Here is a 72,089-nt window from a genome sequence, read left to right on the forward strand (position 1 = left end):
ATGCTTATAGTGTATTAGAACAAACAATTCTTCACAAGCATGTATTGGCAGATTTCCTGAAGACGAGATTTAGTTTTAATGCCCACTTACTGCTTTAGATTCATGGCTTATTAAATTATTTTTATCCTATGAATATTTCTTGCATTTTCTATAACTTAACTAAGCATTTTAAATTATATTCTGAATATTTTATCCACTATGTTGAGGTCCTCTGTATTGGGATTCCCTATTATATCCACTGTATAATCACATTCCCAGAAAGAGGATCTAAATTCTGTCTTAAGCCCTACCAGAGTGACCACCTAAAATTAGCCGCCTTCAGAGTATCTCCCAAGTGTGCCTGAGACCTTCCCGTTCTGGGGCCTGACGGGCTGCTAGCTGCACATCGTTTATATCCTGCTCTTTTCTGTTCCGGCTTCCTCATCCGACCATCACTCTACTGCCGCTGGTGACTCTCATGGGTTCCTCGTTCTGTTTTGGGAAGTTGTCCTTCGCTGGACCACCACTGTCACTTCCATTTTTGGTCTTTGTCTGAGATACTGTTCTTTCTTTTCTTATTTTATCCCCAATATTGGATTGACCCCTATCTTTAATTCTCTAAAGCTCAAAAGGTGTGTGAGAGAGTATTATAACACAGAGATCTGCTGATAACTACCACCCAGCACCAGACCCATTCTCAGGCCTCCTGGTTCACCTACTCTCTCCATCCTGTTGCCACGTCACAATAGCTAATTTACTTTCCCACACCTGGGTCCTAGTCTCACCGATGGGGTTTGGAGTCCAGGCTAAATTTCACAGAGTCCTGGAAAGAGGAATTTTCACTCTCCTCTTCCCAGACCCCACATTCCCCAGTCCCTATTTTCCTGTCCAGGAAGGACTGCCTTCCATAGCACTTGGAAGGAAGAAGTAATTTTTTTCTTTCAGAAAAGCCTAGGGAAATAGCGCCTTACCTTATGACTCCCCGCTTCCAAGACACCTCCAACACTAATCTGACATCAGTACACTGTCCAACACCTGGACCTTTTAGTCTCACATAACACCATGTGCGGGCTTCCCAGGTGGCACAGTGGTAAAGAACCCATCTGCCAATGCAGGAGACATAAGAGACCCTGGTTTGATACCTGGGTCGAGAAGATCGCCTGGAAGAAGGCATGGCAACCCACTCCAGCATTCTTGCCTGGAGAATCCCATGGACAGGGGAGCCTGGTGGGCTACAGTCCATAGGGTCGCAAAGAGTTGGATATGACTGAGTGATGTAGCATGCACAACGCCGTGTTTTAGGACCTTATCACTTTTTTAGAATAGACGACACTGAGCCTAGCCTGTTTCTTTTTCTGGTGTGCTGCGGACAATGACTTAGAAAAGAAAATATTACAAACCTCTCCAAAGACACATAATGCTGAAGAGGCATCGAGCCATCTGAAGTCATTGTTAGAAGAATAACTACTCTCTAAGGGACAAATTGTCTGCAGAGATGCAACTCTCTTTAAGACATCTTCTAAATTTACCTGAGTAAGCAGAACACTACATTTTAAAATTCAGGTTGCTTTCCTGCATTGGGGATTTTCCCATGAACTATGAGTGGAATATGACCTAGATTTGCATAACTAATAGTTCCCAAAGTGATGGTTGTTCCAGAAAAAACAAACAAATACATGAACAAAAACAATAACCAGCCTCAAAAGTAAACTCAAGTCTTCACCTGGGATCTCTTCCCCTATAAACACACTTTTAAAGTAAAACCTGAAACTTTTAAATTGTAGTTTTCCAAGCACTGTACTCATACGTTTTGTAATAAGAATCTTGTTTCTTAGATACCCTCTTATATATCTTTCTCAATATACTACAAAGCAACATCTTACTCTGAGTGGATCCTTATTAAATATATGTTTATGCCACATATCAGTGGGAATAATTTGACTCATACTGCTTTTTTCCTACTATGACATGGAAATAGGGGCTTTGATGGAATAAGAGGCACTTGAGACCTTTAAATCCCTGCTCTGCCAGATATTGTGTGACCTTGGCTAACTTATTTTCTCTAAGCTTCAGTTTCCTTGTAAAAATGTTCCTATAGTAAAGAACTTAGCCAAATGTTTCAATGGATAGTAATACTATCTTCTCTTTCCTTCTGCCATCTCTCAGTCTCAAAATGCTAGAGGTCATTTGGCTCTGGGAAAGAGCAGGGGAAACCAGGTCCCAGACCACTTAGGCCCACACTTCTTTTTTTTTCACTTTTAATTTTATTTAAAAAATTTTATTGGGATATAGTTTATATGCAGTGTTGTATTAGTTTCATGTGTACAGCAAAGTGATTCAGTTATATATATCTATACACATATATATATTCTTATTTACATTTATGTATTCTGTTTAAGATTCTTTTCCATTACAGATTATTATAAGATATTGAGTATAATTCCCTGTGCTATAAAGAAGGTCTTTGTTGGTTATACATTTTATATATAGTAGTGTGTATCTCTTAATCCCAAACCCCTAATTCATCCCTCCCACTCTTTCCCTCTGTTTTCTGTGTCTGTGAGTCTGTTTCTGTTTTGTAAATAAGTTCATTTCTGTCCCTTTTTTAAGAGTCTACATATAAGTGACATGGTATGATATTGGTCTTTGTCCAGCTTACTTCACTTAGTATGATAACCTCTATCTAGGTCCATCCATGTTGCTGAAAATGGTATGCTCACACTTCTGAGTTCTATGGATCATTTGTCATTGAATTGTAACATTCCCAGTTCAGACAGTCTACTTCATTTGTCTTCTATAGCGGTCTTGAAAACAAGAAAAGGATCATGGAAGGCTAGAGTTGTATAAATCAGTACTTTTTGAAATGTTGATTTTGACTCATTAGAGAATCCTGAAATTAATTTAGTGGACAGCCAGCAGTTTAAAAAATTAAATAGCAAAATAGAAAGAAATGTTCATAATAAGAAGAAATAATATTTAGTGAAATTCTATATAAAATGAGTCACATTGTATGTCTAATCTATTTCTTACAGTAAGTTGCAATAAAATTTGAGAAATACTGCTTTAAATTGTTCTGATACAGTCAAAATTCCTTTTAAATTCTGCAAAAATAAAGTAACATAGGTGAATGTTCCTGTGTAAACAATACTAACATCTTGTGTAGTAGTTTGATTGCTTTACTGGTCCCCGTTCTTCACTCGTTGGTGTCTACCAAAAACTTGGTTGGTGTTTCCATTCTGACTGTCATGTGACTTGATTTGGCCAATAAGATATTAGCTAATGAGATGCATGAAAAGAACTCATGAAATTGGGATTGATCTTGCTCTTGTCCTTTGCTGTTACCATGAGAACATATCCACATTAGTCTGTTGGAAGATGAGAATTACATGAAGCAGAGTGGAATTGCCCCAGTCTCTCAGCCAAGGCCATATTGGACTTGGTGACAGTCAGTCAACCACCATACCTTTAAAGGAGTCCAGAGAAGACCAGAACTGCCCAGCCAAGCACAGCCCAAATTGGCTAACACGCCTACTCATGAGCTAAATAACAGTGTATTTTGGCATGCAGTAAGTTGTTTGTTATGGAACATTATTGTGGCAATAGACACTTGATATACCACATTGGGAGAGCTTGTCAAATATTCATAATAATAATAACCATTGCAATAAAATATGCACCAATTTCTCAAAGACCATCTCATTATGTAATTTCAAAAAACACTTCTCATCTTTGTGTTTCACATTACATTGGGTGCCACAAAAGGGCTTTTACTTACAAGAGCTTATTCAATTGTTTTAAGGAAGACAAGATGGCAGAGGAAGAATTCCTGCCCAAGGTTACCTAACCAACTTCTGTTACCAAGAGAGTTGGGAAGAGCCACTCAAGAATTCTCTTTTACAGGACCACCAAAGGTTGCTGACCATTCTAATTTTCCAAAATGAAAACCCCAATTTCGGTCCATTCTTCTGAATCTACCTCTATTTTCATAAAAGGTACTGTGGGATGTCGATTTGAATAATTAAAACTGACATTTTGCTGTCAAGCAAAACAGAGGCCATTTCCTCAGGAAACCACAATGACATGAATATCCTCAGTGTACATATCATCCTCCAAATAACCCAATTTGTTTTCCCTAAATTTGCATTTTCATTGGATCATTGAAGATGAGTTCGTCTTTGTAACAGGAGGCCTGTGATTCCCTTGACTAGTCTAGTTTGTCTTGTTGGTTCTCACAGCAACATCTTGGGGCCATTTGCTCATGGAATGTTTCAGTTTATGGGGGGCTACCAGTTATCTAACAAGAGATGCCCTTATGAATGAGTTCTCACCCCAGTTACCAGTCAGGGGATAAGGAGCGGCAAAGTGGTAGTGAGGATTGAAGTGGAAGAGCTTTGAGGTTCTCTTATAGACCTCATATCAATATGTTAAGAAAATATTGATTGCCATGTTAAAGAACTGCAGGTTTGTATAGAATTGTGGGTATGTATATTGAGCAAGAGAAATGGAACACAGGAAAAAATCCTTCAAAGCCATTCCCTGGTACTAGCAAACCCTCATCAATTAGACAGACCTGGTAATTTTGGATTAAAAAAATCCAAATATTTTTGTGTCCTATTGACAATGGATCTAATAAGTTCTGTGTGTGTGTGAGCATGCATGTACAGTCATGTTTGACTCTTTGCAACCTCTATCCATGGACTTTCCCAAGCAAGAAATACTGGAGTGGGTTTCCATTTCCTTCTCCAGGGATCTTACTGACCCAGAGGTCATCTCTTGCATCTCCTGCCTTGGCAGGTCGATTCTTTATTATTTGTACCACCTGGGAAAGTAAGCAGTAACTTCACAAAAATCTCAAATATGTGTCTTGCAGTGGCTTATGACCTTAAACGAGGGCAAATTTATTAATATTCATGCATCTTCAATGTGCTGGGCCCTATGCAGAGTATTGGTGATCTATAGACAAATAAGACCCACCCCCTGCCATCAAAGAGGACCTACACTGCACCTGTTTGATGTGTTCATCTCTGTGACCCCAGGGAAGGGGTCAATATTTTAGCTCTTTGATGACTTAATTTTAATAGCAAACTTGGGTTTTATCTATCTCTTACAAAATTTTCTCTGATTTTTGACAGCTTGGTTGTCATTTGTGTCTTTTGATGCTTTACCTTGAGTTATTTTGGAGTTTGCATTCAATACAGATAAGTATTCAATACAAAATATTCATTAAATGAATATAGAAACAATCATGTTTTTTAAATGCCTCAAAATGAGTGGTCAACTGGTTTTTCAGAATTCACAGAAAAAAGTACACGTGTTGGTATGTATATGTGCACCAAAATGCTTACAAGAATCTCATCTAATATATATTTTTAAGAACATAAGTACTTTTTCAGCTAAAGATCTTAGGTTGACTTGAATCGAATTTGACTTAGATTTCCTCCAGTGCTTAACGCTTGGTTTGAAGCTTAAACACTTGGGTTCAAAGTATTTCAGCATTTAACAAAAATCCTTCGGATTCCATCAAAATGGTAGATTAAGTATGCTTACTCGAATCCCCTGCCTCAAAAATGGGTCTGCAAATCTATTTTAGTGAGTGTTTTACATAAGCCCTTTCTTGAGAAATGGGTAATAAGTAAACTTAAGATAGTCTATTTTAGTTAGAAAAACAAAACATTTCTGAGTGTGTTTAAAGATTTGTTTTATTTTAAGGGTATTTTTCAATATCCTTGAAATCATGTAAATTAAACAAAAATGAAATTATTTTAATAAAAATTTTGCCCTACTAGTGCACTTAAGTGTTTTCCTTTTATATGTTAGTTACCATGTCTTTATGTGTTATGTATTTATTATTTTTATGAAATAAAAATAACATTTATAAGAAAATCCATTGTTACATTATCACCAATGTTTATAATCACAGAATGATACATACATACATCAGTGATAGTTTTGATTAAGTTTAGATTCATTTTACTCCATGCTGTGCTTAGTTACTCTAAATGACTGTAATTATTCCACCTAAAAGAGCTCATAAAGGCTTTTAAGATTAATTTGTATCAATATCCCCTGATCATAGATATAGTTCATTGTCGTGTATTCTAAGACTGTCTTCTACTTTGGGGGAGACCAACGGGTTGGGTGATCATGTAGAAAAATATAATTAGAGTATTGTAGGGCTGGAAAGAACTCAATGTAATCTTAATTCATTTTACATAGGTGATAAATTGGCTTAAAAATGTTAAGTGATATGTATACCCTTCTACATGACTTTCCTGGTGGCTCAGATAGTAAAGAATCTGCCTACAATGCAGGAGACCCGTGTTCAATCCCTAGGTGGGGAAGATCCCCTGGAGAAGGAAATGGCAACCCACTCCAGTATTCTTGCCTGGAAAGTCCCATGGACAGAGGAGCCTCGTAGGCTATAGTCCATGGGGTTGCAAAGGGTCAGACACGACTGAGCGACTTCACTTCACTTCACTTCACATACCCTTCTAACCTTACATACAAAGATGATTTCAGAATTGTTAAACCTGGAGACGACAATTGGGATAAATTATCATAATTAGCAAGGAGATCAAACCAGTCAATCCTAAAGAAAATCAACCCTGAGTATTCATTGGAAAGATTGATGTTGAAACTGAAGCTCCAATAATTCAGCCACCTGATGCGAACAGCTGACTCATTAGAAAAGACCTCAATGCTGGGAAAGATTGAAGGCAGGAAGACAATGGGGCGACAGAGGATGAGATGGTTGGATGGCATCACTGACTCCATGGACATGAGTTTGAGCAAACTCTAGGAGATAGTGAAGGACAGGGAAGTCTGGCATGCTGCAGTTCATGGGGTCACAAAAAGTCAAACACGCCTTGGTGAGTGAACAATGAACAACAACACATAATTATCCCCAGTGAGTCTTTTACCAACCACCTACCATCTTCCCAGAATGCAGTCCAAGAACAAAATACCAGGCTGCCTGTAGGAGTTATGGACGGGTAGTATGGTTGATGTGAATCTATGGTGTGTTCTCCATCACTCATAGAATGCAAATGATGCTGAGAGCTCACACCAGAACCCAAAGCAACAGGAAGAAGATGGCCAGAAGGGGATAAATGAATAACCCTCAGGAGATGGTGTGCTGATTTTATTCTTGCAAATATTGGCTGAGTCCTATGGCCTGAAGGTTTGTGTCCCCTCGAATTCATATGTTGAATCCTAACCTCCAAAATGATGATATTTGGAGATGGGAACTATGGTGGTTAGATCATGAGGGGAGAGCCCTCGTGAATGGGATTAGTGCTCTTCTGAAGGAGACACCAAAGCTCCCTCTCATCTTCTGTCCTGTGAGGACACAGGGAGAAAAGGGTCTCTGTCTATGAACAATGGAGCAGGCTCTCATCAGATACTGAATCTGCCCGCACCTTGATCTTGAACATCCCCGGCTCAAGTATCAAGAGAAATAAATGTTTGTTGTTTGAGCCATCCAGTCCATGTTATTTTTGTTATAGCAACCCCAACAGACTAAGGTACTTATAAATCAAACTTATTGCTAGAATTGACAGATGACAGTTTCTCAGAGTCAGAGGGTTTCACAGCCATCTGTCAACCAAGACCAGAAAGTATAGAATGACCCAGACATGTGTAAGGCTTGTGGGTCCCATTATTGAGATGGTAAATGATGGACTGGATAGGGTTCCTGACTTGTGATCAATTATGATAACATGGAAAAACTTGCCTTCAAAGAGGCTGGCAACTAGGAAAATTTCTTGGAAGAGAAATTCCTTATTGAAAGTTATCAGTGTTCAGGTGACTAGGTCAATCTGTTTCTTGGGTTTGAGAAGACAGTGAAGAACATCAGAGAGAACCCAGACTTTAGAGGGAAACAAATATGGATTTGAACCTTAGCTTTACTGCATGGTAGCTGTGTGGCTTGTCTGTAAAATGGGGGGTAATAAGACTGCCTTTGCAACATGGTTTAAAGAGTTAAATGCTTGGGACTTCCCTGGTGGCCAAGTGGTTAAGACTCTGAACTTCCAAAGGAGTGTAGCATGGGTTCAGTCCCTGGTCAAGAAACTAAGAACTAAGATTCCACATGCTGCCTGGCACAACACGCACGCAGGTGCATGCACACACACACACACACACACACACAGGAATTAGATGCTAGTATACACAAGATCTATAATAAGTGCTCAGTGAGTGATAGTTATTAATTTTCTTCCCTCCAAGTGAAGGAGGACAATAATGATATAATGGTCTCTATTCTTTATGCCAGGCAAATAATCTCTAGATGCCAGGCAAAAACTTTATAAACTGTCTTTCTGAATCTTCATCATTATCATTAGACCCAGGTATTATTGACGTTTTTCATACATAAGAAACATAGATTCTGTAAGATTGAGTTGATACCAAGGTCACTTGGAAAGTAAGCTGCAGAGACAGGGTTCAACCCAGATCTGTCCCGCTTATCGCCACAATTCTATACTCTCTCCCCACATCCTCTGGAATCAGGATGCTGATTTCACTCTATAGATGGTCCTTCTTTCATATCTGTTTGAGCTGAAAGAGAAGCAATGATTGACTAATGAAGATGATTTTAAAAATCCCAAAACTCTTTGAGATGCATGAGAGGGGGGAAAGCTCCAGATTTTTGTAGTTTTAGAGGAGACCCTCAGGAACATTGGTGAAACTAGAAAGCAGTGAGACAGATGTTTGACTTTTAGTTTAAACAGTGGAATTTTTAGTGCTCTGTGTTTGTTTTAGAACATATTTTATAGCAGTTGCTGTTGGAATGATGGGAAGATAGAAATCTCTTTTAGCATTTGGAAGTACTTTTTTCATTTTCTTTGAGTGGCAATGTTATGACTGGCTTCAGAAGATGAAGTTTTTAAGACATTCATGCAAACTTCCGACATTAGCTGATTTCCTTCAGCCCTGTTGTAGTAAAATTCAGGTAAACAATTTTATTCCATGTCTTCCATTAACAAGGTCAAAAGATTAAAGCATACAAGGCCCTGTTCCTTTCATTCTAACAAAGCATTTAGCTGGGATTACATTTACTGTCTTGGGGTTTTCTTGTTTCTTAAAGACTGTCCTGATTTCCTTGGTTGAAGGTGTCTAATGACTCTTTGTTACCTAGACTTGTAGCTTGAGATAGTGGTTGAAGGGGAGTCTGAGGCTCTTTCTTCTGTGCTGGGCTCTTGTAGGCCCTATTGTGCTAAAATTAGGGAAATAGCCTTATAGCCTGATTTGTAGACTAGAATGCCAATTGTAGAACTGTACAACTGAATTTGTTACTTTGCTGATTTGTCCTTTTGTCAATGGTATTATATCTGGAAAGACAAATAACCATGTTAGTCCTTCAGAAAATATTTTAGGAATTTTTAATAAGTAGCTACTATGCTATGGAGGGGTTTCCCAGGTCAGTGATAAAGAATCCACCTGCCAGTACAGATGTGAGTTTGATCCCTGGGTTGGGAAGATCCCTTGCTAAAGGAAATGGCAATCCACTCCAATATTCTTGGCTGTAGAATTCCACGGACAGAGGAGTGTGGCAAGCTACAGTCCATGAGGGTGCAAAGAGTCAGACACAACTGAGCAACTGAGCATGCACACACTGCGCTATTATAGCACACACACGCACACCATGCTATTACAGTTGCAAGGCACTTACAAGGAAGTGTAATAAACTGAAATGAGCAAAAGTTTCAGAAAAGACAGCTCGTGTCTGATGATGGTGATGATGATCACAGTAGTGACAGTGATGATGGTGGTGGTGAACTATCAATTACTGAGCATCTTCCATGTATCAGGACCAAGAATCTGTCTGGTTCTAAAACTCCTACTCTTTCCAACATGCTCCACTTCTTTGTATCTGCTTCAGTGCTAAAGAGGGACTTCTCTGGTGGTACAGACAATAAAGAACCTGCCTGCAACACAGGAGACCTAGGTTCAATCCCTGGGTCAGGAAGATGCCCTGGAGAAGGAAATGGCAACCCACTCCAGTATTCTTGCCTGGAGCATCCCAAGGACAGAGGAGTCTGGCGGGCTATAGGATCACAAAGAATCGGACATGACTGAGTGACTAACACACACAGTGCTACAGGATGGCAGATAGCTTTTAGGTAGCTCACTTTAATGTTCCATGGGTAGGAAGTAACAGGGTTGGGGACTCTAGTCATGTGACATCAGAAATATGAATTATGTCCCTTCACCGCTCTAAGCTTTATTTTCCTAGGAGTAATTTTAACTATGAGATATCAAAGAGGCTTCTGCAAAGAACCAGGTTCATGGAAGATGTTTCATAATTGGTAATGATTATTAATATTATTACCTTTATGAGCTATAGACTTGCTCTCTAAGAAGTCTTAGTAACGTGGAAGGGAGTTTTAAGAAGAATATGGTCAACAGCGGTAAGTGCCAGAGAAAGGCCAAAACTCGAGGATGATAAGAACAGGTAACATGTTTCGTTACCATGGAGTTACCATTAGAAGAGGAATTCAGGTAGGACACGAGGCTGGGCTAACTGGAAATCCATACACCTCTTCCCTGTGCACGCAGTGCCTTAATCAAGGTCATGCAGCATATTCTCTTTTTTCTCTAGCTTCACACTGGGCCCACACTAATGCTGATTTCCAGATCCTTACTTCTCCGGTCTTTGGGTGGCTATGCATATATCCCTGCGGCAGACTCAGATCCATCACTCCCTTCATCCCATTCTATTGGAGCAGTTCTCACCACCACAGCTTCCCTTCTGCCCAGGAAAGGCTGATTATGTTCCCAGAGAAGCAATCAGCAACCTTAGCCTCTGGGTTTGTGAGTGAACAGAAGACACTAAAAGGTTATAGTCCACTGAAGGCTGCACCTGGAGACTGGATGGATGGGAACCTTCTCCTCGGTGACTTGCTGAGCTGTGGTCCTCATTAGCTTTGTTTTCTAGCTTGTTAACAGTGGATAGAGGCAATGAAATGCTGCTCAGTTTTGCAGAGACAATTGTTCCAGCAAATTTCAGTACTTGCTTTGGTCTTTGTTAGTTTGAGATAAATTTAAATTATGTAAACAAAATCTTCCTTCTCCTGAATATTTCAGCTTTTACGTTTTCCCCCTTGATTGCTCTAAATTTGAATGAGAGCAGCACTGGAGCTCAGGCAGACACCCTTTTATTGAGGCATCTCAAAGAAGTGCTGAAAACCATCTCAGAGGTGATTTTTTAACTAATCAGTTGACTAATTATCTCACAGAGTTTAAGAAATAAGTAATACTTATTTTCAAATAGAATGAAAGAGTAAATAGGGAAAAGTGTGTCTCCTTTCCTGACTCCTTTTCCCATTTTTTTAAAACAGCAAGTTAGCCGTGTGATAAAATCCAATCTGAACACAGATGAAATTTCAGGTTTTGTTTTATGAAAAATGAATGTTTCTACTTTATCAATGCTGTAAATTTGCAAACTGGAACATACTGAAATTGTTGACAAAGAATGACGCCTGTAACTGTGCTATGGTCAACAACCACAAAAGCAAAAGACATGGAGGAGAGCAGAAAGAAATAAAGAGTACCTTAGAGGTGAATGAAGTGCAGTATCCAGACCCTGACATCATGCTTTGTGATTTCCAAGTTAGCATGTGACCAGCTCATGGAAGAACTCATTAGGGAACTTTGAGGTGAAATGTAATATAGACATCAGATTCTTCCTCCAGTTAACCTTCACAAAAACCACCTCTTGTCTGCTCCATCAGAATAATTCATAAGAGCAGCTGAATTCCTCTGCCCTAGCTTTGCAAAATAACTTCAAAAATTATTTGGAGGAAAACAGAAAAATCTACATGATCATCTCAAATTTCCAATTTCCCCAGCGGCTCAAGTGGTAAAGAATCTGCTTGCAGTGCAAGAGACTAAGAAGACACAAGCTCAATCCCTGAGCGGGGAAGAGGAAATCACAACCCACTGCAGTATTCTTGCCTAGGAAATCCCATGGACTGAGGAGCCTGGTGGGCTACAGTCCATAGGGTCACAAAGAGTTGGATTCAACTGAGCATGGACACATCCATCTCAAATTTCAAGAAAGGTTTCACATTTCCCTGGCCATCCTGACATTCTTAGTACTCCCTAGTATGAAACTAAGAACAGAAGAATTTGTTTATAATACTTACCCTTAGGTGTTGCTTTCAAATACCTGTTCCCATTTAAACAAATAAACAAAACATTCAAAAACTCCAAAAGTCCAAGAGAAGCCTCAAGAGTATGTCTGTGCTCCCAGGCTGCTCTCAAATTTCCTTATAAGCTTGATTTCCTTGGGTCTACTGGGTTTGGCCCAGAGAAAATACAAACCAGTTTCTTCTCATGGGTTTTGTTTTTCATTTATTGCAAAAGAGTATCATGACCAAGAAGTGTGCTTGGTCACTTAGCTGTGTCTGACTCTTTGCAACCCCATGGATTTTGTAGTCCATCAGGCTCCTCTGTCCAGGGGATTCTTCAGGCAAGAATACTGGAGGGGATTGCCATTTCCTTCTCCAGGGGGTCTTCCTGACCCAGGGATCAAATCTCATCTGTGTCTGCTGCATTTCAGGCAGATTCTTTACCCACTGAGCCATTGGGGAAGGCCACTGTGATCAAAATGATCACTGGAAAATAAGCATTGCTATAAGAGATCCCATTTCAAAGTTAAAATATTTCATGCATGGATCATCAGAGATAAATTCCACCTCTACCCTACTTCTACCCCTTCATCCTCCTTATATTCTCTAGGCTTTGAAGCTTTTCTCCAATAGAACTAATAAGTCAACACATTAGGAATAGATTTAATCTCGGGGCAGCTAGAACCAGGATTCCATCATTATGAATTAACTAATTAATAATACAGTTAACTATGTCTATCTAGTTATCTGCAGTAGTAAATAAACAATGCAGGGACTTCTCTGGTGGTTCAGTGGTTAAGACTTCACCTTCCAATGCAGTAGGTGTGGGTTCAATCCCTGATCAGTGAGCTAGGATCCCACATGCCTCATGGCCAAAAATCCCAAACATAAGACAGAAGCAATATTGTAACAAATCCGACAAAGACTTTGAAAATGGTTCATATTTTAAAAATCCTTTAAAAAATAAGCAGTACACTATGTATTTGTCAGATCAGTTAGTCACTCCAATTCTCTACTCTCTCCTCCATAACCTAGCCCATCTTTTTATCCTATTTAATTTCTAAATTTATTTAAAATTATGTACCACAGCAAATGACTCTCATGGGAGAATCTTCCTAATGTGCTATGATTTAAGGACAACTGAGTGAGTTAGCAGGTGGAGGAGTATTTGGAACCAGGGGTGGATGAATGGGTGATTGAGAAGGATGCTATGAAATTTGAACTTAGTATGTTAAATAAAAGGTTCAAAATTTAGGGAGGTCAAAGGAGTATTATAGACCTCAAGGAAATGGCAATCCACTCCAGCACTCTTGCCTGGAAAATCCCATGGACAGAGGAGCCTGATAGGCTACAGTCCATGGGGTTGCAAAGAGTCAGACACGACTGAGCGACTTCACTTTCACTTTCACTTTCAAAGACAGCCATAAAAGATTAAAGCAGCAGCTAAGAGATAATGTATGCAGATTCCTTAGAAAAGTGAAGACCATAACAAACCACTAGAGGTTTCCAATACTTCTTTAAATTAGAGGACTAAAACCATGTATTGCTTCTATCCCCAGTTTTTAGTTGCAAAAATTAGTCTACCTTCCAAACATGTTAGGAATACATGAGTTGCCCATCAGCCTTCTTTGCTATTTATTGAGAAAGATTATGTTCAGAGTCATTAGAAAAGTAATTCTCTCTTGATTTTTCAAGAAAATCCCAGATGCGACCTGCACATTGATAACAGGGAATTTAGTTTGCTGGCAAGAATGAATTGGATTTTGGTTGTATTTTTTTAAGTAGAATTGCTATACTTGTTTCTTTTTTCAAGGACAGATTTAAATACCTTTCCCCTGCTGTCCATGACTATTACTCTGATGGGAAACTCCACTAGAATAGAAATATATTTTAGGTAGCAAAAAAAACCAATTGACAAATATTTTTTAAAAATCTACCTGTGAGATCAAAGTAACAAATTTGACTCTGAAAATGTATTCTTAGATTAATCCCCTAATCTCTGTTTCAATAATAGTACCTGAGAGAGACTGAGTAATTATGCAAATCAGCTTCTGGAAATTAAGTTACTTTGTTTAAAATGACCAATTCTGTAGTGGAATTTAATCACTTGAACCCTGGCATTATTTGAATACCAGATAGCATGATCCAGTGTACAACTGCCAATCATGTACTACCCTCTATTTATTAATGCTACGTGGCTGATTCTTTGCCCTGAGGTAAAGATAATAATTTCAATTGGTCAATACAAACAATGGGCTTTATTTGTTAAAGTAATTTGAGAGTGAAAAAAGGAAATTATTATGAAACATATATTGTCACATAAATTTGTGTTTGAACTAAACAGTGGGCTCAGGGTGAGAGCCTAGTACAACATTAATAGGTTCTCTTTAACTTGAGTACAACATATAAAGAAGAACTTTTGCCCAGGAGATAAACATTTGAAATAACTCCCAAAGTAAATATAAAATGACTACCACAGAAACAAAAGTGTGATGATATTGAAATTTTCTTTTGAAATATTTAATACAATTCGAAGAAAATAACTGCCTCTAAGGGACTTTAGAAAAATGTACTTATTAAGAAAAACTGGAAGGAAATTTGCAAACATGGAAATAGTCATGTTGGGGTGGAAAGATTATGGGTAAGTTTTTTTTCTCTTTTATTCTCCCCAATTTTATAAATTGTTGTAATAAAAAGAAAATGGCTCAATTGTGCTCTTAGTTCCAGGGTTTGATTGATAGAATCAGAGTGCTCTGGGTATCTGTTTGTTCCCTGTAATAGTCTACTGTTTGCAGAACCCATTTTGGGGTTTTTATTAAGACCTGGAGGAAAAGAAGAAGGGGTGTGTGTGTGTGTGTGTGTGTGTGTGTGTGTGTGTGTGTATAGTTCTTTCTTATAAAGCTTTTTGTGCTGCTTGAAAGAGTATTTCATTTGTATCCACTGTTTTTCTCTCCTTAGGTGCCTGTTCTCTAGGAGAGCTTGCTGAAAAAAAATCCCCAGTCAATAAGAAAGGGACTCTGGTTGTAAATAATTATGTTTTCCTAGTCTATGTCATTGTTTCTACATTTCTAAAACCAATATTATATTCTGCACAAAAATATATGATTGCTACACATTTCAGCAAACTTTCTAGGTTAAGATAACTTTAGACTTAGTAGGCTTAGGCAATTTTCAAATCATATGCAAAATATCAATACAATAATAAGATAGTGCTTTGTGTATCTTCTACAAATAGTCATTCTAAGATAATAAATTATGCCTTATATTTTAAAGTAGTATTGAGAGAGAAGATATGTTTGAACAGTGGATGAAGTGGGGAAATACACACTCAAGACTTTGCTACTCTTCATCTCCCAGCAGGTTTTCGACTCTATTTCTCCATCTGTGCAATGGCCCAAATCTTGCCCTGACCCAGAGGACTCCTGTCAAAATGCTCTGGGAAGATGGACTATATTCATAGTTTTGTGCATTCCGCCCCCCACCCCAATCTCTCCGCAAATCACAAGGAAGAATTTGCCACTCTAAGAATAGATCCTACTCATCTTAACTCATGCTAGCATGTTTTCTAGCCTAGAAAACATAAAGGTTTCATCCTCCCTTGTCCTGGGATTCACAGACATGGACCTATGTGCTATCAGATATTCCTAAACCACTGAGAAAACTTTTTTCAATGAATCATGATGTTCGCTGAAGCCTGAGGGACCATCCAAAGCCACTATCTCAGGCACTAAGTCTTTCCAAATGAAAGCTCCTTGCTGGCACTGGACTGAATTGCTCTCTTGCAACAGTATTCCATCCACCAAAATGTCTCTGGAGAACCTTTAGTTTATTGTCATCTGTGGAAAATAGGAAGCCTGCACAGAGCTTTCTAAATTCCTAATTCATTTGGCAGGATCTTGAAACAAGTCATAGCCAAGGGCAGAAAGAGTGGAAAATGAACCCCAGGCTGACTTATGAAATGTGTGAGCTTGCAGTTGCCCTCACATCCAGTTTCTTTATGGTCTGTCTTTTTGATTCACCAGTATTTTCCGTTAAGCATTTTGATGTGATTTTGCAGTTGTTGTTCACAATAAAAGGTAGGGATTTCAGGGTATGACTTCCTTGCCTTCAAGGATTGGCTACAGAAACCCAGGGAGTTCTCGATCTAGACATAGAAAAGAGGAACAATTCTAACAGTTTCTGAAATAACAGGTGAGGAGCTGGGAGTGTGGCATATAGCTGTGGAAGGTGGGAGACCCAGGCAGTGGATGAGGAGAAGGGAACATCGAGCAAAGGGGGCCATGGATGGGAGGGGTACCATTGGGAAGAGCTTGTAGACGAGAGCCAGAGAACAACTGTCTATTTCTCAAGACAAAATGGAACAGCTAAAAGCAAAACAGTAAATGAAGGTTTGACTGAGTTCTTTTTTAAGCTTGGGGCAGTATTAAATTTCTACTGACTTCGTAGATCATTAGGTTGCTGAAGGAGCCAACACTCCGTATTTTCTCCATTAAAAGTGGGGAAATCAGATTCATTTATGCTTATATGAAACATATGGGGAGTAGATATTAATCCTGTAATTACCCAAATCGATAATATCAATAGGTATAAAATAGGAGAAGAACCATGAATGACAGAACACTATAGGGAGCTGGAAGAATATATACAAATCTCAGGTACAACTGTTGTAGTTGCGGGTCACTGAAAGATTTCCTTAAGGTAGAGGCTTTTGGGCAGAGACCAGTAGCATCTCCTGAGAATGAGAATGCTCTCTGTGAGCTCTAGAAGCAGCCGTGTCCTCAGGACATGGCCTTAGAGAGATGATTCTGGGATAAAGAGAGAGTGTTGAAGAGAAGCTTTTGTCATGGATTGTGGATTCCTGAGGACTGGTGGGAACATTTGGAAGGGAAGGGAGTCATGGGAGGCTTAGTAAAGTTCTCATCCACTCCCACTTGTCCCTTACAAGGGATTGATGAAGTAATCCATTCTCCAATTTTGCTGCATTGTCCCAAAGTGGATCTGAAATTTTCCATCTCTTATCCCTTACCCAGCCTGAACCTTTGTCAGGAAGAACTAGAAACCCTTTAAAGTAGCTGCAAATATCCAGAGGAGTCTTATCACTAAACCGTTTGGGAGCTTGGGAATTAGAAAGAAATCAACTAAAAAGATACTACTTAGGAGATGCCAAGGAACAGGGGTTTAGGAGAGAGTGGCTGCTGACTCCCGCTGCCAGGAAAGAGAGCAAGCGACAGTTCAATTTGAGGATGAAAAACCTCTCACCTAGAAAGAGGAATCTCAGATCATCCCAATCACTCAGACAGAAGACATTTCATGGCTTGGCAATCTGGAAGTTTTCTGTTTTATCTTGTTTTCAAAGACTCACCGAGTCCTGCTCTGTCCAAAATGGTAGCCACTAGACACACGTGGCTCTCCAACCCTTGAAACATGGCTGGTCCAGACTGTGATATGCTATAGGTACAAAATATGCACAATGGAATTCAAAGACTTACTGTAAAGAAAAGCATGGAAAAAAATCTTATCCATGTTTTTGAATTGGTTACTCGATGAAATGATGAAGTCCTAGATATACTGGGTTCAATTAAATACATTACCAAAGTGAATTCTCCTCTTTATTTTTCCTTTTCTTAGATGTGGTTACTAGACAGTTTAGAACGACACATTCACATTTGTGCCTCACACTAGATTTCTCCTGGACAATCCTGCTCTAGTCAGACAGACCATGCCCTTCTCCATGTCATCTCTCCTCCTACAGACAGCAACGTTACCCACCACAGCAACAGAACTCAGAAGATCAATCAGTACCACCTGTAAGAGAAGTACCACCTGATTCTGTGTTCATTTCAGTATGCTGCATTCTCCTCACCTTGGCAGCCTGAGATGGAGTGAAAAAAGAGGTGCAGCCTGTCTAAACCCTTAACTTTAATATCTGCCTCCTTGAAGTTCCTGTTGATAGAGGGAGGGAGTGGCTGGTCTTCTGTGCACTCCCTTGAGCTCTTTGTCTGCCTGGCATCCCAGACACTTGTGCATTGAGAATTGTTCCTGCTGGCTCTGCCTCTCACAGATGTAGCTTTGGGAAAGGACCTGCAACAGATCTCAGAGCATCAGGGAAAAAGGCGGCATCTAGCCAGAATCTTTCCCTTGCAAACGCAGTGTTTACAAATGCAGCTGTGAAGCGCTGGCTGCCCCTCAGCTCAGAGCCTCACACTTGCCTACCCTGTTCTCCTCGAGACTGGAAGAGGCCTCTCTCAGGGGAATCTGCATTTTAAGATGGAATTCTTCAAAGCCCCCCAAAATCTGCAGTGTGCAAAAGAGAGAGAGAAAGAGGCACTGAGCGAGGTCATTTCAAACCTGATGGCAGAGAGGGAGAGGACAATATTGCCCCCTCTTCCCCCTTCTTGTCAAGTCAGTCCCAGGAAACCTCTTGAGTTAATCTTAAAATGAGTCATTGGAAATGGTTTGGAGCAGAATTCTAAATACATAGAGGGATTTGGGTTGAGAAAGAATAGATGAGATCCTGAGAGTAATAGCTAGTACTTATGAAGCCTGTTGATGGGTCTAGTCCTGCTGGAAGCATGAATTTACCCAATCTTTGTAACAATCCTACAGGATGAACACAATTGTTACTCCCATTTTACAGAAGTGAAAATTGAGGAAAGAGGTCCATATTCTCATTGCTTAAATTCATAGGCTGATAAGCAGCAAGACTGTTAAGAGCTTAACTTCAGACTCTATGCCTGGAACCTCTGTAATCTACCATCTCTCACATGAGAAGCGAGTTCAGGAGAAGTGAGCAAGCCTGGCTTCATCTATCTGTTAAAAGCAAATTTAATCTTCCCTCATGTTAGTTCCAAAACTTTATGAGCCTGCAGATATTTTTGCAGCCTCTGAAATATTCATGATCCTTCCTACACTTAATGCAAGGTCATGGAGTACCTTGGCTCCCCTCAGCCTTGATGGAGAGCGTGTTGTGTAGCTGATAACTTCCTATATGAGATGCTATAAATTGTAACCTTCTAAAATATAAGTTTTTTGAGGGAGGAGTTTTTCTTATTTGTCAGTATGTTCTCAGTGTCTGGCTTGGAGCTGGTGTTCACTAAACTACAACTAACCCTCTCCTTCAAGTCCTACTTGAGTGGAAATGAAGACGAGTTACTCAACAGAAGATAATGATAATATACTTATTACCTCTTATATAATCTTTTAAATTCTTTTCACCCCAGAAACTTTAATTACAACTGGGCAAATGTTTCTCTAATTATTTGGACATAATTCCAATGTCATAGTCAAATAATTGGACTTGTAAATTTTAACAAGAATAACTGCAAGCAAGTAAACAAACTAAATAATGCAAACATTCCTATTTAACAGACTTTCTTGGATTAAAAAGAAATATTTTTGGTAACTGATTATTTCAGAGAACCTATTATCTTCTATTCATTCCTTTTATCCATCCTCAAAAAGTATAAAACAAGTGTTCGTTTTTTATGAGTCAAAATTGCAACATGTATAAATAATTGGTTTTCAATGATGCATGCAAATATCAGAATTTATTTAAAATGTAGAAGCAATTGTGGAGTATAATTACAGAGTATGCAGTTCATCACCCTCTTGCTCATTAATATATATGGACCCTCTAATGGATGTTCATTGTCTCTTGGGAATCAAATCTGGCAGGTCAGATCCAAAGAAGATAATTTTCCTTGGTTGTCAAAAAGATAATAGTTTCTAAAGAAAATCAATAGCCATATCCACATCAACTGCAACATTTAGAATAGAGGTCCACTCAAAATCCAAAGCCCAATTTGATTAGTAATTCAAAAGAAGCATTAATTATAGGAATGTAAAATATGCTATATAAAGCTTACCTCCTCTCATTCAACCCCTCCTCTTTTCATTTCAGTGGGTTGTAGGCACAAAGGGCATGTTGGCTTTGGTTTCAGAGGCTGGGCATGGGTAAAAAAAGCTTTCTGTATTTATATAACTAGTGTGTATATTTGTGTGGGCCTACTCACAACCATTCTTGGCATTGTTGCAAAATTCATAGTGATTTCTTCGTTTTGCAAATTTTTCAAACTTTGGCTTACTCACATTTGTAATTCTAAACTACAATTAAAATTCTGTGGCTTTGTGCCCTTGTCTCTAGAGCGTTCCCTCTGGGTTAACCTGCAAAGATGAAGGGATGAGTAGATCCTTATAATCTCTCGTATAAGCTAGCCAGTTGGTTTCAAATGCCAGCTTTGGAAGTGAAAGTGCATAGGCTCAAAGCCTTTGGGCACAACCTGCCATGCTTGTTACATTATTTACTGCTGTAGCTGCCCCTGTCCTCACCCCTAAACTAATGCAACTAGTAAGCTGATCCTGAAATCTGAAGAGGAACTGGTCAGATGGAGAAGGACAGGGATAAGGGATATTCCAAAGAGTGTGAACAACTTATGCCCATGTTCAAAGGTCAGGGAGAGATGGCACATTTGAGTTGAGAGTAGAATATGCTATATAGAGCTTGCCCTTCTATTTTAGTGGACAGTGTAGGTTAAAGGAGCACAGGCTTAGGTTGAAACTTTATTCTGAAGCTAAGGCTATTTGTTGAAATTTTTTAAAGATGACAGCAACAAAATTAGATTTTAACATTAGAAAAGACAAAAGCCATTCTAAAACTGTGGTAATGGGGAGGAAGAGAGAGACAGAGAGAGAAGAGGGATGATTGGATAGATCTTTAAGATGTAGAATTAACAGACTTGGATGACCTGATAAAGGGGATGAGTTTAGGCTGACACCCAGGTTCCCAGCTCAGGTAACTTGAAAGATGATGGTGCCATTAATCATAATAGGTATCATTAACTATTAGAGTTATATTAAGGCACAGATATGGGTGAAAGGATAGAGACTTAAGAAGATAATGTAGCTTTATAGAGATTTTCCTGTAGCATGTAACTCTAGTGTGCACAGCTCAAAGAGAAAAGTCAACAACAACATCATTGAAAGCAACAGAGGGATGTCCTCCTCCCACCTCCCAGGAGCTCTGATTTAATTGGTTAGGATAGAGCCAGGCACCTTTTTTTTTTCTCATGATATAAAAACAACATGAAATTTACCTTTTTAACAGATTTTTTAAGGTACAGTACAATATCATTAACTATGTGTACTTGATTGTATGGCACATCCCTAGAACGTTTTCATTTTGCATTATTGAAGCACTACATTCATTCAATAGCAGCTCTTCATTTCTCCTTCCTCCTAGTCCTTGGCAACCACCATTCTACTTGCTGCTGCAGTGAGTTGACTACTTTCATTACCTCATACAAATTGAATCATGCAGTATTTGTCCCTCTGTGACTGGCTTATTTTACTTGGCATATTGTCCTTAAGTTTCATCCATGCTATAGCACAAGACAGGATTTCCTTCTTTTTTAAAGCTGAATAATATTCCATTGTATGAATATATCACATCTGTATCCATTCATATGCTGATTAACATTTAGGTTGGTTCCATATCTTGGCCATTGTGAACTATGCTGCAATGAACATTGGAGGGTAAATATTTCTTTGAGATCCTGATTTCTGGTTAAATGCCTAGAAGTGAGATTGTTAGATCATATAGCAGTTCTACTTTTAATTTTTTGAGGAACCTCCACATTATTTTTCACACAAGCTGGAATCAAGATTGCTGGGAGAAATATCAGTAACCTCAGATATGCAGATGACACCACCATTATGGCAGAAAGTGAAGAGGAGCTAAAAGCCTCTTGATGAAAGTGAAAGGGGAGAGTGAAAAAAGTTGGCTTAAAGCTCAACATTCAGAAAATGAAGATCATGGCACCCGGTCCCATTACTTCATGGGAAATAGATGGGAAACAGTAGAAACAGTGTCAGACTTTATTTTGGGGGGCTCCAAAATCACTGCAGATGGTGACTGCAGCCATGAAATTAAAAGACGCTTACTCCTTGGAAGAAAAGTTATGACCAACCTAGATAGCATATTCAAAAGCAGAGACATTACTTTGCCAACTAAGGTCCATCTAGTCAAGGCTATGGTTTTTCCAGTGGTCATGTATGGATGTGAGGGTTGGACTGTGAAGAAGGCTGAGTGCTGAAGAATTGATGCTTTTGAACTGTGGTGTTGGAGAAGACTCTTGAGAGTCCCTTGGACTGCAAGGAGATCCAACCAGTCCATTCTGAAGGAGATCAACCCTGGGATTTCCTTGGGAGGAATGATGCTAAAGCTGAAGCTCCAGTACTTTGGCCACCTCATGCGAAGAGCTGACTCATTGGAAAAGACTCTGATGCTGGGAGGGATTGGGGGCAGGAGGAGAAGGGGACGACAGAGGATGAGATGGCTGGCTGGCATCACTGACTTGATGGACGTGAGTCTGAGTAAACTCCGGGAGTTGGTGATGGAGAGGGAGGCCTGGCGTGCTGCGATTCATGGGGTCACAAAGAGTCGGACACGACTGAGCGACTGAACTGAACTGATTCTGTTTTACATTTCTACCATTGATGTTCAAGTTTTCAATTTCTCCACATCCTTACCAACATGTTATTTTCTGGCTTTGTTTTTAATGCCATCCTATTGGGTACGAGGTGATGTCTCATTACAGTTTTAATTTGCATGTCCTTGATTATTAATGATGTTGAGCACATTTTCATGTAACTTTTGGCAGTTTGTGTGTCTTTTTTTAGAGCAATGTCTATTCAAGGCCTTTGCTAACTATTTGGTTTTTCGCTATTGAATTGTAAGGGTTCCTTATACATTTTGGATATTAACCTCTTATCACATATATGGTTTGCAAATCTTTTCTTCTATTCAGTAGCTTTCTTTTTCATTTTGTTGATTGTAACCTTTGCTCTACAAAATTGTTTTAATTTCACAGAGTCCCACTTGCTTATTTTGCTTTTGTTACCTGTGCTTTTGATGTTATAGCCAAGACATCATAGGTACTGTGCTAAATAGCTTCTGTCATGTTCAACTCTTTGCGACACTATGGACTATCGGTAAAGAATCATAGGTCCTAGGTGTTGTTATAGAGCTCCTCCAGATGACTTCAGCATGCAGCCAGGTGGACCATTGGTCTAAAATATACCTTGCTATGACATAAAGCCAATGGCTCCATCTGGAAATGAAAGTTCTCTCAATTCAACAGGCGAGAAGCTAAGCACATTCAATGTCTATTTGGCATGGTGACCATTAGAGGGAGGGACTTGTCTACATTTCTGGATTGGATAAGGGTGAAGTAGGGAGAGTATAGTTTGAAAGATCATATTCAATATTGTTATCCAATTTCATTTCCCATTTTTTTCATAACTTAAACTAGACAAAGTAAAGCTCAATAGAATCTTTTTACTCCTGAGATATTTAGTGATTCTCAATCATGGCTGTGTGTGTTTGTGTATTATGTGTACATAAAATTCAGGGGTCAGGAGGTGATATCTGCAATTTAATTTTAAGGGTTTAATAGTCTAGGAAACCAGCTACAGAGAGTTCTTATTATTTTAGTCGCTAAGGCATGTCCAACTCTTTTGTGACCTCAAGGACTATAGCCCGCGAGTCTCCTCTGTCCATGGAATTTCCTAGATAAAAATACTAGAGTGTGTTCCCATTTCCTTCTCCAGAGGATCTTCTTGACCCAGGGATAGAAGCCTTGCCTCCTGTATTGGTGGGTGGATTCTTTACCACTGAGCCACCAGGGAAACCCATAGAGAGTTAGTCCCTGACTATATACACATGCGTTCATGAAATATTTCTTGAATGGCCCCCTAGGTGTCAGTGCCTTTCTGGGTCCTCTAGCTTTATTATTTCCAGTCTACTCACCCTGTGAAGTAGGTATTGTTATGCCATTTTGCAGATAAAAAGTGTGACCCAAAATGATACAACAGAGTCACACAGTCAAGAAGTGACTAGAATGTAATTCCGTAAGGGCAGGGGTCTTTGACCTGTCCACGGCTGTATCCATAAGCCCAGGACAGTGTCTGGTAAGGTAAGCTCCCAAAGTATATTTGTAGAAGAAGCTGAGCTGGAGACTGGACTCGCTTCTGTCAGTTGTGTCTGAGCTGCGGTTTTCCCCTCATATCTAGGCACTCTCAGCTTATCCTCTCCTACGTCACCTTTGCCTTCCCCCATCCTTGGTTCAGAGGAAGCTGCCTTATGTGACTGCATCTTATTCTGTGAGGCTGTGGGGATTGCATCTCACTGGGTCCTTGAGCACACTGTGGAGAGGGTATTTATTCATCCAGGAAATATCCATTTACATACTAAAATCTGGTTGCTCTACAAGGTTAAAAGAATACAATAACTACTGTGTATCTGCAGGCTAGGGAGCTAAATATATCAAATCCAGCAGTAGTTAACAAAATATTATATCATAGTAGTAACATAGTGATAATCAAAAAAGGGGCTCCAGTGAAAATATCCAGAATGTTCTATATTGACAAAGCCCTTTTAATTCTATTCGTTAAGCAAAATTACTTTCACTTGTATTTTAATAATTTTGCACATGAAATAACACTGTTTCTAAAATATGCCCGATAAAATAAAAACCATGAATTTGTTTCTACAGCTTAGATGTGTAAGCTTTCAGGGGAAAAAAAAAGAAATGGAATATACGTACTGTTTTCTATGATTTTTATTTTATCATTTTAGAGTACTCAGATGAGGATTTGGGAAATCTTCATGTCACTTTCTTAATAAAGCCACAGTGAACACTTAATGCTGCTTCCACTTCCCACACACAAACTTTCTAATTATAAAAGGACTTTTCAGACTTATTCAGGGCATATAATCTTATTTGCAGCTCCTAATTGGAGGACTGTGTTTGTTGAAAAGAACAGAAGTCTTCAGTCATTTAGAATAAAGCTGGCTCATCAACCCCTGTGGGAAGAAAAGAACTATTTATTTTATCCGTTAATCCCGAATACAAACACAATAAAGCTGTCTTTTCTAATAGTGACCTATTTCATGTTAAATTGGGATAAAGCTAGCTTTGCTCAATAAGACTATTGTGGTCAACAAAAAAAGTCAATCTTATTAGGATTCCCATTGAATACCTTCCAATAACTTATCTTTTAAAATGCTGAACCCCAATCCCAATTGAATTCTTTATGTTGTCTGACACAAAATGCAAATCTGGAAAGAAAATAACCTCGACTAGTGAGCCCCATCTAGTGACAGGGAAGTAAATTGCTGTTCAAAAACCTGATCTGTAATTATCCCCTATTTTTAATCTGATTTTAAAATTCTTCTGTCTGTGCTCAAGCCATTATGTTTTAGTTTCTCTGTTTTTTATTTCACCTATACTTTTATTCCTGAGAATATATAGCCTTTTTATACCAAGAAATTTTTTCTTTTTTTTTTAATATTGAAGTGTATTTGATTTACTTGTCTTTTCTTGATACCTTAAAATTCTGTCTTTAAAAATTTAACATTGCTTAAAATTAGCCAGATTTCCCCATTTATATTTGAATTTTAAAATATGGGCAACTACATTCCTTCAATAGCGCTACATGCCATTATAGACTAAACTGTTTGATATAAATAGTATTACTCATCTATCAAGAGTATTTAATCAAAAACTCTAAAGAGTTCTCTTCTGTACACATAAGAACTTCAGAGGAACAAGACTGGGTCACAGAAAAAAATGCAATGAGACATCTAAGGACATTAAATCTTTCAAAGTTTCCTTTCTCGGGTAATATCTACATTTGACGACTACAGTGGCTCAGAGGTCAGTTTCTTTCAGCTGACTATATTAGAAGTTAATTTTGGCCTGTCTGCATTCAAGGCTTCTGCATTTCTTGACTTTTACTATCACAATAATAAACATGTCAAAAGCAGAATAAAGCTACAGCAGGGATCAACTCCAGTCATACATGGGAAATACTTCTGTTAATGATTCTGCCTTATAAATGAAAACCTTCTTTGTTCCCAGAAATGAAACAAGTTGATAATAGCCATGTCACTTTAAAATGAAGTGGAACATATTGCTCAATTTATCTACACTTGAGTAACTTTCAAAATATCTTTCTACTAGCCTATGTGCCCAAACACCAGAAGCAGACCTAGGTATAGGAGGTTTCCGGGTCATGGAGGAAAGAACTAAGCACTCAAGTTCAAGTCCTAACATCACCCCTGTATGGCCTTGGGCTAGTCATACCTCCCATCAAGTTCACATGAGCTCAGGCTATGAAGCAGACAATGCCAGCTCCTCCACCTCCCAGCTGCTGAACTTCAGATACATTTCTTGAAGCCTTGATTTCCTTAATGTGTATCTTGATATTTACTTCATAGAGCTGTTATGAGGAATTGATTGAATAAAGTGTGTGAAGTGCTGAGCTTAAGTACGGCACATAACGGAGTGACCAGTAGGTATTATCATTATTTACAAAATGGAAGGACAGGCAGCCACCTGTCAAGACTGTTGGGAAGATCCAACTGGATGACATTTGGGAATGTGTTGGTCAACTCTGCAGCACTCTATAAATGTTATAGATTAGAACAAACCTAGTAGGACACTCAGAGAAGTCCTAAGAAAGAAGGAAGGAGGTTGTAATTGGAGAACATGGGACTTTTATAGATTATTTTTATAGAAAATTTATGGCCTGAACAGCATTTTTGTAGGTCTATTGATTTGAACTGTTGGCTTCCGTTCTATCGGGGGATGTAAATTCCTGCAAAGAAAGCAACAACCAAGTCTGAAGGGAGATTATACAATTTGGTTTTCTCATTCTATTGAGGAAATTAATACCCTTTTCTTCTACAGGGCTCTTCGCACACTTGAAATTTTTTAGAAATTTTAAATCCTTTGCTTAATGCCTCCCTTTGCTTCTGGATGGTAAGTGTCATAAGAATAAAGGTTGTGGCCCTTTGATTCCCACTATACCCTCGGCTGGGCTTCCCTGGTGGCTCAGATGGTAAAAAAAAAAAAAAAAAAAAAAAATCTGCCTGCAATGCAGGAGACCTAGGTTCGATCCTTAGATCGGGAAAATTTGCTGAAGAAGGGAATGGCTACCCATTCCAGTATTCTTGCCTGGAGAATTCCATGGATAGAGGAGCCTAGTGGGCTACAGTCCATGGGGTCACAAAGACATGACTGAGCACAGCACAGTGAATGACTGAAACTAAAGACCATAAATGTGTAATGTCCAAAACCCATGAAGTCCTTTGATGTTCAGCCATGGCTCAGGGTCCAGCACAGTGTCTAACATTCTCTACACATGGTAATTGCTGACAAGCTCAGAGATGTCAAATAGCAAGGAAGTTGAGAGCATGGACTCTATGGAGAGGAAAAGCTGGGTCCTAATTTGATCTCTGTGGTTTACATACTCTGTGACCTTGGTCAAATTACTTAGGGATCTCTCTGATCCCCAGTTTCCTTACCTGTAAAATAAGACTAATAATGATAGAACCTATTTCATAGGGTTGTTGCAGAGATGAATGAGCTAATTCACACAAAGTGCCTAAAGCAATGTAACTAGTAACTTTTCTAAATGACCAAGATGAAGTCCATCAGAGGGAGTTCTGGAACTAGAATCCTGCCTAGATCTTGCTCTTTTTTCTTATTCCTCCAATATTCCTCAATCCCTCTGCCCAGACCCCTTTCTAAAACCATTCAATCTAATCAGACAAAAATAGCAACACAAAGTATTCCACGATTTACTTAGAGGTGCTGCCATCTCTCAAAGCACTAGTAGCAAGTTTCAGAAATTCATCTGAATGGTGATAAAGGGCTTATTATTGCTAATAACCTCCCAGAGTCTAAGGCACAGAGCTGAAGAGAGCATTTCATATTTTGCTCCAACAGTTGGACCTTAAGGGTTTGATGATCAGATGCAGGCATGGCTGGATTATGAAAATGACATGTTTAAAAATATCTCTAACTCATTCCTAAATGACTTTTAGCAAGTGAACTAACTGTTAGCCTCCTGGAAGATTAGATGTCAAGATAATTAGCTCTCTGCCACTTGGACTCTCTATTATTTTTCAAATCTCATTCTCCTTTCTTCCTTATGTCTCTTAGTTGACACAACTCATTATTACTTTATACCTGGGTTCTTCAATATTTTGTCACCACACCCATAAGCCGTCTCCTTTTCATGACTTATCACACCTAACACTCAATTCACACTCTTAACTTTGATGTTATATTTTATAATTCACTGTGTATCTAAGTATCATAGAAAACAAAGATCTAGTTTGACAAGTAAACCAGACATAGAAGCATTACCTATGATAACCCATCCTCCTAGCTCTCCTTGCTCTTTAAAAGCTCATGTGCCATGGAGGAAGTGAAATGCATTTTCTCATTTCATTTCATGACCAAAGGCCTGTGAATTTCTTCTTTCATTGTCTAATGTTGGAGTCTGTGAGATTTCCCATTTCATCATTCTATACGACCTGGACTTGGCCGTATGAAATTGGGGAATAACCTTCTCTTTTGTATCATAAATGAAGTCAATGAAAAGCTAGGCTAAAAAAGAAAAAGATGGAATGGGGAATTATCCAAAGGAATCATACAGAAATTTTTGGCTGGAAAAACTTTGGAAGCTGCCTGTCCACCCACCTGCACCTTATTCTGCTCTGCACCAATCCAGCAGGTAAATTTTGACCCCTGTTTCAAGAATCTGTAGAACAACATGCCTCTGCCCTCCATTTAAGAAAATTCTTCATATACGCAGTTTAATATCTTTTGCCCTTCTAGTTCAGGCTCTTTCTGTTATTAGGAAGAAGAGTTGGTTAGTCTCATGTCACTTAGAAACATAGATCTTCCTTGACTTATGATGGGGTTACATCTCAGTAAACCCATCATAAGTTGCAAATATTGTAAGTCAAAATGCATTTAATACACCTAACCTATTGAACATTGTAGCTGAGCCTGTTGCTGCTGCTGCTAAGTCGCTTCAGTCGTGTCTGACTCTGTGCGACTCCATAGACGGCAGCCCACCAGGCTCCCCCATCCCCGGGATTCTCCAGGCAAGAACCCTGGAGTGGGTTGCCGTTTCCTTCTCCAATGCATGAAAATGAAAAGCGAAAGTGAAGTTGCTCAGTTGTGTCCGACTCTTAGCAACCCCATGGACTACAGCCTACCAGGCTCCTCCGTCCATAGGGTTTTCCAGGCAAGAGTACTGCAGTGGGGTGCCATCGTAGCTGAGCCTAGTCCACCTTAAATGTGCCTGTGGTTGAGCAAAATCATCTAACACAAAGCTTATTTTGTAATTATAATTGTGTTGAATATTTAATGTAATTTATTGATTAGTGTGCTGAAAGTGAAAAACTGAATGCCATCCATGTTGAGAACAGCTGAAAAAATACCAGTTCTTCACTCTCATGGTTGCAGAGCTGACTGGGAGCTGCAGTGGCTGCCACTGCCCAGCATCACAAGGGAGTATCCTGCCACATATCACTTGCTAGGGAGAAAGAGGAAAAATCAAAAATCTGAAGTGCAATTTCTACTGAATGGGTATCACTTTCAAACCATTGTAAAGCTGAAAAATTGTGAAGTTGAACCATCCAAAGCTGGGACGTCTGTGTAGACATCCCTCAGGCAGAAAGGCGAGATCGCTTTACCGCCCGCACCCTTCCCTGCCCATGACCTTCTGAGTTTGCTTTCCCGCTTCCCTGCTGTTGCCACAAGTCGATTAATTGTGGAAATTCCAGGATTTCCTGAAAATAGTCTTGAACTGAATCAGTGTTTGAGGTAGAAGAAAAGAGGATGGGAAGTGTTTTCCTTCTTTCCTTTGCCAGAATCACAGCACCATTCCTTAGATGGTGACAACTTCTTCACTCACACTCACCTTCACAGCTCAGAAAAGGGACAAAATCAAAGGCTTATCCAACAGCCTTTAGTTTCATGCTTGACTCCATCCCAAATCCAGCTCTTCTCAAACATCTAAGAAAAGGCCTGGTTCCTAAGAGTTTTCTAAGATTTATTCAGACCCAAGAATTTTTCCCTGGAGACCTAAAATGTGCAGGGAATTTCCTCTACCCGCACACCTACCTGCACTCTTATGCATAGGTCCTTAATTTTAATTTCTAATGCTAAGCACAACTTGTTAGGTAGTGACTTGCTGAGCTATTTCCAGTGCATCTATCTTAGTTTTTGCACCCCAGCGATCAACCTGTTGAAATCTAGGTGCTCTGGCATCACCTGTAATGAAAGGAGTGTGAGTTTTGGGGTCAGATAGATCTTGGTCTAATGCTCCACTCTTTCATTTCTGTAGAAGGGCTTTGGTCAAGTAGCTCAACCTTTGAACTTCAGGTCTTTTGTGTGTAAAATGGAGCTAATATCAACTTCAGAGTTTGATATGAGGATTAAAAAAGAGTTAATACAGGTTGGAAGTTTAGGGTTGGAAGATGCATACTATTATATATTGTGTGTGCTGGTCACTTAGCCATGTCCGACTCTTTGCAAGCCCATGGACTGTACCCCCATCAGGCTCCTCTGTCCGTGGAATTCTCCAGGCAAGAATACTGGAGTGAGTTGCCATTTCCTTCTCCAGGGGACCTTCCTGACCCAGGGATCAAACCCTGGTCTTCTGCATTGCAGGCAGATTCTCTACCATCTGAGCTAGCAGGGAAGCTCTAGTTGGTTCAGGTTTTTCATAAGATCATACAGAAAAACCAGAATGAACATTCTGGTCAACTCAATATACAGAATAGATAAATAACAAAGTCCTACTGTATAGCACTTCTATATTGGGCTTCCCTGATAGCTCAGATGGTAAAGAATCTGTCTGCAATGCAGAAGACCAAGGTTCAACCCCAAGGTCAGGAAGATCCCCTGGAAAAGGGAATGGCAACCCACCCCAGTATTCTTGCCTGGAGAATTCCATGGACAGAGGAGCCTGGCAGGCTACTGTGTATGGGGTCACAAAGCGTTGGAGATGACTGAGCAACTAGTACACATACCCACACTGTATAGCACAGGGAATTATACAATGTCTTGTGATAAATCATAATGGAAAAGAATATGAAAAAGAATGTATAACTAAGTCACTTTACTGTACAGCAGAAATTAACACAACATTGTAAATCAGCTATACTTCAATTTTTTAAACATTTATAAAAAGAATGAAAGAAAGCAACTAGCACAGTGCCCAGCATAAGCTAACTTTTTCAAAGCCATTTCTCTCTTCCACCAGTTGTAGGGACAGAGCTGTGTCCAACAAGTGAGCATTCATCAGCTTCGTCACTGAAACTGAGCTGCCTTAACAGCACCCCTCAGTGGAACTGTTAATATTAGAGACAGTGAGTATAATTATAAGGGTCTTTATTGTGCACTTATGTTATGCCCAGTATCATGCTGTGATCTGAGAACAGAAAGGCAGGACTCATAGTCCCATCTCATGGGTCCTACAACATAGAAGCGGCAGTAGCTCATGTGAGGCCCTTTCATGAACATCTCAGCCTGGAGTCCTATCCTTACTCAATCCCTGTCAGGACTAAGACTTTAGAAGGCCTAAGAACTAAGAAGACTATGGTGCAACTGCCCCAGTATATAATTAAAATATAATTAAAAATAAAAATAATACTAAACCATAATTAAGTGTAAAGAAGTAGAACAGCATTCTGATATTTTTCCTACTGTGATGACAGTCCTAGTACTTCTTTTGAAATGTCAATTTTCACTTTTTTTTTTTATAGAAAAGATTGTTTTAGGATGCCCTCATTTTGTAGGTAACTCGTATGCTGGTAGCACAGCAACACAGGGCCCCAAGGCTCTCCCAGTGTTCAGAGACTACATCAGAAGGCAGGCCAAGAGCAGAGAAGTCAGGGGTCTCAATAATTCACAAACTACTTGACAGATCTCACAAAGAATGGAAAAGTGACAGGATATTTTGAGACAAGAGCGAATTAACGTTTTAAAAAAGTAAAGTGAAACCCTTTCCAAACATATGGGTGAACTGGGATGGACTTTTCACAAATGGGACTATAGAAAGGTCATATTTAGATAAGCAAGTTGTAGAGTCAATTACATATTATGTTTTAAGAGATGACCTCACCACTGAACTGCACCATCTGGGTCTGTTACGATAGAGACAAATTGCCGGGAACAATAGTGACATGAGGCATTCAGGATGCAAAGGCACTGTTTCTTAGTTTTTTTCCTGTCTTTAATGGAAGACGCTATCTCTGAAGGACACAGTCCCTCTCCAAGGCAAGGTTTGCAGTAACCTAGTGAGGCTTATCTGGAGTTCTTCCTGACAACACTCACATTTGGAGCCACTCATCTTTACACCACAAATCAGAGAAGCACCAAGGAAGGCTCAGAAACCCTAACAGGGAACTTTCTCAAGCAGAGATGAAAACAATTTACATAGCCACTGTAAATAGTTAATAAAATCCATTTTACAGCCCATCTACTTAGATTTCCATTACATCCTGCTCTGTTTCAAACATGCATTTTTCTTTTGGATTGTTAGGCAATAAAGAGTCAAGCCATTTATCAAGCAGTGTCTTAGGACTCCTTTCAAATGTTTTACCATTTTCAGGAAATACCGTGGCTTCTATAATTAATCTCCTGGTAGAAAGCTGTTTCAGAAAGACTCTAGTCCAACGGAGAGAAAAGTAGTCTCTTCTTGGGAGTTTCTTTGATTCTTATAAGTAGAAATGTTCAGAAACAGATGCTGGTGATATTATCATGTATTGCAAATTGTCCATTTGAGACAGATAGGAAAAAAACAAACAGTGGAGTATGGTCTCCTCCCAAAACTGTCCTGTGACAGAGCTGATGTTCCACAGGCTCCACAGTCAACTCAGTGTGAGGCTAAGATGAGGTTATCCTTCAGAGTAAGGCTGGGTTTCCACAGTTCTCACACCTGATGGAAACATAAGTCATGTGAGGGGTCCCCCTCACCTCACACACCTGCTTGCCTTCAGTACTACCAGCTACCACTTGGCATTTTCCATGTCTCAGGACTTGTTCTTATTGTATACATGTGCGCTCACTTCATCCTCACAGCAGCTCTGAGAAAGGTACCATATGACACCCAATTTTCAGATTAGAACATTGATGCCAGGGCCAACTCCTGAGGCCAAGAGCCAAACCCAGGCAGCCTGCCTGAGTCTAGCCTCTGCAGCAGTGGGTGCCCATTTTTAATTCTCACCACCTCCTTTGTGCTGGCACACAGTAAGACCGTTCAGCCATCTCACTCCACAGATGGAGACAGAGGCATACAGTTGCCAAGTGGCTTGCCAAAAGTCAAGTACAAGACAGAAGCTCAGGTTGCTTGACAGTCAGGCCAACTTTTGCTACTTTATAGCCTTCTTCCTCTTCATGGAAAAAAATAAACAATCTCTGGGGCGGGCCACTAGGTTCACAGGGAAGCAGACTGAGCTACAGGAAGGGCTCCCTGGAGGAGAGGAGGGTGCGAGGCAGCAGGAAATGACAAGCTGCTCTCCATGGCCAGCCAGGGATGAGCACGTGGCCAGGCTCCCACCGGGTGGCCCACAGTCACTCATCTGCAGAGATGTCAGTGCCCGGCACCTGGGGACTGCAGGCCACCTACCATCAGGTCCTTGATAAACTGGAGCTCCTGGTTCCTGAGAAATCAAGGCTGATGTGCAACTCCCGGGAGGTCCTGGAAGAGTATTTTTCTGGGCTTCAATTAGTGAGAGAGCATAGGCGTGTGCTGGGCTGGTTGACATGGCCAGACCTGCAGAAAAACTCAGTCCCATCTTCTGTTTTGATGACTGCAGGTTTATTTGGGTTTGACTACAGGGTTTACTCAATTATAATTATTTCCCCAAACTGGAGTCTGTTTGCTGCTGAATTCCTTATCATGACAGCAAGAACCTCTCACCTCTTTCGTATTTGGAGATATAACCAAGAAAGCTAAAAGCTAAAGCAAACAAATGAGTTCCTGACCATATAAATCCCTAACAATCTAGATGTGGACATAACCATTGAGACCTATTAACAGTTTGATTTATTATTTCAGTTATTGATGAGGTGATGCTAACTGTGCTAATATTTGTAAAGCATGATGCTCTAACTGTAATTGGGAGATGGCACTTGATTCAACAGGGGGAAAAAAAAAAGTAAGTTTTAATAATAAACAAATAAGTAAGTAAAACCAACAAAACCAAAGCTGTGGTTTTACTTCTTTCTATGACATTCCCTCTTGGGGTCTCAGGAAAGGGCAGAAGACCTTGTTGGTCTCCAACACTGAGCAGAGCAAACGCCCCTCTGGGCCCAGGTTCTGTCCAAAGCAGCTGTGGCTCTCCTCCTCAAAGGCAGAGAGACCTGGTTTGATTGGCCTCCCAACCCGAACTGAAGGTTTTGAAAGGACTTCTCATCCTCAGGCATATTAACAATAAATATTAGGACGTGCTCTCAACCGTAGGGTGCACAAAGGATCGAGAAAACAACTTGGAAAACCAGAGAGTCTGGATGATCTCCAGGAGAAAGCTCTGGTCTCCTCTAAGAAACTTGATGGGATGATCATCTTTACTTCTTCATGTCAAGTCTCCATTTTTGTTTGTTTCATTTTGGCCTTTTTTTAAATTTAATTTTTATTTTATATGGGGTATAGTTGATTTGTAATATTGTAAGTTTTTGTTGCACAGCAAAGCGGTTCAGTTATGTGTATACATATATCCATTCCTTTTCAGATTCTTTTTGATATAGGTTATTACAAAATATTGGGTTGATTCCCTGTGCTATACGTAAGTCCTTGTTGATTATCTACTTTACATATAGTAGGGCATACATATGTGTGTGCTAAGTTACTTCAGTCGTGTCTGACTTTTTGCGATTCTATGGACTATAGCCCACCAGGCTCCTCTGTCCATGGGATTCTCCAGACAAGAATACTGGAGTGGGTTGCCCTGCCCTCCTCCAGGGGATCTTCCTGATCCTGGGATCGAATCCTCATCTTGTGCGACTCTTGCATTGTAGGCAGATTCTTTACCTTTGAGCCACCGGGAAAGCCCATATAGTAGTGTGTATATGTTAGTCCCAGACTCCTATTTTATCCCTCCCCTCCTCATTTTGGCTTTTAAACACAGTTATACTGAGGACTCAGGTGGCCTTTGTGGGCCAGTCTGACCCCTGTCAGAAGACATTTAGGCATCATTTCGTCTGCATGACACCCTGATGATGTGCTTACCATAGTGTTTTCTTCCCACATGAGGGAAAGCTTGGTTGTACTGAAATCACAGCCATGCAGTGCACAGGTAGATTCAGCCTCTAACGACATCACTTGATGAAACAGGCAATCATCACACATGGAAAATCTCAAGTCACATGAATGCCATCTGTATTTATCAGAGTGCAGGAAACAGGAAGAGAGTGTTCATGCCAAATGGGTATTTAGAGGAGTTTAATAAAAGGAGCATTTTACAAAAGTGGGGGCAGGGTAAGCTAGGGGTCGGGGTTAAGAGGTACAAACTACTATGTATAAAATAAGCTATGAGGATATATTGGACAGCACAGGGAATATAGCCAATATTTTATAGTAACTGCAAGTGGAGCATAATCTATAAAAATTTTGAATCACTGTGTGCTACACCTGAAAATAATATAATATCATAAATCAAAAATACTGCAATTTAGAAAGTCATAAACTTTCAAAATATATGGGAAAATGTGAACAATGTCAGGTTAAGTGAAGAAGCAGGATATAAAATTATTCATATGTCATATTTATGACTATTAAAAATGTTGACTATTAACAGGGAGTTAACAAAAATTATGAGTTGTGTTTAGGTTATGAGTATTTTTCTTTCTTTGCTAAACTTGTAATGGTGTTATCAAATTTTTACTGCTAATATAGATAAAAGACTTTTTAAAGACAAAAAAACAGAGATGAGGACAGAGTTTAGGGAGACAACACAAGAGATGGTGCAATATCCCAAGGCTAGCACACACAGGGAGCCATCACCCCTGGATATAAAGAGAACAGTTTACGGGAATCAGAGAGAGAGCTGTTTGGGGAGGGCCACGTGACAGGAGCTGTGGCTTCTTTGAGGGACACAGAAAACCACAGTGAACCCACACACAGAGGGAGACGGGACACTAGTTACTCCAGCTGCAGCTCTCCTGCCCATTGTCCAAACTGTACCCGAGGAAAAGGCAGCCTACAGATGAGGTCCATGGGGCAGGACGTGCCAGGCCTGTGCAGGGAGGAGGGCAGAGGGAAGACCCCCAGCTCACCATTTCATTAAGTTTCTGAGGTACAATAACATCAGCGTGCCCTCCTGCTGTGACATGAGTAGCTTAATAAAGAAGTAATTAGGAAAAAAATCCTCTGCATACATGGAATTAGGTGGCTAATTTTATGCCGATGGCAAAAATCAGTGTTGTAGATTCCTCATTGTGTTTTATGAGTCAGAACTGGGTGGTACACTGAAGAGCCTTAGGAATATGAGCCTTGAAATAGGACCTCTGATACCTGGCAAAGGAGAGCCAGTGGAAATCCACTCCTGCCACGATGACGGTCACAATTAAACAGGAACGTGGGTTTAAGAAAGGGGGTCATTGGGAGTTGAAATTATTGACATAAAATCTCTTGAGGTACGCAATGCACCGAGAGGCACATGTTTGAATGTAGTTAATAGAGCCTGGTTGTGGTCTGTCCTACATTGTTTTGTCTGGTTTCCTTTAGCAGTTCAGGCAGAAGACCAACCAGAAGGAGGGAAGATGGGGACATGCAGAGAGGCATCCGGAGCTCTTTGCTGTTGTTTTAGCTGCTCAGTCCTGTCTGACGCTTTGTAACCCCATGGACTGTAGCCCACCAGGCTCCTCTGTCCATGGGATTTCCCAGGCAAGAATACTGGAGTGGGTTGCCATTTTCTTCTCCAGGGGATCTTCCCGACCCAGGCATCGAACCCAGGTCTGCTGCATTGGCAGGTGGACTCTTTATCGCTGAGCCACCAGGGAAGCCCCAGGGCACTTTAGTGATTTTCTAAAGTCACAAAAGTCAATTTGTGATTTTCTTTTTTTTTTTCTGTCATGCTGCATGGCATGTGGGAAACTTAGTTCCCCTGTCAGGGATGGAACCCACACCCCCTGCATTGGAAGCAGGGAGTCATAACCGCTGGATGGGCAGGGAAGTCCCCTAAAGTCAGTTAGGACATCCAGGGTTATCCTAATGAACCTAGTGAACCTAGCTCCCAATCTCTTGGTTGGAGCCTCTTTTCTCTAAGAGGGAGGCCACTGGTGTTTGGATAAACAGTATGATGTGGTGTTACAAGCAAAGACTTCAGAGTATAGCTATTAGCTGGGTCATTTTGAGCAAGTCAAATAACCTATAGAAGCCTGAATTTTTGCTCAATGAAATGGGGAAAATACCTCTTTCTTCTAGGGTTGTTTCATGAATTAAATGAGATCGTGTATTAAAAATGCTTGAAAGAGTACCTAGCACATAATTGGTGTTCAATAAATATTTTAATGGCAAATATATGTCTAGAGACATTCATACATATAAACACACATTTGCCCATCTATTTATAACTAGAACTATTTGGCCTTCATAAGGGATGGGAGTGGTCATGCTGGTCACTGGGGCCCTTTGGCCATGAGAATACAGTGTGACAAGAGGCTCTTCATTTTTCTTCCTCTTTCTAGCAACCCTTCTCCCAAAACATGCATACTTAAGTTAGCTCTCTCCTTTTAGCTATGTGCCCAAATTCTTCCTGAACCTATATCCTGATGCACAGACATCCATGTATGAACCTTAGAGATTTGTCTCTTTTAAAAATTCTGATTGATAATTACTATACACTTGTTAATTTAATTATAAGTTTATCAATATTTAGGATATCATAACAAAGTCTTGGATGCTCCCTCTCTTCCACTCTTTTCTCTCATCTCACAAATTGCTTTACGGTGAAAGAGATGGTTTTTCCAAAGGTCTGGTATGACTTGGGAGCAGAGGTCAGAAAATTGTTTGTTACACTTTAATTTGACCAGAATGGAACTAAAGATTTCAATTTAGTAGATATATTTGTTTGTTTCACTTACTACTGACTCCAGAATGTACCTGATGGTTTTAAAATGTTATGTGTTTTTAATATTTTTAAGGGATTTAAAAAATGCATTGCCTTAGGTGGTTAAAGCCAATGCAAAATTCTACCAGCTCCTTAGAAATTTCATTCTTGGGCCCATATCCTTGAAAGGTATTGACCCCTGCAAACAGCTAATACTGTAAAAGTTGACAGGCCATTTTAACCTCCTAATTATATTCTACACATCATGCATTTGACCTTACAGAGACAACTTGATGGGTTTCTGCCATATTAATTATTCCTCACTGTTTCGCAGTGATCCTGTAACAATCCAAACCTAGTGGATGAATGCAGGACTGTTTCTAGGCTCCAGGGAAGAAGCTGGAATGGTGATTTAAAAACATCCAATGTAATTTTCCTCTACCAACCTTATTTTCTTTCCTGAAACTGTGAAAAAAGACCTCTGAGGTGATTTTGCATTTGTTGTCTTCTGTAAGTTCTTGCAAATTTTTAACACTTTCTAAAACGTCTTTGAAATTATGAGGCATCTTATTTTGAATACCCTCCTTCAATTATTATACATCTTAAAATCAAAACATTTATTACTAGGCAATATTACTTTAACACATGAGGCTTTTTCTTTCCATTTTCATTTTATTTTTTACTATAGATGCTTTCATCAGCCATGGTATTTTTTAGTATATAATTTTTAAAGGTTACACTCCATTTACAGTTATTGCAAAATATTGGCTGTATTTCCTGTGTTGTACAGTATATCCTTGTAGCCTACTGTACATGCAATAGTTTGTAACTCTCAATGTCCTGACCCTGGATTGCACCCCATCTCCCCAATGGCAATCATTAGTTTGTTCTATGTATCTGTGAATCTGCTTCTTTTTTGTTATACTCACTAGTTTGTTGTATTTTCTAGATTCTCTGAGTCTCTGTCTCAAGTGTTTAATGGAACACTTAAGAGACCTAATGTGCAAAGTTTCATTTAATTTTCCACCCCTAACATTCCTTGTCTGAGGCTGAGTTTGTCTTCCTAATGAACTAGACAATAGTCGGGGTTGCTGAACAGTCTTCTTCCCTCCTTGTTTGTTACACCATGTGCAGTTGACATGGTCCCTCTTCTCCTTCGTTTGGAGCAGGACTTCACCTGAGTGGGTCATTTTCCTCTCCCTGCACCAAGTCATCTCAGAATAAGACCTGAACATTGCCAATGGCTGCATTTGGAAGGCTGATTGTCAGCCTGTTCTCACAGGCCCTGTGAGTGTATTAAATGGAAGCCCCCTGTGCAAAACTGGATTCTAGAATCCAATTTTTTCCTGTTCCCTGTCTCCCTTTATTACTTAGGTCTTTTGATTCAACAACTCTCTCTAGCCATATTTTCTTTAATGGAAAAATGTGACTGAATAGGAACTGAATAATTTGAATGGAGTCTCAAGTCTCTCATCTATATCCCTGTGTCTATTTATGCATGTGCGTCTCCAGTAGGTGCTTTGTGCCAGGCACTGTGTAAAGCAATTTACACTTAATCTACACAGCAATCTTACGAGACAGATAGGATGGAGATGATGTTGATGAGAGAGCGCTTAGAGGGCTTAAATGTTTCAGTGAATTAGGCTTAAATAATTTACCCAAGTTAGTACTAATGGACATGAAATTAAAACAAAGCTTTACCTGACTCTAGAGTGTGTGCTTTTAACCACTATACCATACTGAAAATGTAAAAACTTAAGGACTTAGATTTTTGGTGCCTGTCCTGAGTTCCTTTAGAAGCAATGATTGGGAGTCTGGAGCCTAGTTTGAAATCTGTCTCCTTTATTTATTAGCTGTGTGACATTGGACAAGTTACTTTACATGAGTCCCCTATGTATGAACCTACAAGTTGCAAACCTTCAAAGATGTGAGCATGCCTTTGTATGTCAGCTATTATACTGTACTACTGTACTTTTCAAGGTACTGTACTGTAAGATCAAAAATATTTTCTTTGTCTTTTGTGTTTTTTTAAAACATATTATTTGTGTGAAAAGTTATTGTTGTTCAGTCACTAAGTCATGTCTAACTCTTTGCGACCCCATGGACTGTAGCTGCCGGGCTTCCCTGTCCTTCACTATCTCCAGAGTTTGCTCAAACTCATGTCCATTAAGTCCATGATGAGATCCAACCATCTCGTCCTCTGTCGCCCCCTTCTCCTTCTGTCCTCAGTCTTTCCCAGCATCAGGGTCTTTTCAATGAGTCAGCTAATAGCATCAGGTGGCCAAATTATAGGAGCTTCAGCTTCAACATAAGTCCTTCCAATGAATATTCAGGGTTGAAAAATATTATAAACCTATTAGAGCACCATATTATATAGCCAAATGTGTTAGTTGAGTACCTAGGCTAACTCTGTTGGACTTTACAAACAAATTGGACTTATGAATGCACTCTCAGAATGGGACTCGTATGTATGAGGAGAACTTACTGTACTGTGCTTTGGTTTCCTCATCTATGAAATGGGGAGAAAAATATCGCCAATAAATTTCCTCAGGCCACATGAAGGATTGGTGGTGATGCTTTAGTTGCTAAATTGTGTCCAACTCTTTGCAACTCAGTGGACTGTAGCCTGCCAAGCTCCTTTGTTCATGGGATTCCCCAGGCAAGAATACCAGAGTGGGTTGCCGTTTCCTTCTCTAGGGGCTTTTCCTGACCCAGGGATCAACTTAGGTTTATGTATTAATAAAATATTTAGCTTAGGCCTGAAACATAGTAGGTGCTCTTTAGAAGAAAAAATAATTAAAATAGTTCAATAAATGTTAACAAATATTATTATTATTGCCTTGCTGCCGCTACTGCTGCTAAGTCACTTCAGTCGTGTCCGACCCTGCAACCCCACAGACAGCAGCCCACCAGGCTCCCCCATCCCTGGGATTCTCCAGGCAAGAATACTGGAGTGGGTTGCCATTTCCTTCTCCAATGCATGAAAGTGAAAAGTCAAAGTGAAGACGCTCAGTCATGTCCGATTCTTCGAGACCCCATCCATGGACTGCAGCCTACCAGGCTTCTCCGTCCATGGGATTTTCCAGGCAAGAGTACTGGAGTGGGGTGCCATTGCCTTCTCCAATTATTATTGCCTTATTTGCCCCCAAATAGAGCTGATGTAGTGTCTAAGTGATTGCTGTAAGGATTCTTGTTGAGTCCTTGAAAGTCTGAAGTTCTCTAGTTGTATATTGTTGATAAAATCCACTTCTTATTTCTCAGCCTAGAACACAATGGTAGAAGGCTTGGGGAATCCTGCTTGGTATTGAAATGACAATGATAAGTCTTGTCCTTCATCCCCTGCAAAAACTGTCTTGTTAAGCAGATAAAGCCAGGACAGCTAACTAAGAAATTTGGTTTTCTATCCACCTGCACTGTAGGCTTGTTATCAACATTTGGGAAATTAACATATCTAAAGTTCAAGCTCGTTATCCCGTCTACAAAGAGTAGGGTACCATATCTATGCAACCTAATTTCAGAGAAAGATTAGGAAGCAGAAAAAGAAGTTAAAAAATGAAAGGAGAATAATAGCTTTTTATCACCAACGGACTCTCCTCTGTGGAGCAGTAAATAGATAGGACCAAGCCAGACAGATAGTTAATAGGGAATGACTAAACTGGGTATCTGGTAATCAGCAGGATACTCACTATTGGCAAGGAGTTGCCCTTGACATCATGCAAAGATAAAGAACAAAGTCCTACCTTAAAGGAGATGTGATTTACTTAGTGAGCAAGATATAAAACAATAGTAATAGAGAAGTTTACATACTGGGTGAGCGGTGCAATCCAAAAGCCTAGAGGGCAAAATTCCCCGTTTAGAAACACCTGCTGCACCATTTAATTATATGCATTATATTACAGGACTTGGTTGGGCTAATTTTCTCTCAATCTTCAGCAGTGTGTAAATATTTAAGTAGAATTAATAAGATTTAACCTAAACTCATTTTTTAAAAATGTATTTATTTTTTATTGAAAGATAATTGCTTTACAGAATTTTGTTGTTTTCTGTCAAACCTCAACATGATTCAGCCATAGGTATACATTTATCCCCTCCCTTTTAAACTTCCCTACAATCTCCCTCCCCACCCCACCCCTCTAGGCTGATACAGAGCCCCTGTTTGAGTTTCCTGAGCCATACAGCAAATTCCCATTGGCTATCTATTTTATATCTGGCAATGTAAGTTTCCATGTTACTCTTTCCATCCATCTCACCCTCTCCTCCCCTCTCCCCTTGGCCATAAGTCTATTCTCTATGTCTGTTTCTCCACTGCTACCCTGTAAATAAATTCTTCAGTACCATTTTTCCAGATTCCATATATATGCGTTAGAATACGATATTTATCTTTCTCTTTCTGACTTCCTTCGCTCTGTATGATAGGTTCTAGGTTCATCCAACTCATTAGAACTGACTCAAAGGCATTCCATTTTATGGTTGAGTAATATTCCACTGTGTGTATGTACCACAACTTCTTTATCCATTCATCTGTTGATGGACATCTAGGTTGCTTCTATGTTCTAGCTATTGTAAATAGTGCTGCAATGAACAATGGGATACATGTGTTTTTTCAATTTTTGTTTCCTCCGGGTATATGCCTAGGAGTGGGATTGCTGGGTCATATGGTGGTTTTATTTCCAGCTTTTTAAGGAATCTCCATACCACCTTCCATAGTGGCTGTGTCAATTTACATTCCCACCAACAGTGCAAGAGCGTTCCCTTTTCTCCACACCCTGTCCAGCATTCATTGTTTGTAGACTTTTTGATGATGGCCATTCTGACTGGTGTGAGGTGATATACCATTGTAGCTTTGATTTGCATTTCTTTAATAATGAGTGATATTGAGCATCTTTTCATGTGTTTGTTAGCCATCTGTATGCCTTCTTTGAAGATTAACCTAAACTCATTTTTAAACATTAATTTTAACTTCTCTGGGAAGTGGGATCATAGACACCTCTGAGAACCTATCAGAAGCTCTGAAGCTTCTCCCCGGACTCTGCACAAATGCCTCCAAATCTACATATAATTGTAGAAGGTTAACAGATCCCCTAAAATTCATCCATGAAGGCCCAGCATGAACCTCGGTATCATAGACACTCAGTTATTCATAGTTTCCCAAATCTTACCAGATGTCAGTGAACTTTTTGTTAGCTTTGGCTGTTTTAAACAATTCTATAATCATGATTCTTGGAATTAAAATATCTTTATTTAAAAAACAAACAAAATATTTCAAAAACCTTCAAATTGATTCATCCTGGAATGTGAAGTAAAGTGGGCCTTAGAAAGCATCACTACAAACAAAGCTAGTGGAGGTGATGGAATTCCAGTTCAGCTGTTTCAAATCCTGAAAGATGATGCTGTGAAAGTGCTGCACTCAATATGCCAGCAAATTTGGAAAACTCAGCAGCGGCCACAAGACCAGAAAAGGTCGGTTTTCATTCCAGTCCCAAAGAAAGGCAACGCCAAAGAATGATCAAACTACCACACAATTGCACTCATCTCACATGCTAGTAAAGTAATGTTCAAAATTCTAGAAGCCAGGCTTCAGCAATACATGAACTGTGAACTTCCAGATGTTCAAGCTGGTTTTAGAAAAGGCAGAGGAACCAGAGATCAAATTGCCAACATCCGCTGGATCATAGAAAAAGCAAGAGAGTTCCAGAAAAACATCTCTTTCTGCTTTCTGGACTATGCCAAAGCTTTTGACTGTGTGGATCTCAATAAACTGTGGAAAATTCTGAAAGAGATGGGAATACCAGACCACTTAACCTGCCTCTTGAGAAACCTATATGCAGGTCAGGAAGCAACAGTTAGAACTGGACATGGAACAACAGACTGGTTCCAAATTGGGAAAGGAGTACATCAAGGCTGTATATTGTCACCCTGCTTATTTAACTTATATGCAGAGTACATCATGATAAATGCTGGACTGGAAGAAACACAAGCTGGCATCAAGATTGCTGGGAGAAATATCAATAACCTCAGATATGCAGATGACACCACCCTTATGGCAGAAAGTGAAGGGGAACTAAAAAGCCTCTTGATGAAAGTGAAAGAGGGGAGTGGAAAAGTTGGCTTAAAGCTAAACATTCAGAAAACGAAGATCATGGCATCTGGTCCCATCACTCCATGGGAAATAGATGGGGAAACAGTGGAAACAGTGTCAGACTTTATTTTTGGGGGCTCCAATATCACTGCAGATGGTGATTGTAGCCATGAAATTAAAAGATGCTTACTCCAAAAAAAAAATAAATAAAATAAAATTTAAAAAAAAAAAAAGATGCTTACTCCTTGGAAGAAAAGTTATGACCAACCTAGATAGCATATCAAAAGCAGAGACATTACTTTGCCTACTAAGGTCCATCTAGTCAAGGCTATGGTTTTTCCAGTGGTCATGTATGGATGTGAGAGTTGGACTGTGACGAAGGCTGAGCACCAAAGAATTGATGCTTTTGAACTGTGGTGTTGGGGAAGACTCTTGAGAGTCCCTTGGACTGCAAGGAGATCCAACCAGTCTATTCTGAAGGAGATCAGCCCTGGGATTTCTTTGGAAGGAATGATGCTAAAGCTGAAGCTCCAGTACTTTGCCACCTCACGCGAAGAGTTGACTCAATGGAAAAGACTTTGATGCTGGGAGGGATTGGGGGCAGGAGGAGAAGGGGACAACAGAGGATGAGATGGCTGGATGGCATCACTGACTCGATGGATGCGAGTCTGAGTGAACTCCGAGAGTTGGTGATGGACAGTGAGGCCTGGCGTGCTGTGATTCATGGGGTCGCAAAGAGTTGGACACGACTGAGTGACTGAACTGAACTGAACTGAACTGAAAGCAGGAATTGCTATTTGTCCTCCAGTGTCTATCATAGGCTTCCTCCATAAAAATAAGATTTCTAACTGGATGAAACAAAATGAAGACCACCTTGTCTATCCTCTCCAGGTGTTACCATGTCCCTAAGGTCTAGCCAGTGGCTATAGATGGGAGTGTTGTAAAGTCTGCTCTGAACCCTCTTCAGCAAGCAACATAATCCTTTTCTTCCTTTTTATCCTTTCATCCATCCAGCTTCTTGGAACATGGATCTGATGAGTGAAATATATTCTTGGGCTTTGAGACAAGAGACAACTCTGGATGTTGAAAGATCTGAAAGTTGGAAGGAGCCTGGATCTTCAAGGAGGAGAGAGGAAAGCCATCATAATGGTCTTGAATATTACCTTCTGAACTTTGAGGTAAGTAGTAATTAAACTGAACTGAACTGAGAAATTACACTACCCCATGTAAGTTGAAGCTGTTTTTTAATTTTTTTAAATTATTTCAGCTCAGTCGCTCAGTTGTGTCCGAATCTTTGAAGCTCCATGGACTGCAGCACACCAGGCTTCTAGGTCCATCACCAACTCCCAGAGCTTGCTCAATTTCATGTCCATTGAGTTGGTGATGCCATCCGACCATCTCATTCTTGGTCGTCCCATTCTCCTTCTGCCTTCAATCTTTCTCATCATCAGGGTCTTTTCCAATGAGTCAGTTCTTTGAATCAGGTAGCCAAAGTATTGGAGTTTCGGCTTCAGCATCCATTCTTCCAATGAATATTCAGGACTGATTTTCTTTAGGATTGACTTGTTGGACCTCCTTGCAGTCCAAGGACTCTCAAGAGTCTTCTCCAACACCACAGTTCAAAAGCATCAATTCTTCGGTGCTCAGCCTTCTTCACAGTCCAACTCTCACATCCATACATGACCACTGGAAAAACCATAGCATTGACTAGACAGAACTTGGTTGGCAAAGTAACATCTCTGCTTTTGAATATGCTATCTAGGTTTGTCATAACTTTTCTTCCAAGGGGTAAGCGTCTTTTAATTTCATGGCTACAATCACCATCTGCAGTGATATTGGAGCCCCCAAAACAAAGTCTGACACTGTTTCTACTGTTTCCCCATCTATTTCCCACGAAGTGATGGGACCGGATGCCATGATCTTTGTTTTCTGAATGTTGAGCATTAAGCCAACTTTTCCACTCTCCTTCTTCACTTTCATCAAGAGGCTTTTTAGTTCCTCTTCACTTTCTGCCATAAGGGTGGTGTCATCTGCATATCTGAGATTATTGATATTTCTCCCAGCAATCTTGATGCCAGCTTGTGCTTCTTCCAGTCCAGCGTTTCTCATGATGTACTCTGCATATAAGTTAAATAAGCAGGGTGACAATATACAGCCTTGATGTACTCCTTTCCCAATTTGGAACCAGTCTGTTGTTCCATGTCCAGTTCTAACTGTTGCTTCCTGACCTGCATACAGGTTTCTCAAGAGGCAGGTTAGGTGGTCTGGTATTCCCATCTCTTTCAGAATTTTCCACAGTTTATTGAGATCCACACAGTCAAAGGCTTTGGCATAGTCCAGAAAGCAGAAAGAGATGTTTTTCTGGAACTCTCTTGCTTTTTCTTTGACCCAGCAGATGTTGGCAATTTGATCTCTGGTTCCTCTGCCTTTTCTAAAACCAGCTTGAACATCTGGAAGTTCACAGTTCATGTATTGCTGAAGCCTGGCTTCTAGAATTTTGAACATTACTTTACTAGCATGTGAGATGAGTGCAATTGTGTGGTAGTTTGAACATTCTTCGGCATTGCCTTTCTTTGAGATTGGAATGAAAATTGATCTTTTCCAATCCTGTGGCCGCTGCTGAGTTTTCCAAATTTGCTGGCATATTGAGTGCAGCACTTTCACAGCATCATCTTTCAGGATTTGAAATAGCTCAACTGGAATTCTATCACCTCCACTAGCTTTGTTTGTAGTGATGCTTTCTAAGGCCCACTTGACTTCACATTCCAGGATGTCTGGCTCTAGGTGAGTGATCACACCATCGTGATTATCTGGGTCGTGAAGATTTTTTTGTACAGATCTTTGAAGATCTTTTTCTTCTGTGTATTCTTGGCACCTCTTCTTAATATCTTCTGCTTCTGTTAGTTCCATACCATTTCTGTCCTTTATCAAGCCCATCTTGGCATGAAATATTCCCCAGTTATCTCTAACTTTCTTGAAGAGATCTCTAGTCTTTCCCATTCTGTTGTTTTCCTCTATTTCTTTGCACTGATCACTGAGGAAGGCTTTTTTTTTTTTTATCTCTTCTTGCTATTCTTTGGAACTCTGCATCCAGATGCTTATATCTTTCCTTTTCTCCTTTGCTTTTCATTCTCTTCTTTTCACAGCTATTTGTAAGGCCTCCTCAGACAGCCATTTTGCTTTTTTGTATTTCTTTTCCATGGGGATGGTCTTAATTCCTGTCTTCTGTACAATGTCATGTACGTCCATCCATAGTTCATCAGGCAGTCTGTCTATCAGATCTAGTGTCTTAAATCTATTTCTCACTTCCACTGTGTAATCATAAGGGATTTGATTTAGGTCATACCTGAATGGTCTAGCGGTTTTCTCTACTTTCTTCAATTTAAGTCTGAATTTGTCAATAAGGAGTTCATGATCTGAGCCACAGTCAGCTCCCGGTCTTGTTTTTGCTGACGGTATAGAGCTTCTCCATCTTTGGCTGCAAAGAATATAATCATTCTGATTTTGGTGTTGACCATCTGGTGATGTCCATGTGTAGAGTCTTCTCTTGTGTTGTTGGAAGAGCGTGTTTGCTATGACCAGTGCGTTTTCTTGGCAAAACTCTATTAGCTTCTGCCCTGCTTCATTCTGTACTCCAAGGCCAAATTTTCCTGTTACTCCAGGTGTTTCTTGACTTCCTACTTTTGCATTCCAGTCCCCTATAATGAAAAGGACATCTTTTTGGGGTGTTAGTTCTAAAAGGTCCAAGGAGCAGCGGCTGCATGGGTGCAGTAGGGCCAAGAGGAGTTACTCCACGTTCAAGGTCAGGAGGGGTGGCTATAAGGAGATACCCTTCGTCCATGGTAAGGAGCAGTGGCTGTGCTTTGCTGGAGCAGCCGTGAAGTGATACCCCATGTTCAAAGTAAGAGAAACCCAAGTAAGACAGTAGGTGTTGTGAGAGGGCATCAGAGAGCAGACACACTGAAACCATAATCACAGAAAACTAGCCAATCTGATCACACAGACCACAACCTTGTCTAACTCAATGAAACTAAGCCATGCCGTGTGGGGCCACACAAGACAGGCTGGTCATGGTGGAGAGCTCTGACATAATGTGGTCCACTGGAGAAGGAAATGGCAAACCGCTTCAGTATTCTTGCCTTGAGAACCCCATGAACAGTATGAAAAGGCAAAAGATAGGACACTGAAAGATAAACTCCCCAGGTCGGTAGGTGCCCAATATGCTGCTGGAGATCAGTGGAGAAATAACTCCAGAAAGAATGAAGGGATAGAGCCAAAGCAAAAACAATACCCAGCTGTGGATGTGACTGGTGATAGAAGCAAGGTCCGATGCTGTAAAGAGCAATATTGCATAGGAACCTGGAATGTCAGGTCCATGAATCAAGGCAAATTGGAAATGGTCTAACAGGAGATGGCAAGAGTGAACGTCAACATTCTAGGAATCAGCGAACTAAAATGGACTGGAATGGGTGAATTTAATGCAGATGACCATTATATCTCCTACTGTGGGCAGGAATCCCTTAGAAGAAATGGAGTAGCCATCATGGTCAACAAAAGAGTCCGAAATGCAGTACTTCGATGCAATCTCAGAAACGACAGAATGATCTCTGTTCATTTCCAAGGCAAACCATTCAATATCACAGTAATCCAAGCCTATGCCCCAATCAATAATGCTGAAGAAGCTGAAGTTGAATGGTTCTATGAAGACCTACAAGACCTTTTAGTACATCCAAAAAAGATGTCTATTACTTGCAGGTAAACCTAATTCTAACTTAGAGATGCAATCCTCAGAACTTTAAAGCTGTTGTCATCTTGCCTCCTGACATCTTTGGATGCTAATGAGAAGAATTATCTGTCTTCTCTTTCTGTGAGCTTTCAAGACCACCTTTGTATGTTGTGCAGTTTCTCTTCAGTGTACACCGCTGCAGATTTGTTTCCATCTATCTTGTTATGCCGTTGGTGTTTCTGATCACCCATATCCTTTTATTCAGTCCTGAGAAGCTCTGTCTACACCTCTGCAAATACTGTGCCTCCATGTTTCCTCTAGCTCCTATTCAAAATTCGTTGGCACCTCCCAGTCAAGATTTCCTGCTTTACAACTACACTTTTAATCTTTTAAACATCTCTTCATTGGATGCCATTCTTTATCCTCTAAATATCTTTTTTGATGGTGAACAAACTGTTGTTTATTCCATCCTTTAAATTTTTCATTGCATTTCCCCCCCTGGAATTTCTTGTAGACAACATACAGTTAAATTTTGTTGTTTTTTAAATCCATTCTGATCATCTCTATAATTAGTGTATTTAGACCATTCACATTTAAAGGGATTATTGATATAGTTGGATTAATACCATCCATGTTTGTAACTTTTAAATTTATTGTATTGTTATTTGTTCTTTTCCTCCTCTTTTTGTGCCTTCTTTGGTGGATCCTCCTGAGACTAGATTCCCCAGGAGTTTCTCACTCTCATGCTAGTCCATAGCCTGTTTCCAGCAATTCACCAGAATTACTATTTGAATATTCCTACCAGGTTTATGGCTCCAGGATCTTCTGCTTGGGCTTTCCCAGTGGCCCAGTGTTAAAGAATCCACCTGAAATGCAAGAGATGCAGAGACAGAGGTTTAATCCCTGGGTTGGAAATGATCCTCTGGAATAGGATCATTCCAGCATTCTTGCCTAGGAAAGTCCATGAACATAGAAGCCTGGCAGGCTACAGTCCATGGGATCAGACACGACTGAGCACACACGCGTCATATATCATCTGCTCCAGATAATCAGATCCCTGCTGAGACTCTCTGAATTCACCTCTCTAGTTCATGAAAAATTGTTTTGGTGACTTTCAATTTGTTCAGCTTCTTGTTGTAAGGACAAGAGCGATGACTTCCAAGCTCTGTACACGTCAGAACTGAAACAGGAAATCATTTGAGGGAAATCTATTAATCCATGTGTCCTGTTTATTTTTATTATTGTCATTGTATTATTGTTGTTGTTCTTGTTATTTCTTCCTTTTGGTCTCATGACTTTTGGTTCTTTTTTATGGATGCCAGTGCTTCATTTCTTTTAAATATCTTTAAGTATGCTTACATAATCATTTTCAGACAGGTCCATTTGAACAATAGGTGTCCGTGAAAGAATAGTGAACTAATTTTTAGGACTGAATTGATCTCTTGAATTTTATATTGTTAGCTAACTTCCTGAGATTTCTTTTTCCTTCTATGTTTTAGAATTTTGATTTATAGGTGCGTCTTGAGCAGAAGGGTTGTTTCTCTTTCTGTATTTTGTGGATGTCTCAATTAGACCCCTTGGGTTCTTGATTAAGAATTGTGCATTCTTTTGGGAACTCAGGGCACCTGTTCTCGGTGAGGCTGAAGACAGTATCTATCTACTCACCCACCCTAGCAGGCAGCAGCGATGAAGCTCCAGAATACTGGAGTGGGTTGCCATTTCTTACTCTAGCTGGCAGCAGGCAGTTTCATGTTGTTGACAGAGGTCTGCTTCCTCTCTTTTCCCTAAGTATGGAGTTATTCTAGTTCCATGTATATTTCAGCTCCATATATAATGCAGTTTGGGGAGAGCATACCTTCTGCTTTGCTTCCTGCTTTGCGCTTCTGATTCATGCAGAAGTTTACCTTGTTTTGAAATGAGGAATGTGTCTGCTCTGTTTTTCTCTCTTAAAATTTGATCTAACATTTGTTTGGAGTCGATCAGGGGCTAAGAGCATGAATTTACAATGCCCTCTGGCCCAGAAGACATGTTTCATGTGTCTTAGCAACAACTCTATGAAATACACGAAGTCAGGTTTTATGTACCCATTTTACAAGTACAAAGAAAGCATAACAGGTGCTTAGCAGCAGGGCTAGAATTGGCGAATAGGCTTCTCAATTCTGTCTCCAGCAGGTGATAGTCATAATTATATCACAGCTGCCACGTTCATAGCTCAGCCTCTAACATTTTTCTTGCTTACAACACTTGGATTCTAGGCTGTAATGGAGCAGTGCTAGGGTGGGTAGGCCAAATGTCCCATTTACAACTTAACCACAAGGTGTTTCAACTTAAGGACCTGCGGTTTCTGCCTGAAGATTTCTGAGCCATTGGCTGCGCGTCTTGCCATTCCTTCACTGAATCCATTCCTTTATGTTCTCTATGCAGAGACACCTATGAGGATTTCCTTTCCTTTTCCTCAATCGTCAATCACACAGAGCTCCTAATGACTTCAGATCCACTCCACTCAGGCGCTCCCTCTCCCTCTAACCTTATATCTTTGTCAGATTTCGTCACCTTGAGATTGGAGTCCCTGTGTATTCATGGGGGAGGGTGGGGAGAGGGCAGTATTTATGTTTATACTTTTCTTGATTTTTATGATTGTCATTACCCAAAGCTGTGTGAAATTGAGGGAAACACAGTTGGCCTGAACCCTGAAGCCATCTGTTCAACCTGCTCAAGATATTGGTGGTTGACTGTTTACTAAACAGACTACCCTGAGTGGCAGCCCAAAGGCTGAGGCTGGGGCTTCTGTTAATCGTTAAGCATTTAACAAACAGTTGGGGCTCTTGCTGGCTTTGCTATCACTGCTTTCACAAGCAACGTCCTGTACCCTGCCATCAGCCACAGAACAAGGGACGGGCTTGCTGTGTTTTGTTGTCCATGAGGATTTCTTGCAGGCTTGGGCCACCACACCCAAGCAGTGGTGGTCATGTCATTCTGCAGGAAATGTTACATGTATGCTTTTTTGTTGACTTTATCTTTGTCAACACACGTGGGTGTCTAACGTTGGCAAGGAAGCTGGGCTCTAGGGTGGAGTGAAGATTTCATGTTGTTGACAGTTTAATGCTTGGAGAGATATGTGCTTTGGTGAGGTCTGTCCCTTGAGACTTTTGTCCTTTCACTAATCCTTTGCATAAACACTGCCTTGAAAACTGTTTATGAGATATCTGCAAAGGCATGTGAAACTGTTGGTAAACAGTTGTGGTGAATATTTACTCATGGTCAGATTTCTGGGCCTGCTTTTTGATGGGATTTACTGTCTGGTGCAAATCTTTGTGAAGCTGCCAAAACAGGCTGAATCTCTCTGCCCAATTTTCTTGACAGATTAGAGTTAATGATAGAAGTGCAATTTAGACTTGGGAATAAAATGGATATGACAAACTTCTCCCCAAGTCTCTGTATTCTAAATAGCAATCTAGTAGTTGAAAGTATAAAAAAAGAGAAAAATGATCATGAAGTCACAGAATGCTGGACAGAGCCAAGGGCAGTCCATATTTTTGGTTAAAGAGAGAAATGGAAAATTTGGAGGCAAGTGAACCTCAGATCTAGCAGTGTGTGGAGCTGGTGTGGCTCTTAAGGACAGTTTGTGTTTTTTTCTTTCCAACTCTGTTTTTGGGGAGATGATGTTGAAGGCTTCAAACAGCTATGATCACAGTACTTACTACAGTGAAATCATCAAATGCTACCAGTCAGGGCTTTTCCCCAGAGACTCAACTGTTAAATGTTTACTAGTGCTTCACTGGATATGGAAGACTAGTTCTTAATTTCATTTCCAAGGAGGGAGAGAGGTTATATCATTTCACAAATAAGGACATGTCACAGTTGAAGACGTGTTCACAGAAAAGTAATAAAACTTTGACTCCTTGACATGCCTGAATCAAGACATAGCCTCTGAACTTAAAACTCAGCCCTTCTCTTTGGGTAAAAACACATTATATGTGCAATGAAACCATTTTAGAGATCTGGGGTGGTGGTGGGGTGATGGTAGGGGAATACAGTGTAAGCAATTGCCAGATCTTAGCCATTGTATTTTGCTTAGTTTTGTTGGTTTTGTTCTTTCATTTATTTATCTTACAATATTTATTGAGTACCTCCTGTATGCTGTGTTAGCTGTTAGATGAACAAAAGCAGTCATGGCAATACAGTCTAGTAGAAAAGACAGGTATTAATCAAATAGCCATACATAAGCATATAATTCCAACCTATAGAAGATTTTATGGGATTCCTAGATGACTCAGTGGTAAAGACACCGGAGACCCAAGTTTGATCCCTGGGTCAGGAAGATCCACAGGAGGAGGAAATGGCAACCCGCTCCAATATTCTTGCCTGGAGAATTCCGTGGACAGCTGAACCTGGCAGGCTCCAGCCCATGGGGTCACAAAGAGTCGGACATGACTGAGCATGCACACAAGCAGTGTAGATTTTATAAAGGGAAAGTTGAGAATGCTAAGAAAGCATATACGTTGATGATTTGATCTACATTGATGATGGGTCAGTGAGGTCTCCATGAGAAAGTGCGGATTGAGCTGAGATCTGAAGGATTGGTTGAGTGGAAGTGAGTGATGAAGGAGGTTTAAGTAGAGAGAAAAAATATGTGGTAGCCTTGTATTGGGCTTCCCTTGTGGCTCAGCTGATAAAGAATCTGCCTCCAATGTGGGAGAGCTGGGTTTGATTCCTGGATTGGGAAGATACCCTGGAGAAGTGAAAGGCTACCCACTCCAGTATTCTGGCCTGGAGAATTCCATAAACTGTATAGTCTATGGGGTCGCAAAGAGTTGGACACAACTGAGCAACTTTCACTTCACTTCAGCCTTGTATTGGGTAGAAGCATGTACACTTTTAAGAAAATTAAAGATGGGCTGTACAGCTATGGAGCAAGAGATAGGGGTAGAGACAGGCAATAAGTTGCATTAATACATTTATATTAACCTAAGAGTAACTGGAAAAGACCCTGATGCTGGGAGGGATTGGGGGCAGGAGGAGAAGGGGACAACAGGGGATGAGATGGCTGGATGGCATCACCGACTTGATGGACATGAGTTTGCGTAGACTCCAGGAGTTGGTGATGGACGGGAGGCCTGGCATGTTGCGATTCATGGGGTCGCAAAGAGTCGAACAAGACTGAGTGACTGAACTGACTGACTGACTGAAGAGTAACAGACAGCTATTGGATCAGATTTGCGCTTTCTTTAAAAAAATTTGGCTACAACATGGAGAATTGATTAGAAGGGGAAGAGAGAAGATAAGAACACAAATTAGAGGCTATTATTAAATATTCCAGGTGAGAGATAATGGAATCCTGGACAAGGCTAAGGGAAGAAGTGATGAGGACAAGGAGATGTACGTAAGAGATGTTTTGGATAGAGAGCTAAAAAGACCTGATGATGTGTTAAACATAGGGGTAGCAAGACAGGAGGAGCTTGTCAAGAATGACCCCAAGATTTTGGCTTTGGAGATTGAATAGACAATTGCTCTGGTACAAAAACCAGGAGTTTGGATTTGGATATGTGGAGTACTTTTTCAATATGTATGATATAGGTCTCTAGTAGATCCTTTGGATAAGCAGATTTGGAGCAGCATGAAGAGGCCTAGCACATCTGCAACTAGGTGGTAACTGAAGCCACAGTCATAATGGGGTTCCTTCAAAGGAGGAGTATAGAGGGAGAAGGGGAGACAGTCTATGCTGCACCTTGAGAAACGGAAACATTTAATGACTCAATAGAGGAGAATGAGCCTGCAAAGGAAGGAGAGAGGAAAAGCAAGAAAGATGAGACTGGGGGGTGAGAGAGGGGATCTTGTTAGGGGAATGAATATGTTCTGAAATGGATTTATGGTGATGATTACATCACCTGGTAAAGTTACTAAAAAGCATTAAACTTAACACTTAATATAAATTATCTTTATGATATATAATATATACCTGCTGCTGCTGCTAAGTCACTCCAGTCGTGTCCAACTGTGCCATCCCATAGATGGCAGCCCACCCAGACTCCCCCGTCCCTGGGATTCTCCAGGCAAGAACACGGGAGTGGGTTGCTATTTCCTTCTCCAGTGCCTGAAAGTGAAAAGTGAAAGTGAAGTCGCTCAGTCGTGTCCGACTCTTCGCGACACTATGGACTGCAGCCTACCAGGCTCCTCCATCCATGGAGGACACAATCAGATATATACATGAATAAAACCATTAAACAACAACAAGTGAGTGTAGAATGGAAGAAAAGAAAGGAGGAGTCTTTCAAGAAGGAAGGTATGGTCATGTGTGCTCAATGTTGATAGGTTTAATAAGATAAAAACTGATGGCCACTAACAAATTGAGAACTTTAAACAGGCATGTAATGCAAAAACAATGGTCCAAATATTGGGTAATGTAATACTGTAAAAATACTGACCTATATTTTAAAATGATATCTTCAGAATTGGTGAGAAGATGCACATGACTTGGTCCCTTCTTGTTCTCAAATAAGCCTAAATAGAGGTACTTGTTATGCCCTCTGCATGATATGGCATCTAGGAAATGGATTCTGACAAGGCAATTCTATTATAATTGGAATATTTGTGGTAAGAATTATGTCCAATATGTGATTAAACAATATATCTGCTCTAGAAGTCTGAGACATTCAGAGAATACTATAAAACTTTTCTTAAATGATCTGACGGTTACAAAGGAATTATGTGTCAAGTAAAATCATCTTCATAAACATACGATCAGTACCTCATCCAGCAAATGGCACAGAGTAGGTGTTCAGTAAATATTTGCTGTGACCCAAACTCAAAAGTTAGAAAAACGAGTCTTCTTGAGTCATTGTTTAGATCTATAATGCAAGTTACTATAGTAGCAAAACTCAGAAGAGCACAATATCATATCAAAAGAAAAGACCAAATTACCATATGTGGGTAATTTACATACTTCTCCATTTAGAAAGAGTTCACTAATTCTTCATTAGTTCGTACTCATTTTTCACTTGATTACCCAAATCAGTTTAAACTACTTAGCCAAACTACATATTTAAGTAAATCCTTCTTTTACCTTAGTTATCTCTTGGGATTTATTTTTGTAATATACATTGTCTTATTTCACTTATGATCTTTTGTTTGAGCCATTAATCTGAAAATTATATTTATTCCATTTTGGTTTTCTGTCCTAACCAGTAAATGCCTTTGCCTTCTAAATTAAGCCAGTCTAGAAAGCCAGTGCATTCAAGATAACATGCACCAGGGGCTTTTTTCAGCTGAGCTTCTTAATGTAGGTGGCTGTGGAAGGCTATTGACATGTGATTGCCAATTCAAACTGTTAATGAAACACTTCAACTGAATTTAAATAACTTTTCTAAATTGGTTTTTAGGAAATGCTTAACTCAGGTCATTTGACATTTACTTGATTTCCTGAACTCATAATAGCAACTTAGTGTTATTCTCTGAAGCAGGATATCAGGGAGCAGAACCACAATTGATGGAGATGTTTCTGAAGGAGGAAGTCAGTGAGGACCGAGATGACCCAGAAATGACCAGTTTTTGACAGAATTTTAGATAAGAATCCATCTGTGTGGAGTGATTGTGGCGTTCTGTTAGATCTGACTTCTTTAATATGCCCACCCTACAAATGCTTCTGTTTCTGGTAGTTGGAACTCATAATGTTAGAATAATCTACAGTATCAGAGAAGTATTTGGGCTATGCAGCAATCATGGAAAATTAGGACCTTTGCTCCTCCTGCTATTGACCAAAACCCTCCATTGAGCAGCACTAGAGAAATTTGGTAGCTCTGTCATGGGTTCATAATCTTCTGTTCTTACAAGTCAAGTTGCCTGTTTACCAGGAGTCCACTGTCTATTTACTTGTCATGGCCATTATGTAATTAATTTATATATATAAATACTTACACAACCAAATGCCATATCAAAGAGAAAACAATATTTTTATGAAAACTAGTTTGATTGCTTTGGAAGGCTTACTAAGATATGTTGCCCTAAAATGCTTTTTGATTAGGTGTGAACAAGGCAATTGTAAAGACTGAGTGGGAGAATATTATAAACTATAACTTCTACTTAAGGTTATTTTATAAGTCTTTTTAAATTCTCACTTCACTTAAAAAATCAAAACTGGGAAGAGTGTACAATGCAATATGAATCCTTTTACATAAGGAATTTAACATGGAACACTAATCAAAAGACAAGGTCTAGGGCTAAAATCCAAAGGTTAATGAAGTAACCATTTATATGTTTTAGATTCAGATAAAATACTTAAGGCATGTAAAAATTTTCCGTAACTATTCACTTTTGCCAATGTTTTTGATGGATCAATTAATATAGGGTAGGAGGACTTCAACTGTTCTTGTGATTTTCCCAAGGCACTATTTCCTTTAAAACATCCACCCTCACTTGTCACATGTATTTCCCCATAGTCCTTTCTCTCTCTCTCTCTCTCTCTGTTTTACTTAACTCTTATTTATCTTTCAAGTCCTAAGACTCTAACTCCAGCTCCAACAGTAACTTTTAAGAGGAACCTTTCCTATCTCTTTTTTTTCTTATTTAAAATTTTATTTTACTGCTATATTTGTAAAATTTTATTTCAATCTATAGTACTGTTATCAGTTTGAATTGCTAACATAAATCTATTCCATCCAAAAGAGAAATATAAAGTGGTTCTTAGCAGTGCAAGCACAGTTGGAATGGTCTGTTCAAAGGTTAGAGTCTAGAAAATGTAAATGCGATAAAGTCACAAACAAGATGTTCTTATTTTTCAGACCATAGGAGATTTTCAAATCACTTTGATTTTTATAATAAAACTCACCAGATGCTTTTTGGCATATTATTCTCATCTCATCATCTCTATACTGAGTCTGTCACTTTAGGACTATACTTAAGGCAGAGTTTGTATTGTATTCTATTAGCTTATTTAACATACTTTGTTATCTTTGGATCCCTCTGGGATCAGTCTCCACAGGTTGTTCTTTTCTCCTGCGAGTGCTCCACATTTTCCTATTTCTTCATATGTCAAGTAATTTTGTTGGATCAAACATATGCCTGACATTGTGAATACTGTATTGTGGTGACTCTGGATTATGCTATATTCCTCTAAAGTGTGTTTACTTTGTTTTAGCAGATATTTTAATTAATTGGATTCAACATGCATTAAAGTAGATACTTTAATACTGAGATTTGGGTAGCAACTCAAATCTAAGTTCAGTTCATTCATCCTTAGCTGGTCTGCCTGCAATCTACATGACACCTGCATTGTTCAAGTGTCAGATAAAGATCCAGGCAGAGTTTACACACAGAATTTGGATTATCTCTATCTCTGATTCTTTCATTTTCATGATCTCCCTCTCACTAACCAGTGACTTTTTAAAAAATAAATAGCAAGGAGAGATGAAAAAAAAAAAGCCTTCTTCAGTGATCAATGCAAAGAAATAGAGGAAAACAGTAGAATGGGAAAGACTAGAGATCTCTTGAAGAAAATTAGAGATACCAAGGGAACATTTCATGCAAAGACGGGCTCAATAAAGGACAGAAACAGTATGGATCTAACAGAAGCAGAAGATATTAAGAAGAGGTGGCAAGAATACACAGAACTATACAAAAACGACTCAGATGACCACGATGGTGTGATCACTCACCTAGAGTCAGATATCCTGGAGTCCGAAGTCAAGTGGGTCTTAGGAAGCATCACTATGAACAAAGCTAATGGAGGTGATGGAATTCCAGTTGAGCTATTTCAAGTCCTAAAAGATGGTGCTCTTAAAATGTTGCGCTCAATATGCCAGAAAATTTGGAAAACTCAGCAGTGGCCACAACACTGGAAAAGGTCAGTTTTCACTCCAATCCCAAAGAAAGGCAATGCCAAAGGATGTTCAAACTAACTCACAACTGCACTCATCTCACACACTAGCAAAGTAATGGTCAAAATTCTCCAAGCGAGGCTTCAACAGTATGTGAACTGAGAACTTCCAAATGTTCACGATGGATTTAGAAAAGGCAGAGGAACCAGAGATCAAATTGCCAACATCCGTTATGACAACATGTCATAGAAAAAGTAAGAGAATTCCAGAAAAACATATATTTCTGTTTTATTGACTCCACCAAAGCCTTTGACTGTGTGGATCACAACAAACTGTGGAAAATTCTTCAAGAGATGGGAATACCAGACTACCTGACCTGCCTCCTGAGAGATCTATATGCAGGTCAAGAATCAACAGTTAGAATGAAACATGGATCAATGGACTGGTTCCAAATTGGGAAAGGAGTACATCAGGTGGTATATTGACACCCTGATTATTTAACTTATACACAGAGTACATTATGCAAAATGCCAGGCTAGATGAAGCACAAGCTGGAATCAAGATTGCTGGGAGAAATATTAATAACCTGTGATATGCACATGACACCACCCTTATGGCAGAAAGTGAAGAGGAACTAAAGAGCCTCTTCATGAAAGTGAAAGAGGAGAGTGAAAAAATCTGGTTTAAAATTCAACATTCAGAAAACAAAGATCATGGCATCCAGTCTCATCACTTCAAGGCAAATACATGGGGAAACGATGGAAACAGTGACAGATTTTTATTTTGGGGGGCTCCAAAATCACTGCAGATAGTGACTGCAGCCATGAAATTAAAAGACGCTTACTCCTTGGAAGAAAAGTTATGACCAACCTAGACAGCGTATTAAAAAGCAGAGACATTATTTTGCTGACGAAGGTCCATCTAGTTAAAGCTATGGTTTTTCCAGTGGTCATGTAAGGATGTGAGTTGGACCATAAAGAAAGCCAAGTGCCGAAGAATTGATGGTTTTGAACTGTGATGTTGGAGAAGACTCTTGAGGGTTCCTTGGTCTGCAAGGAGATCAACCCAGTCAATCCTAAAGAAAATCAGTCCTGAATATTCATTGCAAGGACTAATGCTGGAGCTCAAATTCTTTGGCCACCTGATGCAAAGAACTAACTCATTGGAAAAGACCCTGCTGCTGGGAAAGATTGAAGGCGGGAGGAGAAGGGGACGACAGAGGATGAGATGGTTGGATGGCATCACCAACTCAATGGACTTGAGTTTGAGCAAGCCATTGGAGTTGGTGATGGACAGGGAAGCCTGGTGTGCTGCAGTCCATGGGATTGCAGAGTTAGACACGACTGAGGGACTGAACTGAAATGAACTAGCCATCCCACCCTTTGTGGCACCACAAGTCTAAAATCCACTAACATAGGAAACTCACCCAGTGCTATTTCCTTCTCCCAAGTGTCAGTTCCTTTCTAGAACAAATTACTCTTGTTCACTCTCCAATTCTTTCAAGTAGCTGTTTTTTTGTTCTTTAATTTTATCTAAGTTTATAGCTGTTATTTGTGAAAGAATTGGTTTTCTAGAAGCTTATGCATACTACCAGCAGCAGAAGCATCTTATTATCTTTGTACTTCTATGTCTAAATAATGTCTCATACATTATGTCATCCCCCAAGGAAATATTTTGTGCTGGACAGAATTAAATAAAAGTGCATTGCTAAATGAATAAATATGTTAAGGCAAGCAAGGATGAAAGCTTGTTCTCATTAGTTCATGTTGATTTTTTAAAAAATAATAACTAGACTTTAGAAGGCATAAAGATCTTAATCAAGGGGACTTGAAAAATAGAAACAGCGATTTCCCAGCATGAGCCATGAAGCCTCTAAAGGCAGGCTCAGGGTAGCGGCATTCATGGGGTCAAGAAGCATCTGGGAGAGTTTTAACTTGTCCAACCCTGGACACTGATTCCACCAAGTCTTTCTCTAGCTCTTGGAGCTATTAAGCCTCAGAATGAACATCTGCCTCATGAGAAATCCCCTTGAAAAATCTGTTAAAGTTCAGTTCAGTTCAGCTGCTCAGTCGTGTCCGACTCCTTGTGACCCCATGGACTGCAGCTCGCCAGGCCTCCCTGTCCATCACTAACCCCAGAGTTTACTCAAACTCATGTCCTAACTTATGAACTAACTGGTCAAGTTAGCTCAGAGAATAACAGTATCACAACTGGCTAAAAGATGATAAACAGAGCCGCACAATAAATAGTAATTATTCACGAAGAAGGTGTCTGCAGGGGTTCGAGGGGCAGGGCCTGGGCCTTTCCTCATTTACTCTCTTTATTAATGACCTGCAAGGTGTGTAAGCAGCTTGCTAATGAAGTGGCAACCAGGCCTGCAGTGGCAGCCACCATGGCTGTGAAGAGAAGAATACCAACCAAGCAAAATAACAAGGTTAGGACACCAGGCGGAAAAATCAAAGGCAAGAGATTCAGCAGGCAGGGAATATTGCAACTGGCACGAAAAGAATAATCAGAAGGGTAGCTTTCTGATGGCAGGGAGTAGAAACAAATGCCAAGAAACAAATACCTGGAAAGAATCTGAAAATGTTAGACTGAAAGTCGGGAACTGACAGATGGCAGTCCTGGGGTAAAATTCCATAACAATCACTTCCCTCCTTCTGACTCTGCAGGCTGTAAATGTGACTGAGTTGTGAAAGGCCCAGGGAGGTCCCCGAGACCCCAGGCAGAAGGAAAGCTGTCTCCCTGTGATGCCGTCGTCGTTCCCATGGTTTTCTGCATGGCGGTTTCCCAGTGTGAGACTGGTCCCTGCCTAGCGTGGCGGCCCATTTCTATTCTTGGTCGACAGGGAGAGACATCACAGGCAGGTGAATATAGGAACCCGAATATAGAACGTTAGGAATTTGGGCTATTCCATTCAAAGAACTGCCTTTCACCCAGAGTCACTGTGTATTAAATGAACTTCACAACTCTTAGGTCTATCAAAGATGATGTTATGTGGCAATCTGGATGGGAGGGGACATTTGGGGGAGAATGGATACATGTATGTATATACATATGGTTGAGTTGCTCTGCTGTGCACCTGAAACTATGACAACATTGTTAATCAGCTATACCCCAAACAAACAGTTTAAAAAATGATATCTTTTCTTCATTCATTTACTTGTCTTCCCCACAAGAACATGAGGTCCCAACGAAGACAGAGGCTTCATCTGTCATATTCATCTCTGCAGTGTTTATGTTGAGGGCTGTACCTGGCTCAGAATAATCAGGAAATAAATATTGGGTTGGCCACAAATTTCACTTGGGTTTTTCAGTAAGATGTTACAGAAAAACCCAAATGAACTTTTCGGCCAACCCAGTATTGCCGAATGAGCGACTGAAGAAATGAATCCTGTCCTAAGTGCTCACTTTGCAAAGAATGAAACAGTCACAGAGGGACACGGTGACTTGACTAGTCACACAGAGGGAGGTTAACCTGGACTGGCATCTTGTTCTTCTGGCTCGCAGCCCCACTCTTAGTCCTCACCTCCTTCAGGGCTTTAATCAAAAGTCACCTTCTCAGGAGGCCATCCCTAGCCACTCTGTGGAAAGAAAACTCCACCCTCTCTACCAGCCAACACTCTACGTTTTTCTTCTGGCTCTATTTCATTCTCCCTGCAACCCACAAGCACTTATAATGATTCTTTACATTTTATCTTATTGTTGCAGGCTGTGTGAGAACAGGCATTTTGGTCTGCTGTGCTCACTGCTGTATCCCCAGCATCCAGCACAATCCCCAATGCAGAGTGGATGCTGAGTATTTGCTGCTGAGCATTGAACAGGCAGGACAATGGCCCTCAGCCCTTAGGGACACACTAGGACCCACTTCCACAAGTTAGATGTAACTCAGATGAGGGGCTAGTAGAGCTAGAACTTCAAAACAAGTTTTTGGCCAAGTTTTCCTGAGCCTCCATTCTCCCATCTACAGAAGGGGATTACATGATGATTGTAAGACGCCATTTCTGTGGACCCCTCAGCATGCATCTGTTACAGCCCAGGTATTCAATAAACGTGATTTCTCCCCTGCTCCTAAACTGTCTCTATGAAGATCCACAATAAGGTCCTTGGACTTAAGAATCCAAAGAAAAAGTGGAAAGTCCCGGAAATGAGTGCTGAGGAGGTAGAAAGCACCAGCAGTGGAACATGGTGGGGGACCAGTGAGAAGGCACCTTCCTGCTTGCCTTCATTCTCTGCCCAGGCCTTGGCATCTGCACCTTGCACGCTTCCCTCAGGGCAGTGGACAAGCTGCTACTGAAAGCAAAGGAAAAGCGCTGACAGGCTGGGACCTTCCCACTGTTTTCCGAGCATGTACAAAGGTGTCGTAGGTCAGGCACTTCTAAGAAAGTGAGGGACCGAGGCGGAGAAAGTTAAGGACTGGCTGCCTCCTGTCTTCCTGTTGAGAGGCCGATTGTGTCACCTGTCCAGGTGAAATGCCCGCTGCAGGGGCCAGTGGGGGAGCTTCAGGGGACTTCTGTGTACGCTGTTTTCTGCCCAGGGCTCTGCCCATCACCCTCTGTTCAGTTCAGTTCAGTCACTCAGTCGTGTCTGACTCTTTGCGACCCCATGAATCGCAGCACGCCAGGCCTCCCTGTCCATCACCAACTCCCAGAGTTCACTCAGACTCATGTCCATCGAGTCGGTGATGCCATCCAGCCATCTCATCCTCTGTCGTCCCCTTCTCCTCCTGCCCTCAATCCCTCCAAGCATCAGAGTCTTTTCCAGTGAGTCAACTCTTCGCATGAGGTGGCCAAAGTACCGGAGTTTCAGCTTTAGCATCATTCCATCCAAAGAAATCCCAGGGTTGATTTCCTTCAGAATGGACTGGTTGGATCTCCTTGCAGTCCAAGGGACTCTCAAGAGTCTCCTCCAACACCACAGTTCAAAAGCATCAATTCTTTGGCGCTCAGCCTTCTTCACAGTCCAACTCTCACATCCATACATGACCACAGGAAAAACCATAGCCTTGACTAGACGGACCTTAGTCGGCAAAGTAACATCTCTGCTTTTGAATATGCTATCTAGGTTGATCATAACTTTTCTTCCAAGGAGTAAGTGTCTTTTAATTTCATGGCTGCAGTCACCATCTGCAGTGATTTTGGAGCCCCCCAAAATAAAGTCTGACACTGTTTCCACTGTTTCCCCATGTATTTCCCATGGAGTGATGGGACCAGATGCCATGATCTTCGTTTTTCTGAATGTTGAGCTTTAAGCCAACTTTTTCACTCTCCTCTTTCACTTTCATCAAGAGGCTTTTTAGTTCCTCTTCACTTTCTGCCATAAGGGTGGTATCATCTGCATATCTGAGGTGATTGAGATTTCTTCTGGCAATCTTGATTCCAGCTTGTGTTTCTTCCAGTCCAGCGTTTCTCATGATGCACTCTGCATAGAAGTTAAATAAGCAGGGTGACAATATACAGCCTTGATGTCCTCCTTTTCCTATTTGGAACCAGTCTGTTGTTCCATGCCCATCACCCTACCTGCAGCTTTATTGGATGCCTCTGGATGCAGCCAAATCCTAGGAAGAGAGCAGCTGCCTGTGAGGCACAAAGGGGTTGGACCACACCCCCATTCCCCACCCCACTCTGCAGGCCCCACTCTTTACCAGCTGCTCCCATTAGGGCCACTATGGAGGGCAGTATATGTACAGTGATTAAGGCAGTGGCTTCTTGTTCCATCTCTGTCACTTGCTAGTTGGGGCAGATCATGTATCTTTTTTTTTTTTTTTAAACTTTATTTTAAAATTTTGGTTACAGTTTCATTTTTGTTTTCTTAACAAGTCTACTATTTAATCTCTCAGGATTAAAAAAACAATTATTAATATTCTAAAGAATTAAACAACAAAGGAATGTCAAGGGAAGGGCACAACTGCCCCATTCTCTAGGGGTATAATATAGCTACTCCAGTTTAACACCTAGCTTCAAAACAAAATGAATTTTTATATTTTCTAAATGAAATAATGTACAACCACCATCTTCATCTGAGCTTGTAACTTTCAAACACAAAGCTTCATTTTAAGCTTGGTAAAAAACTTAACAGGAATGATGGCCGACCTTAGTATGTAGTGTGTACCCTACAGGAAATGTTTTTTAACAATCATAACACAGTAATAATGCCATTAATGAAGTCCTCAATTTAGAATCTGGAACATTCTTCCATCAAAAGGGGGGAGGGGGAAATTCAGTCCAATGAGTCTGTCTCGAGATCTTCATCTCTTGTTTGCTCCACTTGTATTCTCTTTTCAGTAACTGGATTAATGTGCTCAGTTTCCATTTGTTCTTCTTGCTTGCGTTTTCTATCTGCAACCTCTTTCTCATGTTGTCCTTTGAGCATATTCCTTCTATGAGCAGTTTGAAAGTTTCTTCCACCTTTTCTCTTCTTTTCACCTTCTTGATCATCTCCTTCTTCTTCAGAATCAGAGGTTGATGTAACCCCTGTTTTGGCTAAATTTTTCCGTTTTGATTCAACTTCCTTTTTCCCCTCTTTTTTATCTGGTTCTTTTCTTGGCTTTTCTTCTTCCTTCTGGCCCTCTTCATCCTTTTTAAGCTGTTTTTTAGGTTGTTTTTCCTCTTGCCCCTTTTTCTTGCTTTTGTCTTCTTCAGTTATCATGTCACTCTCTGAAGGACAAGGTTGTTTTACCATTTTGGGTCTGCCTCTTGGTTTTGGAATCTTGACCTCTGTGGCTGCAGGTCGTCCTCTTTTAGGACTCACTTTTAGATTAGCAGATGCTGTTGCTGTAGTCACTACTCCAGCCTCCCAGATCACGTATCTTATCTAAGCTCCATTTTCCCATCTGTAAAATGGGCATACTAACAGCTGCTACTTCATGGAGTTACTGGGAATTTTATTTCATTATTTAAGTATTTATTCATTTATGTATTTATTTTTGGCTGCATGGAATCTTAGTTGAGGCACTCTGGCTCTTCCTTGTAATGGTGGGCTTCTCTCTAGTTGGGTGAGAGGGGCTTAGTTGCCTGGGGGCATATGGGATCTTAGTTCCCCAACCAGAGATGGAACCAGCTACCCAGCTACCCTGCCTTGGAAGGTGGATTGTTAACCACTGGTCTGCCAGGAGACTCCCTGCTAGGGATTTTAAGAGAGATGATTCCCCTTAGGTGTCTGACGCATGCTAAGTACTCAATCAGATTAGCTATCGCCTTTGTTATTGTTCACTGCAGTGAGCAACCAAGATGAAATGCCTGCCCTCATGCAGCCTGCATTCTACAGGGAATGACAAAAAATAGCAAGATAAAAACAGAGTATGGTAGTCAGGGTAAGAGCTCAAGAAGGAAATATTTAATAGAACCAGGAAGGAAATGTGGAATGTTGGCTGGTGGAGGGGGTGTAGTTTTCTTTCCACAGGGTGGCGGGGGAAGGGGGTATCTTTGGGGTAAAGCCCTGAAGGAGGTAAGGACGGACAGTGGGACTGGGCGTCAGAAGAACTGGGTACCAGCCTAGGTCCGCCCTTACCCTCGGTGACTGCAGTCACTGTGATCCTTCGTGACTCCATGTCCTCCTTTGTTAAAGTGAACACATAGGACAAGACTCATCTGTTGTTCATTCAGCAAATGTTTGTTTCCTGATTACTGTGGGTCAGGGCCAGCCCTGGACATGGGTGTTACAGAGGTACGCATAACACAGCGGGCCCCTGTTGTCATAAGACCTCATGTTCTTGTAGGGAAAGCAGACAATATATACATGAAGAAGTAAACACCATCACTTTTGATAGCCCTAAAGAAAGTGAAGAGGAACTAAAGAGCCTCTTGATGAAAGTGAAAGAGGAGAGTGAAAAAGTTGGCTTAAAGCTCAACATTCAGAAAACAAAGATCATGGCATCTTGTCTCATCACTTCATGGGAAATAGATGGGGAAACAGTGGAAACAGTGTCAGACTTTATCTTTTTGGGCTCCAAAATCACTGCAGATGGTGACTACAGCCAAGAAATTAAAAGACACTTACTCCTTGGAAGAAAAGTTATGACCAACCTAGATAGCTTATTGAAAAGCAGAGACATTACTTTGCCAACAAAGGTCCATCTAGTCAAGGCTATGATTTTTCCTGTGGTCATGTATGGATATGAGAGTTGGACTGTGAAGAAGGCTGAGTGCCGAAGAATTGATGCTTTTGAACTGTGGTGTTGGAGAAGACTCTTGAGGGTCGCTTGGCCTGCAAGGAGATCCAACCAGCCCATTCTAAAGGAGATCAGCCCTGGGATTTCTTTGGAAGGAATGATGCTAAAGCTGAAACTCCAGTACTTTGGCCACCTCATGCGAAGAGTTGACTCATTGGAAAAGACTCTGATGCTTGGAGGGATTGGGGGCAGGAGGAGAAGGGGATGACAGAGGATGAAATGACTGGATGGCATCACTGACTTGATGGACATGAATCTGAATCAACTCTGGGAGTTGGTGATGGACAGGGAGGCCTGGTGTGCTATGATTCATGGGGTCTCAAAGAGTCGGACACGACTTAGCGACTGAACTGAACCCAACTAAAGAGGTATGAAGTGAATAGACAACATACAGTGACTGGGTGGGAAGTGTTTCTGAGCAGCAGTCAGGGATCCTAATGTCCCATGTTTCCGGTACTGCTACCCTCCTGCCTGTGACCTCTTCTCCAAACAGGTTCTGTCCTGTCAGACCATGTCATCTCCGGAGCCAGAGAAAATCCTCAACAGCTAACAAGTCCCAACCACCCCATGTGGGAGGTGAGACATAGGTGCGTGATTTCTTTCCAAAGGTGTCCTAATTGAGAGTGAGGCCCAATGAACTTGGCCCATGGACAGTCTGCAGGTGCACAAAGTATGCTGGCACACCGAGAACCCTCAGCTCGCAGGAGAGCAAGCTATAGCTCGCAGGAGGCTCCAGGCATATACTTTCCCCAATCTCTTACCTCTGCAAACAAATTATTAGCAGTTTTTACATTTCCCCTTAGGGGAATCAGTGCTTATTGACCTTGACACCTTTCTGGCACTCGGCCCATCTAGCCCTGTGTACAGCTCCTTAGTCAAAAAAGGAGGAAAGGAAGGAAGGGAAGAAGGGACGGCAGGGAGGAAGGAAAGAAAGAAAAATGAATAAAAATGCTACCGCAAAGACTTGTTACAAAATAGACTGAAACTCACCTTAATGATTCTCAGCAGTGAGTGGGTTCTTTGGAGTCACGTCTCCGAAGGCTTCGGACACATTTTTTTAAACTTCTACTTCCTGCAGAGATTCAGAGGTAAAAGGGCAATGCGTGCATTAGCCCGGTAAGGAAGGTCTAAACTTCTGTTCACAGTAATAATCTGCACTTTTCTTTCACTTCCTTCAGGGTTAATGGAAATCAAGTTCCAAGCGGTTCAAGGCTTTCATGGCACAGGTGGAAAAACTATTCTGTTGCCTAGATAATAATGGCAATATGACATTAATGGCAATAATGGCAATAATAATGGTTGTATGTTTCATGGGCCTCCCAGGTGGCACTGCCAAAGAATCTACCTGCTAGTGCAGGAGGTGTAAGAGACATGGGTTCGATCCCTGGGTTAGAGAGATCCCCTGGAGGAGGGTACGACAACCCCCTCCAATATTCTTACCTGGAGAATCCCATGGACAGAGGAGCTTGGCAGGCTTCAGTCCACAGGGCTGCACAGAGTCAGACATGAGCGGGGTGCTGTAGCACACATACGTGCATGTATGTTGTGTTCATTGCTAAGCTCCCTCATTTGAATCTGGTATCTCAAATTTCTTGAGGATAACAATAGTAGCTCACATAAATTGAGGCACCAACCTGTACCCTTGCAGGCATCATCTCTTTTAACTTGAATAACCTTGACCTCTGTAGGGACTCATTTTTCCAGTGCCTGCTTTGACTGAGTAGGTTGGTTTGCATAACTGTGGAATTCAGTATCAAGTAGCCTGCCCATGTGAACTGCATTCTCCAATAGCAGCTTTCTTAATAAAGGTGATACTTTGGTTTCCAGTTATATATCTCAATGGATCCTGCACTTGGTCAGGGAAGAGGAGTGCTGGCTGCTAGGCTGTCCTAAAGCCCCAAAAGATCCCATTTCATGCCGCTGCCCTCTGCACGCACACCACACAGAGCCTGTAGGTGTGTCACATCCTTTTCTCCGTCACAGCAAAGTTGGTGCGTACCATTATGACCTCTCTGAATATAGATGCTGGGTAGGCATTGGCCTCCCTTATAAGACAGAAAGTGAGGCCCACCAGCAGTCAGAGTTCACCATGGATGAGAGTTCAGACCTTACGCTTAGGAGAAAACAGAGCTCAGAACCCACAAAGACCATGATTCTGTCACGCGGGGGCCATCATCCCTTCTGCAGCTTACTGGAGCTGGGGGTGGGGTACGCAACCTAAGAGGAGCCTGTCTATAAATAAGTGTGAAACCTGTCTATAGATGTGTGCAAAGCCTGCAAAGATGTCAATAGGGGCAGCGCCATTATTAAAGACAAGGACAATTACTACTGTTAATCAACCATTTCCTATGTTTCAGGCATTGTGCTAAGTGCTTAATACTGATTATCTTATTTACCTCCACTGCATCAAGTAAGTATTAGTATCACTATTATAGGGCTTCACAGGTGGCACAGTGGTAAAGAACCTGCCTGGCAATGCAGGAGACCTGGGTTTGATCCCTGTGTCAGGAAGATCCCCTGGAAAAGGAAATGGCAACGCACTCCAGTGTTCTTGCCTGGGAAATCCCATGAACAGAGGAGCCTGGTGGGCTATGGTCCATAAAGTCAAAAAGAGTCAGATGCGAGTGACCAACTGAGCACACACACACTCATCACCACTGTGTAGATGTGGAGACTAAATCACACAGAGGTGAAAAAAAGCTGACCGGAAGAGAGAGGAAGGTATATTTCAAAAGTACAGTTGAGCTTTGAACAACATTTAGGGACAATAGCACCCCCAGTTGAAAATCCCCATATAACTTTATAGTCACCCTTCTATATCCGTGGTTCCTCTATATCTGCAGATTTAACCAACATGGATCATTTAGTACTGGAGTATGTATTTATTGAAAAAAATCCACATTAAGAGAATCCACGTAGTTCTGACCTGTGTCATTCAAGCGTCAACTGTAAAATGCAAACATTATGACTTATAGCATGAGCTTAGAAATTTAAATGCATGCATTTGAACTTTCTATACTTGGCTCTGATCTTTGGCACATACATAACATAGGCCAATAATGGTACTCACATCAAAGGATTGCTGCGACGTTTAGAAGGGTTAATACTTGTAAAGAGCTTAGAAAAGCTCCAGCACCTAATATACATGTCCAATAAATATTAGCGCTGAGAATGACATTTTTTTTCCTTACCCACAAATAACACTATGATATCATGTAATGGCAGAGTTGTCAAATCAAAACTAATTTTCCTAAGATGGCTATCATCATCATCATCGTCATTGTCAATTTATCTATAGGCACGTGGCAGATAAACAGTATTTCTTTCCATGAAGAAGGAGCTCCGGGGATGTTACACTAGTGTTGCCTCTCTGCCTACTCACTTACTCCTATTAATTCATTCAATGAACACCTTATTTGTGGCAGGCAATTTTCCTAAGCGTTGGCAATACATACAGCAGTGAACAAACTGCTGCAGAAAAAGAATTTGTAGGAAAAAACCCTGCCTTCTTGAAGCCTATATTTAAATGGATGTTGTATTTCCTGCATGTTCTGATTATATTTAGTATTTTGATGACCTTCTGCTGTCCTTTTCTTGAATCTGGATCTGGTCAGTGTCCCTTGTTACAGCTTCACAGCCATCAGGGGCTACACTAGAAAAGAGATTCAAGAAGTGACTTCATTTGATTGGTCAGTCTGGAAGGTGATGCTGGAGCCCAGCTCCCATCTCTTCTGCAGGGGTACACATGCCTCTCTGACCCCCATGTCTATAAGCTTTAGAGGCTGCATCTGTGGTCCTCCAGGCTGGTCTATGACTAGGTAGGCTGATTTGCCTAATTCTGGGTCGAAAACCCAATAGTTCAGTTCAGTTGCTCAGTCGTGTCCAACTCTTTGCAACCCCATGGACTGCAGCACGCCAGGCCTCCCTGTCCATCACCAACTCCCAGAGTTCACTCAAACTCATGTCCATTGAGTCAGTGATGCCATCCAACCATCTCATCCTCTGTCGTCCCCTTCTCCTCCCGCCTTCAATCTTTCCCAGCATCAGGGTCTTTTCCAATGAGTCAGTTCTTTGCATCAGGTGACCAAAATTTTTGGAGTTTCAGCTTCAGCATTGGTCCTTCCAATGAATATTCAGGACTGATTTCCTTTAGGATGGACTGGTTGGATCTCCTTGGCATTCAAAGGACTCTCAAGGGTCTTCTCCAACATCACAGTAGCTTTCTTTATAGTCCAACTTTCACATCCATACATGACTACTGGAAAAACCATAGCTTTGACTAGATGGACCTTTGTTGGCAAAGTAATGTCTCTGCTTTTTAATATGCTGTCTAGGTTGGTCATAACTTTTCTTCCAAGGAACAAGCGTCTTTTAATTTCATGGCTGCAGTCACCATCTGCAGTGATTTTGGAGCCCAAGAAAATAAAGTCTGTCACTGTTTCCACTGTTTCCCCATTTAACAGTTGTGCATATAAGCCACATTCTCCGATATCAGCTTTGTCAGTGAAAAAAGATGGCTTTGTTTCCTGGCCGCCTTATCCTTTTGTCTGACTTTTCACATGGCTCAGAGGTTGACCGTGGAAGAGGAACATTGCTTACTGGGCTCTCTCAAGTGCCCACCGACGTTTCCTTTGTACTACCGACTGCATTCTGTACACACAGCAGGTGCTATTTAATACACAGCTAATGTGCAACTTCATATCCAACAGCCGTCAAGGATTGGCAAATGTTCATTACAGAATAACTGGCAAGAAAAATCTCTCTTCTCTAGAGGAGAACCCTAAAGGATTTAATTTACTGTGTCTGGCATAAAAGCGGGAATCAAAGGCATGCTTAGCAACTTGAGTGGGTGTTTTCTGTTGCCTGTTTACAGCGAGTGAGGAACATTACTCTGCAGTTAATGGCAGACATTAAATTGTAATTATACATTAATTATCATGCATATGTAGCAGAGCATACTTGTTTTATATGTATGCATACCTCTCACAGTCATTCCTAGTTCAAGTTTTATAACACCCAAGGAATGTGGCTTAGCTCAAGAGAGCATGGGCAGTGTTTCAATTTCTAAAACTCAGTGAATGTTAGTTCATTTCAGTTTGAAAAAGACAACTTTGTCTATGTGAGACATTGGTCGTGAGATTATGGGATAGGCTAGAAAAATGAAAATCGTGTCTAAAAATCGAAGTGAAATAATTTCTAATTTTCAAAATTGAAAGTTTTGACTCCTTGATCTGATCTTCAAGATCTTTTCCATCTATATTTCTACAAATGCCT

General features: G+C 40.5%; 1 protein-coding gene and 1 pseudogene across 1 annotated transcript; one reads left to right on the forward strand and one right to left on the reverse strand.

The window, feature by feature from the left end:
• The first annotated feature begins 33,566 nt into the window (after positions 1–33,566).
• Positions 33,567–33,955, forward strand: LOC106990548 (mitochondrial pyruvate carrier 2-like; annotated as a pseudogene).
• Positions 33,956–64,421: 30,466 nt separating this feature from the next.
• LOC114115410 (PC4 and SFRS1-interacting protein-like) lies at positions 64,422–66,194 on the reverse strand. Its single transcript, XM_042251085.2, has 2 exons — positions 66,135–66,194; positions 64,422–65,458 (listed from the first exon to the last, which is right to left on the reverse strand). The coding sequence occupies exons 1-2, from the start codon at positions 66,192–66,194 to the stop codon at positions 64,865–64,867; spliced, it is 654 nt and encodes a 217-aa protein (XP_042107019.1). The 3' UTR covers positions 64,422–64,864.
• Between the last annotated feature and the right edge of the window lie 5,895 nt (positions 66,195–72,089).

This window comes from Ovis aries, chromosome 6 (genome assembly GCF_016772045.2).
Source record: "Ovis aries strain OAR_USU_Benz2616 breed Rambouillet chromosome 6, ARS-UI_Ramb_v3.0, whole genome shotgun sequence".
NCBI classification, from domain to species: Eukaryota; Metazoa; Chordata; class Mammalia; order Artiodactyla; family Bovidae; genus Ovis; species Ovis aries.

Excerpts from the sequence above, each read along its gene's own strand:
- LOC114115410 (XM_042251085.2), bottom strand. The coding sequence starts at position 66,194 with ATGGAGTCACGAAGGATCACAGTGACTGCAGTCACCGAGGGTAAGGGC. Across the intron at positions 65,459-66,134 it reads GTAAGGGCGGACCTAGGCTG|ATAAGATACGTGATCTGGGA; the intron begins GTACCCAGTTCT and ends AATGGAGCTTAG.